A 72,089-nucleotide genomic window follows, 5' to 3' on the forward strand; every position below is an offset into this window, starting at 1 on the left:
AAAATAGTAAGTTTGCATCAATTTAAAGGATCTTGCATTAAAATAACAAATTTGAAATTTGGAGGTTCTCGTGAAAATGTTGATTCTTAAAAAGAAATTTAACATAATGAACTTAGTGATCGTTGAAAGTGTTTTTTTTTTTTTTTTGTTGTAAAATGATTTATTAATTTGGAAAAGAGTTTTAGTAAAATGATCTTATAATATCTATAAGATCTTACAGATGTGTGAGAAAGGTTGGTTTGAAATCCGATTAAGAATGAAAGTCTTTAGGATAATGATATGGCGTGAGCGCGTTTTAGTGATTACGTTAAGCATGAAATTTGTGGGCAAGATGTTCATTAGACGGATTAAGTTGAGGGGTAGCATTTCGTCAAATTCTAAAAATCGGGGAACCATAACGTTCATGGTATTATTAAGAATCTCGTGTATGTGATTTATATGAAAGAGTTGGTAACCTGGCAGTGTAAGAAACAGACCACGATTGCTCTCTACTTGCGAAGCTGAGTACGTCTCGGCTAGCAGCTGTTGTTAACAGTTATTGTGGATTCAACAGCAGATGAGAGACTATGGTCTGCAATTTCTTAACTCGCCTATCTTTATAGATAATGAGGCTGCTATAAATATCACCAAAAACCCTATACAACACGCTAAAACTAAACATATTGAAATTCGACATCACTTCATTCGTGATTGTTACGAAAAGAAGTTGATTAGAATTGAAAAAATCCACATTGACGAACAGAAAGCTGACCTTCACACTAAACCGTTGATAAATCACGTTTTAATTATCTTTTGACACTAAACGGTATGCAGCTTTTGTTGTCAGGGGGAGAAATAGTTGGCATTGATGGAGAATCCAAAGCAGAGGACATTGAGAAGCAATCTGCATTGGTTTGTCAATCTTTCTTTTAAATGTTTTTAATTTTAGTGGGAGAAAATGTAGTACAAAAACATTTAAAAATGCAAAAAAAAAAAATCAAAAAACATAGAAAAAGACTAAAAGAGTTAGTGTAAAAAGAGGAAATGATAGTACATCAGCTAGACTATCACAGTACGCTAAAGATTTGGAAAGTTAAAAAGTGTTAAACGATCTCATTAATGATGTGTCGGTAGGTTTTTACACATTTAGTAGACTGAATTCAGGATATAAACATAAAATCAGTATCTTTCTTATCTCGTGGGGAACATCTCTAGGATATATGGGTAACCTCCGAAATCTTGTTTGAAAGATTGCCTAATTCTGATATACTAGGTCTTTATACTGTTTGATATCTGGGGTATTATACCATGTCTTCTGATTTTGCGTCAGCTATGGCCTAGACCTCGTGTAATACTTTATACGCTTTAAATAGCTTTCCCTCTGCATAAAAATTGAGAAAATATCGAAAGATATATATCAAGTGCAGTTGTAAAGAAGATCCCTAAGTGGAACACACCTAAAGTCGAGCCTTCATCTCTCTGACTGAACGAAAGTTCTAACCTGAGCTCTCAAGGTCTCGCACTACCCAGAGAACAGATATCAATATAGTATATTCATCTGTAAGACTGAATTTGGGGAATTTGGATACGAGAGTATATTCTGAGGTGGGACACGCGAATAAGTTAAGTGATTATGACATTAATATCGTATCTCGAATTAGTTGAACTCTGTGTGATAAGTGGATCAATATACTGACAATCTATGTGGATCGTTTAAAACTTAAAGTGTTTATAAGCTCAAAGATGCTAGTGACTTGTCGGTAGCTGATATGATCCTCTAACACAACTCTCAAAAATATGTCGGTAAATAGTTTGTTGTTTCATTTTCAGATTAAACCCAAAAAGATTTTCTGTGTGTTTTAATATAAATTTTTCAAAATACAAAAAGATTTTATTTCTGCGTTTTATCGACAAACCAGTGTTGGAAAGCTGATCTTCAGATTCTGGGATGTAGAGAAAGATCCTGAAAAGACTGGGTGGGAGCTAATATGAGAATGTTGGGAAACTGAAAAGCTGAACAAGTTCATTAAGTTGAAACTTGGGTTTTTGAAAAAGTTGAAAAATTTGAACAAAAATGCCAGATGGTTCGTAAATTGGGTCAACCAAGGTCATTAACTTGGACTTGGTCGGCAAATCGAGTAACCAGGGTCATTAACTTGGACCTGGATACTTGAGTGGATGTTAAAATCTGATAAAATTTGAAAAAGTTTGAAAAAATTGAAAAGTTTTGAATTTTCAAGGTCCATCCGTACGACTGGACAATGTCCATCCGGATGTACGGAGATACAAAGTCCATCCGGAGCATGTTGCTCATCCGGACGGATGGACTTGGCATATAAATAGGCCATCCGGACACCATTATACTCATTCGAACCATTTTATATCTGGAAGAGAAACTATTTTCTCTCAAAATTTTTAGCCAAAATCTAGCCAAAACGCTGCCAAAATTTCATTGAGGGTGTTGATTATGTAACACCCCAAAAACGTTAACTAGGCATAAGTTGTAACATCCTAAAAATGATAAATAATAAGTAAGGATAAATAATAAACTTAACATAGTTAAGGATTTATGGCAAGATGGTAGCTAAATGTGGGTTAAAGATTAGAGTTGTAATTAACAACTAAGTGTAGGGGGTAAAGTGCAACATGATTAAACTTAAATTACTAAAAACAAATTAAACCCCAAAAACACAGTGAATGTGTCTAGGGAACGATCGACCAAGAACAGGCAAGAAGAGGAAAACCCTAAAACTCAAGAAATCAAGCAATTGAAGCCTAAATCACAAGCTAATTTAGTGCATGAGCCCTCTTTTTCGAAAATCTAACCCTAGTTAGTGAAGAGGTGAGTTTAATTTCTGAAATTATGATTTGTAGAAAGAGGGGTTCAACCCAATCCCGATTTCTTGTATCAAATATGGGAAATCTGAGTTAGAATTGCTTTCTAGAACAAGAATCATGTTGATTTTAGGTTGTATGAAAGGTTGTAGTGAAAACCCACTTAGTGAAATTGTGTTATGATTAGGAAGATCATAGTGTTTATGATTGCATGTTATCTTGATATATGATCTTGTTTGTAGTACTTGAATGCTAGCTAAATTTAGGTAGAATAAAGATTGTGCAAGAACTAGGTTGATTATTAATGACATACAAGATGAACTAGTAAAGTATGCCTTGAATGTTTGTACATTATACTTTATAAATCTAACGCACACTAAGTGTTTGACGAAATGCTTGAAAGAACAATTATGTGTAATTTGGAAAATAACGGAATGAAGTTGGGATACTAAACGAATGAATGGATGTGTTGATATAGGCGTGAAGGAAGAAGGTTCAGGTACTAAGAAACCGGAAGGCTCACAAGATCGAGGTATGTTCCGTTGCATACAAAACCTTATTTAAATTTTGTTTATATTATGAAAAACAACCCTAGTTACAATGATTATGGTGATTAGTAAGTAGATAACAAATCCCTTGCGGATTTGGTTATGCTAACGAAGGTTACATTAAGCTATGCAAGTCGACCGGTTCGAGTCGAATCATGTCGAGTAAGAATATGGTACCATCCGTTTATAACGGGTGGTCATGTATGCAATAAAGAATGTATGAAGTTCAATCCGTTATACGGATAGAACGAAAGATTTATGTTGTAAGCTATTAACCCGATGTTATCGGGTCGTAAGAGATATGCTTGAATCTCATTATGAGAGTATATGCCATACCCCTTTAACGGGGTAACTGAATGCGTAAGAGTAATGAACGTAGATAAAGGAATGCAATTAAAAAGGTTGGTGTTGTAAGTGAAATAAGTATTATGACTAACTTTCTAAAGCTTGTTGTTAAATGTAGGTAAATCCTCGACTTAGGCGACTCAGCGAATTGGAGCGAGCACGTGATCAAAATATGTCTTACCAAGCGCTTCCGCTAGTTTATGTTAATGTTTTGGGTCAAAATACTTTTTGTACAATTTGTTGGTAGACACACCTTTTAGTATTTGATGTTTTGGTTTTAGTAGTATCTTATAGAATGGTATTGTCTTGATTATGGTTAAAACAGGGGTATACTCGTTTCACGAACGTGTCATGCCCAAATTTTGTTAAAATCATGTGTTAATGATACTAGCGTTTTTACCCTTTTTAGTTGAGAAAGATTTGTACATTTTAAAAGTTTATGTTTCTAGCGTCTTTTTGATGTCATTTCTTCTAGACGCAAATGCGGGTGTAACAAGTTGGTAGCAGAGCCTAGGTTTGAGGGATTCGAGCAAGAGCAATAGTGCTTGAACTCAAACTGATGGCTCGTGCAAAAGTGTGCTCGCTCCGAGATCGCCAATGAGGTAAAACTTTAAGTTTTTGTTTAAGTATAAGTATACATAGTGTGTTTATGATAAATATTTAAGTTAAGTATGTGAAATAGTAATTATGGGAGTTAAACATTGGGTTATATCAGATCTGGCGTCGCACACAGTTGTGTCGTTGAGTGACATAGCTGTGTGGACCATTGATGCTTGTTGCTGAGATCAGGGTGTGTAGCAAGGCTGACACAGCTGTGTGACATTGTACTCAGATAATCAGCACAGCTGTGTCTGGGCAAAATTTTTTTCAGCAATTCAACAAAGGAAGGGCCGTCGCCGACGGGCTATGATGCCGTCGCCGACGCCCTTATGTATGCCGACGGCTTAAGTGGCTGTCTACGGGCATTTGTGGGCGACGCAAGTTTTCAGAGCCCGTCGCCTACGGGGCATGAAGCCGTCGCCGACGGCTAGCGGAAATCAAATCCGCTGAAAAGTTTTTGTTTTGTCTTGTTTTTGTATTTCGAGTCTCTAAGTTGTTCAAAAGCCTAATGAATGCTCGTGTAGGGTCTATATAAGGCCTAGTAAGATATATGCAACCATGATTAGTAGTTACGTTAGAAAGAAATTCATAAAACTCGAAGGTAATGTGTCGAATGACACGAAAGAATGATGAAAGCTGAAAAAGCTAGTAAAGTTTAAAATATAAGAATGCGAACGAAGTAATTATGGACTGATGAACTATGATGTATTGAAGCTTGTGAATGATGATTTAAGTTCCCATACTTCTCAGAAATGCCCGTTTTATGTTCCTGTCAAGTTATGTAGATCGTCGGCGATAAAGTAAAATTTATAAAAGTCGAATATGGAATGGCATGAAATGGATGATGAATGTATAAAGTGGAGTTGGAATTCGTATGAAAATTCGGATGAATGTATGCTTTGATAGAATTACGCATTAGAGGCTTGTACCTTGTACATGAATGGTGTGATGCTTATGTGTATTTAGTGATTTGTTTTGTTATGGTTAAGAGGCAAATATGTGCTAAATGTGAATCATATGAGCTTATTAGTAAAGGATATGTTGGAATTATGATATATAGTTACCTTGAATGATATTTGCTAATTGTAGAATAATGAAACATTAGCATGTAAAAGTACGTGTATGTGAATGTATATGTGTATTGTTTAGAGGATCACGTAAATTGTATATATCATACAATACGAGTATGAAATGCGTAGGGTATTAATATTATGGCCTACCATATTTAGATGAATACATGTTCAAAAGTTTAAAGTGTGTAAGCAAGACAGTTGACTTTCTAAAAGTCAACAGTATAGGGATATTATGGAACGGCCATTAGACCCAAATGTTAAAGTAAAGAGTTAATGTGTTATGTATTCAATGATTTATGTGTTATGCTTGATGATAGTTTAGATGTATGGATTGGAAATGAGATAACTACTAATAAATGTCTCATTTATACGAAATTTGACTAACGAAAGTCAATTAACGACTGAATAGTTGTATGTATGCTCACATAAGCTAACAATGTTACGAACGTAATAATATGTAAGGATGGAAATCTTGTCAATTGACTCAATCATGGATGGCAAACAGGGTAAGAGGAAGCGATGAAGCAAGCATGAACATGGACGCTAAAGGTAAGTGATTTCGCCATCACTTCGAATTTATCCACATGAAGATGTATGCGTATTTGAACAGTCGAAAATTAAAGTGAAACGTATAAATAAATGGGAAATGTTAAGATACGTTTTGGTTGAAATGGTTGGCTTATGTTAAATCGGTAAGACCTCATTATAGGGGTAAACCGGTCATAGATTCTAGTTGAGAAGTTTTAAGGCGGAAATGAGAACTTGGTAATGTTAATGAAAGGTATGGAGAGAATATTAGTTGAGGTGTTAGCTAAAGACATTTTGTAAATATGTTTAAATTGAAAGAAAGTACAACGCGTAATACAGTACTTATATACAATAGGTACTAAGTGATGAATAACTTTAAAAGGTCAAATCATAGAAAGTTAGTTAATAATAATTATTTACAAATTTTGGAAGTATTACGTAAGATATACAATGTGTAATGTAGGATGCTCATTAGTAGAGACACGTTAGAGAATGTAGGTGAATTAACACCAAATACGGTGAACGAACAAATAGAAATGGTATATTAAGGGGTGGTCATGTATTGACCGAAGCTCGAGAAAAACACGAGAATCATCTCACTTATGTCCAGACAAGCAAGTAAAAAGGGGTCTAACAATTCTTAAGGGATCAGGTCAATATAAGAGAGAAAGATAAGAATGAAAAGTTTAAGCTTCCGATTGGATGTAAAACAAACTCAAGAAAGAAGGGTGGGAACACCACTAGAAATAGGATGTAGAGTGTTGCATTGAGACGCGCTACATGAATTAGGACATGGAATTAGTGCTAGGACCCAACACTTGAAGTTGAATGTAGAAGATTAATACGAAAATATATAATAAGAAATGACATGGTAAATGATACGACAGAAGAACGAAAGGTACGGATGAAAATGTTAGAATCTGAGAAATGGATTCAAACCAGTAAAAATGAAAAGTAATAAATTAAATGTTCGAATCCGTAAGTGAAGACGGATTAAACAAGTGAGAATAAAAACTAAGTACCAAACTCAAATAAGTTATACGGGTCAAATGGCGATCGCCATTTGAACCCGGTATTTAATGTTCGGTTTGTCAAGTTTATTACTTATAGGTGAGCATAATGTATGGGCATGCTTTGTCACAGTTTGGAAAGCATTAACTGTCGCAAAGTATAAATAACGAGTCAAGGGTTTTGACCCGGCCCAGGTATGTATAAAAAGATTATATTTTTAATACGAGCTTAGGGCTCGACTAGAGAATGATGTGTCAGAATAGGATAACTGATACCCATATGTAAGAATGCATTTACAATTAGACTTCCGAAAAGTCAAACGAAATAAATGATGTCCTTGCAATTATGCAAGTATAAGGTACGAATGTGTACCTCGATGCAACCACAATAGGTGAGGGGGTGTTAGTCTGACCTTGAAAGGTCAAACTGCGAAAGTTGGAGAAATAATCAATAAAAAGAAAGGATTGTATGTAAGAAATGGAATGTATGATATGTTTAGCATGTACGTAAGAAAATTTTGAAAGATACAATAGGCGAACAAACACCCTGTAGGACATAATTATGAAAGGTTATGTGCTAACTATTTATTTATAGATAAATAAGATGGAATTCTTAGTGAAATGATAGTATTGAAGCTAGTGGAAGGATGCCCACGAGTGAGAGCATATTTCATGAATAAATGAGACCAATTCTGGTACGGAAGGTACATATAAAGAAGCGGATCGATCTGGCACAAGGATAACCGACTTATACATTGAAAGCAAGGTTAGTAAAATGTTTAATTCTTAGTTAATGATTAAGAATCCGTAGATTTATTTGTAAGTGTGAACAAAATGAATGGTAGAATAATTATGGTATGCTATACAGTGATCGACCTGTAATGGTCAGCGTGAGAAGGTATGAATGACATTAAGAGGGAGAATTAAAGGCCTTAAATGAAAGTTTGAGCTGAATTGGTGAAACGCTAGTATGGTGCTCGTACACAACATACCTAGTTGTTATCATAAGTAGTTCATGCAAGGAGCTAATAATAAAGTGTGCGAAGGATTAAATTCAAGGCTAAACTCAAACTTGTAATTAGTTCAAGTGACGGTGGCAACCGTAGAATGATGCCTTATACTCGTATTAAGTATGAAAAAGTAATTAGGAAGTGGGAAGCTTTGTATTAGTACCACTAAATCATTAAATGTCTATAGTATACGTATAATGTTGTGCTAAGCCCTCATATGAGCAAGAACGTAATTGGAAGAACGTTAGTAATGGAATGATGGGGTTGCTTATAATTACAATAATGAATTATCTCGTGCATGATTCGTGTGTGGAATAAAAATAAATCGATTTATTTATATTAGTAAATGTATGAATATGTTACGCTTATTTAGAAAGATAGAAACAAGCCGTAAGCATAAGCTTGTACGACCACTAGTATACATTGGAATAAATTCCAATGAACGAATCGCTAGTGATGATGTATGCTAGGAACTGGCATTATAAAGTGAAAACGACACTAATAAGAGCCCTGGATCAGATTCTGACTTATAGGTGATTATGAAAGTAATTTACTTGATTTAAGAACGGAGGGACAATGAGTACAAAGACGTTTATGCATGAATGAAACTCTTGCGAAGATCTCGAATGCATCTATGTTGTAGTAAGCATCGTGAATGAAAAGACGAAGAAGTAGGAGTAGAATTGGCCTAGTTGGAATGAGAAAGGTTTCGGGGACGAAACCTCTTTTAAGGGGGGTAGACTTGTAACACCCCAAAAACGTTAACTAGGCATAAGTTGTAACATCTCAAAAATGATAAATAATAAGCAAGGATAAATAATAAACTTAACATAGTTAAGGATTTATGGCAAGATGGTAGCTAAATGTGGGTTAAAGATTAGAGTTGTAATTAACTACTAAGTGTAGGGGGTAAAGTGCAACATGATTAAACTTAAATTACAAAAAACAAATTAAACCCCAAAAACACAGTGAATGTGTCTGGGGAACGATCGACCAAGAACAGGCAAGAAGGGGAAAACCCTAAAACTCAAGAAATCAAGCAATTGAAGCCTAAATCACAAGCTAATTCAGTGCATGAGCCCTCTTTTTCGAAAATCTTACCCTAGTTAGTGAAGAGGTGAATTTAATTTCTGAAATTATGATTTGTAGAAAGAGGGGTTCAACCCAATCTCAATTTCTTGTATCAAATATGGGAAATCTGAGTTAGAATTGCTTTCTAGAACAAGAATCATGTTGATTTTAGGTTGTATGAAAGGTTGTAGTGAAAACCCGCTTGGTGAAATTGTGTTATGATTAGGAAGATCATAGTGTTTATGATTGCATGTTATCTTGATATATGATCTTGTTTGTAGTACTTGAATGCTAGCTAAATTTATGTAAAATAAAGATTATGCAAGAACAAGGTTGGTTATTAATGACATACAAGATGAACTAGTAAAGTATGCCTTGAATGTTTGTACATTATACTTTATTAATGTAACGCACACTAAGTGTTTGACGAAATGCTTGAAAGAACAATTATGTGTAATTTGCAAAATAATGGAATGAAGTTGGGATACTAAACGAATGAATGGATGTGTTGATATAGGCGTGAAGGAAGAAGGTTCGGGTACTAAGAAACCGGAAGGCTCACAAGATCGAGGTATGTTCCGTTGCATACAAAACCTTATTTAAATTTTGTTTATATTATGAAAAACAACCCTTGTTACAATGATTATGGTGATTAGTAAGTAGATAACAAATCCCTTGCGAATTTGGTTATGCTAACGAAGGTTACATTAAGCTATGCAAGTCGACCGGTTCGAGTCGAATAATGTCGAGTAAGAATATGGTACCATCCGTTTATAACGGGTGGTCATGAATGCAATAAAGAATGTATGAAGTTCAATCCGTTATACGGATAGAACGAAAGATTTATGTTGTAAGCTATTAACCCGATGTTATCGGGTCGTAAGAGATATGCTTGAATCTCATTATGAGAGTATATGCCATACCCCTTTAACGGGGTAACTGAATGCGTAAGAGTAATGAACATAGATAAAGGAATGCAATTAAAAAGGTTGGTGTTGTAAGTGAAATAAGTATTATGACTAACTTTCTAAAGCTTGTTGTTAAATGTAGGTAAATCCTCGACTTAGGCGACTTGGCGAATTGGAGCGAGCACGTGATCAAAATATGTCTTACCAAGCGCTTCCGCTAGTTTATGTTAATGTTTTGGGTCAAAATACTTTTTGTACAATTTGTTGGTAGACACACCTTTTAGTATTTGATGTTTTGGTTTTAGTAGTATCTTGTAGAATGGTATTGTCTTGATTATGGTTAAAACAGGGGTATACTCGTTTCACGAACGGGTCATGCCCAAATTTTGTTAAAATCATGTGTTAATGATACTAGCGTTTTTACCCTTTTTAGTTGAGAAAGATTTGTACATTTTAAAAATTTATGTTTCTAGCGTCTTTGAGATGTCATTTCTTCTAGACGCAAATGCGGGTGTAACAGATTAGCACAACATCTAAAATGGGCAAGGTAGAAATCACACTTTCACCGGCTAGATTGTTCAATTTTTGATCCGAAAAGACTTTCAGCATTCATCTTTAGATCTAGGGAGTTTTAGGGTGTTTATCATGAAACTGATCTTGGATTCAATCATATCGGCATGTTAATTGATAAAAACAATCATCACTTTGATAAAATTTAACAAAAATTGATTGATGATCCTTTTAGTATTCATCATTGTGTTCATCCGGATGGATGTCCGGATGAAGCCATCTGGACGGATAGGCTTGAATGATTAGAACAGTTATTGTTATTGTCCATCCAGAAAATGTGTTGAATTAATAATTGAATTGTTATAATGGCCATATGTTGTTATTAATGTTCATCCAGATGAAAATGTCCATCCGGAGAATGCTCATCCGGATTAAGGAAATTGATGTTCATCCGGATCAGTTGTATTGATGTCCATTCGGACCAAGTCCATCCGGATAGAATGTGATTGAATGTTGTGATTTTTTAAGTGTTAGCCAAATTTTCAAAATGTCTAATAATTTTCTCTATATACGTGCACTATCTTATGACATGTGTTATTTGTGCACGTTAAAAGTTTGGATTTTCATAAAAAGCACAATATTTGCTGCACATTAGACAAAACTCTGTCTAAGATGGGTTCATTTGTTGAGATCTTACCATTTATCGAGGAAAGTAAAATACACAAGGTGTTGATTGACCAGCATAGATGTTACGAGTCACATGTTAGGGCATTTTGGAACTTTGCACACTACGTGGAAGATGATAAGGCGATACATTCAGCAGTTAAGATGAAAGATGAAAATAATAAAGATATCGATGTTGCTGTGAAGATAATTGTTGGTGATATTAGAAGGGTTTTGGAGCTGAAAGAAAGAGATGAAGATCCAATACACATTCTAGAGAGGTTGTGTAAAGGATTGTGGTTTGGAATGGGGGTATACAGGGTTTGTAAACGATCAAGCATACGCCAAGTCAAAGCTGTCAAAGCCATACAAGTTTCTGGTACACTTAGTAATTCATGCTTTGGGCCACAGGAAGGGTGGATATGATGAATCTGCAGATTATATCATGGACATCATCACATGTTTGATTCTGAACAGACCTTACAACATTTCTCAGATGATTTTCAATCATATGTTGGATAACATTAAAGGTGAACGATTTCTTCAATATCCAAGGTTTGTTCAGATGCTGTTAGACGATCAAATTCCCAATTTACCGAAGGCAAATGATGATAAGTTAGATCATATGGATAATGAGACCCTGAAGAGGTTGGATGTATACAGAGGGGTTGAAAAGGGTAAAAAGCCTGAGTTGAGAAGGAAGTTTGCTGCTATTGAGAAATTAGATTATCAAGCTCTAGCAGATGACAAATGGAGGCATGATAACAGTGATTCTGAAACAGAAACAGAGAAGATGAAGTTGTTTGATCTGAAGAAGACTAAGTGGTGGGTTAAGCCTCATTGAAAGAAGAAAAAGAAAACTCCATCAACTAGAACTCCAAAGGCTACAACACCAAAAGCAGCACCGAAGAGAGCTCCTAAGAAGAAGAAATCACCACCACATCAGATTGATGAGCCTAATGAAGTTCCTCTTGAGAATGTTAATGTTGAAGGTGATGATGTTGAAATGACAGTTGATGAATTTGAAAACATTGCAACTGCTCAAGATGCTAGGAATGCTGAAATAGCTGGTGGTGTGAAAAGTGGTAAGAATATTGAAGCTGTCAAAGAAACACAGGTTGAAGGTGAAATGTATACAGATTCGGGCGAAATAGAAAGCGATATCGATCTAACTCAGATTGCACCAACAACAGCTGTCAGTGGAAAGATCAGACTGAAAGGGCCTTCTAGAAAGAAAAGGGATTCTGATGAAGAAGATGCTACGTATGTTCCTTCTGAAGTTGAAAAGATTACTAAAGGTCAAAGGAAAGATGAAGTCAAAAGCTCAACCTATGGGTGAAGTCCCAAGAAGCCAGAAAGTCAGGAAGACTACAGCTGAGGTTGTGAAAGAAACATCTGGTATGCCTGAAGTTAAAAGAGTTGAAAACGTTGAAATGGAGGTTCCTGTACAAAGTGAATTTCGAATGGCTATACCTCCTACTTCTCCAATTCATGAGTCAATTCCTGAAGTTCATGTCTCAACTCCACAGCAACCTCTAAAGACTGTTGAAGAGTTTGGATCCACAACGAAAAAAACAACATCACCAACACCTCAAGGTTCGAGTCAAGGTTTTCCAAAAGTTCCCTCTAATCTTGATGGCGGTCCAACAAGTGTAAATGATGTTGGATACATTCTGTTCTTTAATGACGATAAGGTTGATGAGTTAGCAAAGAAGGTTGCAAAGTTAGAGAAAGCGAAAGCAGAATCTGATGCAGAGCTTAAGGAAAATAAAGAGAAACTTAAGCAAGTAGAGGCAGAGAATGTGGTACTAAAGAATGAAATTTTAGCCATGAATGATCAGATAGAAGACGTTAAAGCTGGAAACAATGCTTTGAACGAATTGATTGATGAGCTTTTAACTATGAATTGTGATTTGAATGATTCTCATGCAACAATGAGTAATGCAAATGAAATCATGCAGAAAGAGATAGCTGATTTGAGTGTAGGCAAGGAGAACAAGTCTAAGAAAATTGAGATGTTATATGCTGTTATTGAAGACAAACTTAGGATAAATGTGCATGCCGCTTATGATGATATTGAAATCCGAAGAGCTGAGGCTCGGAGGATGGAAAAACAACAACAAGATGCTGCCGAGGCTGCTAAAGATAAAGGAAAAGGTATAGCAATTGAAGAAGCTTCTGAAGATGTGCTTGAATCATCTATCTAGAGAGAGCAACAACTAGATGTTGAAGTTAATGTTGAAAATGCTCTGGTCCTCGCACAACAATTTATCCTTGTAGGTGAATCAAAGAGAGTATCTTACAGCAGAGAAGACAATTCAAGGAGAATTGAAGTTGAAAGACGTCGACTGAAAGCTAAGCAAACAAAGAAAGCTCAGACAGTTGAGAAAGTTGACGAAGAGAATGACGATGAGGATGAAGAAGATGATGATTTGAAAGACATTGATAATTATCCTGAAGGTGGTGATGATGATAACGGTGATGATGATGATCAGGGTGGTAATGGTGGTGCCTTAGTTGTAAGATCTACCATTGATCAGCGGAATCTAGACTTTCTAGACGATGCACATAATGAAGAAATCGAGGATGTTCTTCCTCAGGGGGAGTCATCAGGTACTAAACATTCATTTGCTCCTAAGGTGATTTTTCTACAACATGATGTTGAAGAAGGTGAATTAGTTGAAAACTGGACGAGGGAGTCGATGAAAGAAGCTCTTGGTCTGAATGATGAAGATCAGTTCACGTTCGATTTCGAGAAAGATATAGAAGATAATGGTCCTAATGGTCAGTATGTGTTTGAAAAGGTTGATGAAGCTGACAACTTCAACGATGTGGTGATTGAAGATGGATCGGATTCTGACAATGAAGTACCGATGCATTATGCTGGTCAGGATGCAGATTTTCCCACATTCGCTGAGTTGTCCCGAAGTCACAATGAAAAGGATCTTAGAAGGAAAGTTGTTGAAAAGTTGAGTGAAGAAGGTATTCCTAAGAAGTTATCGAAAGAAGAAATCAGAATGGAAAGAAAGTAATGGTACAAACCGATGCCTGAAGAGTGAAAGTTCAAAAGACCATTGAAATTCTTCAAGAGCTATCCAGATGAATCCCTTGGAGATATCTTGTCTTGGGGGGTACTTAGATGACCTGAAGGTGTACGCTATTAAACGCAAATTCAGAGTTCAATACTTCGAATATGTCAAAGATCTTAAGATGTTGCCATGGTGGGATGTTGAAGAATTGGTCAAAATGAAGAGTATACAACAACTTGAATGGGGTCCAGAAGTACGATACTACGAGTCAAAGCTGTGGTATTACATTCGCAGGCAAGAAAGAGATAAATTTCCTGAATGGAAGCCACAGTATCTGAAGCAAAAAGTAAAGATTGATCCTGTTACTAGAGAAAAAGACATCACCCTACATGTAAAGCGACCACGATGTTTGAAGAATATGCCACTGAAGGAGATGGAGCAGGATTTCTATAAAGACTTCAGGGGTTGGGCATATGATCCGAAAACATGTCAGGCGGTGATTGGTTTCTCGTGACAAGAATATGGTTTACATGCGTATCTTCCTGATTGATCCGATGTGGTTGGTGAACCATTCGAAGAGGGATATTGATTGCTTATTCTTCAACAAGATAATGTACTATCCAGTTGAAAAAGAACAAGCCCAACAATACCAGAAGGTAGTGAATGTATGCTTTGAAAAAGACATAAATTCAGGCCGATACTGGAAGTCGAGCTGGAGAGACCATAAATTAGAAGAGTTTTTGAAAAGAAAACGCTACAATGAGAAGATGGGTAAAAAGATGGCTGAAGCTGCTCAGAGAGTCAAATGGAGATTGGGAATATGGCAGGTTTATGCTGATCAAACTCCGATTGAAAGCGAAGAGCGTAAGATTCCCAGGTGGTCTAAGACGATGGATGGTATACAGGAATGGCATGAATGGTGGATCAACGAAGGAAGCCATAAGCGTAAACAGATGTTAGCAGAACGTACAGAAGAAAGGAGAGGAAAGTACATGGAGAGAAGACGCAACAAGAAGGCTTGATCATGACTACACAAGAAGACGACTACAGCTACATCCAAGGGGGAGTCTTTGAATGCACTATGTCTGTAGCTTTCGTCTGTATTGAGTCTTTGTTTATCTTGTTTAGTGTCTTTGTAATGTTTATTATATGTTTTGTATGTTATCCGGGATGAAACATGGTGTAGGCATGTTGTATGAGTGCATCCGGATGGATGGGGTATAGAAGGTTTCATCCAGATGGGCAACCTCTATAAATAGAGGAGCTTGGGTCTTAGTTTTGTAATGAACTTTGTGCAATCTAGGCGAAGCCCTGTGAAATTTCTCCAGGAGTTGTAACTGTTCAGATATCAATGAGAATGGTGTTTAACGGTATCTACAGTGTTATTCTCTCTACTACTTTCATGGATTCCGCACACGTCAGTAGGTGTTAAGATCCGGTCTAAGCGTTTGAACACCCGAACTCATGGTCCTCACACTACTATTGCAATCACCCTAGAAATCTTATCAACACATCTACAACTTAAAGATGTAGAAGGGGTTGAGAAATTCTCCAAAACATAGATGGATTCAGAGTTCATTGAACATGGATACTACGACAATACCAAGTATGCCAGATATGAGAAGAAAGATTGTGGTCCTGCTCTTAAATTTCTCTTTTATATTCTCATGCAGTGTCTTTTAGGTAAATCTGGCTCTTAGAGTGAAGTTCCATAGTCACCAATTTATTGCAGACTCTATTTTGACTGAATCAAAGGATAAATTGTCAAATCAAATTTTCAAGAGCTGGTTTCAAATGTAAATTCAACATTAAAATTGTAATGTACCGTAGACTTATTAAGGTAATTCTGGAACATGACTTGTCTAATGAGATCTACAAAAGGAGTGCCATCCTTCCCATCAAATCACTTTTGGCTCAAACATTTACAAGGATGGGGAAGGTCAAAACGAAGCCAAAATTAATTGATGAAGAAGCTGAGCCTATTGATATGCTCAAAATGCAACATATAAATTGTATCAAATAAGGTATAAAATCAACCCTTTTATGTACTAATGTTGGAAAAAGTGCGTTTCTTTGTGTACTTTTGATTTTCAGGATTAAAAGAGCTTAAATGTATAGAAGGAACAAATTAACAACAAAAACCAACATTTGTACAAAAGAAAAGAAGTTGACACATCAAACTAACCCTTTGAGCTTCACATCAAGACAAACAAAAACAAATAAGAAGACAAGCACGTGGTCATGCCCCACTTCAGAGTCCATGAAGAAAAGAAAAATATAAGCAGACAAGAGACACTGGGCCATGTCCCATGGACACGGGCCATGGTAAACTCCCAAATATGCAAAATCTTTTATAATACAACAAGTACAAGACTGCGGGGTCGTGCCTCTGACATATGGGGTCGTGTGTGCATACGGACTGACACAACTCAATAAATGAAAACAGAGAAGAAGAAGACACGGGGTCATGCCCTTCGGGCATGGGGCCGTGTAAAAAGCATGTTTCCAAATTTAAATAGGGGTGCTTGGTTCATTTGCAATCCATCCGTTGGCAAACCACTTTTTTCTTACACCTGCCACCACTCCACCACCACAATACCACCATCATCCACCACATTCCTCCATCATTCATCTTTAAAGTGTGTGTAGTAGTCTCGGACCCAATATTGATTGTAAGAGTTTTTGTCAAACAAAGGCCATGTTTGGCTAATCTCTTACATCACTTGGTGAACACAAATCTTTTATGTATTACTTTTGATTTCCAAGCTTTTATGTATTACTGTTGATTTCCAAGCTTTAATTTATTACTTTTGATTTCCAAGCTTTGGTTAACTTTTTATTTTGGTATGTATTAATGACTTTAATAACAAGTTTTTTATATTGAATGTGAACTTTATTCTATCATCTCTACATGTTTTGTTGATTCACTCATTCGTGTCTTTATGATCTATATAAAGCACGTTAACTGCTTGGAAGGAGGTTAGAAGGGTGGTTTGGGTAAAGTTCTTGCCTCGTTTAGTGTATAGATCCTGCGAGGACTTTATTCAAGCTTATTTGGACTTCTCTTGAGGCAGATAGCATCAAATCGGGGGAAGTAAGAACGGCTTGAATCTCCTATAAATAAACTATTATTAAAACTTTTAATCGGCCTTGCCGGACTATATCCCTACTGACTCAGACCAATATGGCCGAGAGTAGCGTTGCCTCCAAAAGAGGGATATGCCAAATTTTGCATTAATAACTTACTTAATCATCTTTCAATATTCTAGCCTTGTGGGACTGTATTTGTGAGGACCGTTTCGGTTCTTCGCAATGCTCTTGTGTAACAACTCGTAAAAACGTGTCCAATGATGTGTTAACACGTATAATAAACACTAATAAAGTCAAACGTTGACTATGAGGGACTAATTTCGTCAAAAACAAAAACTATGAATGTTGAGGGACTAAAAGTGTCAACATGCCAAACTTGTGCCTCTGATTGACCACACATGATGAATATATTCTTAAACGATTAAATATTCAGACGTAAGAAGCCGTTTGTGAAAGTAAACGAAAGTTTACAAGACTAAGGGGTTAAATGTGTCAACATGTTAATTCTTACCTCTGAATGACCTTTTAATGAACCCAGGACTTCGTAATGTTCGATTATACTCTCGAGATTATATGATAAAAGTTTCACGAGGTTTCGATATCGTTATGTGTTATTTACGTAAATTCCCAAGAATAAGGGTTAAAAGCGTCAACAAGACGAAACTAGTGTTTTCGGTGATCATTTAACGAAACCGGACCTAACGGTGTTTGGTTATACTCCCTAGATTATCTACAAACTAACTAGAAGGGTTAAAAGTGCCTAAAATGAAAGATACATTGCATTAGAAGGTACAGGGACTGAAAGTGACAAGTTTAAAACTTGTTTGCTGCAGTTTGGTGTGGTGGCGTCGCGCGACCACCGCCCTCCTCCTGTTGCTGTCGCGTGCAGCGACAACCTCATTTTGATAGAATCTTACTTCCAGCTGCAGGTTCTTCCTTTCAGCCCAAATAAACCACTCTAACACTCATTATTTGAAACCTTGAGCTTGTTAATGGTTTTAAACATCTGGTATTACACTTGGATTGATCCTAGAGAGCCCCTAAACACTTGGCATGATCTAGAGGAGATTCCGTGCACTATACAAAGGCCCTTTGGGCAGCCATAATCCTTGCACCTTCACTCTAAACTCTCACATCTCACTTGCTTGAGCATTCTTGAGCATTTCTCTAGGATTCCTAATCAAGAGGGAGCCCACCTTAGTTCAATTTTCATGCAAGGACCTGATGTAAGTGTCCTTAGCCACTCTAGTTTGGTTTTTATGTGTTAAAAGACCAAAAGTCGAAGTTGTCGTAATAACGCTTTGACTTTCGGTTTAGACCTAAACGGTCCAGCCATTGTTCGAGGCAAATATGGCTACGTGATCGTAATTAGGTAGGTGTTAATCCCTCAAAATGGCACCTCCTAATTATCACGTTTACTTAGTTAATTGTCGGGTCAAAGTAACTAGTCAAAAAGTCAAACTACTCAGATTTTCATAAAATAATTAAAACTGATAATGTAGAAGTTATCAACCTTGTTTTATCACTTAAATAACTTGGTAAATATTATTAAAACATGTCTAAGCATGTTCAACCCGACAATTCTGAGTTTAGGATCGGTTCGCAACCAAAAGTCGCAAAAGCTTGACTTTTGCTTTGACTTTCAGTTCTGACCCGATTTAGCTTAGTTTCTTTGTGCCTTAGGGTTCCTTTGTGACCATATTATATGTTAGCATAACCCTCTGAGGTTATACTTCATGGTCCTTTAGAAATCATAGTTCATTGCATGTTTCCGTTATATGCTTAAAATTGACTATTATGCCCTTATGTTATAAAAACGAGATTTTTGAAAATGTGAGAGGACAAAAAGCTTTATTACTGATATATAAGTATGTCAAATAAATTTGACATCAGTTTCTGGTCTCAAACTAAAGTTATGCAAGCTAGCGTAAAATGAAACTTTTTGTTAATTAAATTACATTTTTAACATAAATCATGTTTAAACCTAAATTTTGGCACCAAACCCATCACCTACTGTTTTGATATTATTTTTAGGGATTTTTTGGAAATTTTTGGTCAGATTATATTAGCTGACCATATCATTGAGTTCTCGTATAATTCGATAAATGACGATAATACCCTTTCTATTCATAAAATGAGATTTACACATGATTAACATGCCAAACCTTTTCCTACTGATGTTATATGTTAAATAAATTATTTTGAACATTAAAGGCTGATCAAAATCTCAGATTTTCATAAACATCTCAAATATCGTTTATTATCGACTTTTACGCTAATTAGGCGCATATTATAGTTTAAAACCATATTTAACACCCAAGACCTGATACCTACTGATTTTATAAATGAATTTTAATGTTTTAACAGTAAGTATAAGTCTTGAACTCAGACTTCCAATTTTGTCCTTAAAACATATGTGAAATGACCAAATTGCCCCTACGGTGCTTATTTGGCCATAGATGGTGAACCTCACATATGTATGATATCTTACTGATGTAACTTGATAAAATAAATATTTTTACTGAATATTTTAGACCAGAACCTCAGTTTATATTTAAACTTCTTTTATAAACTTTAAAATGACCAAAATACCCTTACGGGACTTAAATTGGTTTTAAAATCTTTATGGGCATAATTGTTGATATCCTTTTGATATCACAACATATTTAAAGCATAATAACTTATGGAACTTGTACATGAATCATTTGGTTACCCGTTTTGCATATACGCGTCCGGTATGGTTTATGTCACTAGTTTGCATAAACTAGTCGAAACGGGTCAAAACTTATCATTTTAACTTCAAATTCCAGAATGTATTTAGTTTACCCATATTATACAAGTCTTAATACTTGTTGGGTCTAAATTACATTTTATTCCGGTTATCGCTTAATCTAGCGTATAATACCGTTTCTAATGCTTTAAGTTAGCCGGTCTAGGTCTATGACCTAAATAAGACCCATTAACATTCTAAATTGGTTATATATATTACCATCATTCCAGACTAGAGCCTCCTGGTAAAAGCTATATGCATTTAATTAGATTGGATACGGATGAGTTATATAAATCTTGCTGCAAATCGAGAAGTAGCTCAGGTAAATACTTTTAACTTATTTTCCCTTATACGGGCTTGGGATACGGTAAATTATTACCACTTGGTCGGGTGTAGAAACCTTTTTAATCGGATATGATTAAATTGTATAATCCCGTTTTAATCAGTATTGCTTGATAACATATAACATTGGGGGTTAACGACCGTGTCTTGGATTTCCTTGGCTCATTTAAAAAGCGTAAATGGCCACGAGTTAAGCACGGGGTGTAGGCATACACCTGTGTGTTGCGTATGTAAACGATATACTCATTTGCTGGGGATTGACCCGCCATGAGTATATATTCATGGTGTGTTGTTTAATCTTGTATGGTTTATTTATACCGGCCCTAAATGTTGGACAAACATGTAAAACTGATACAAGATTGTTATTAATATAATTGTCCCAAGTTATAAAGAATATTATGCCTTGTGCAATTAAATAAATTTTCATAAAATATTTTCGTGCTTTGTGCACCTAAACCAATTTTCATAAACATTTTCAAATGTGTCAGTTAATTGTATTTACCAGTGTAAACTGACGTATTTTCAAAAGACTAAGCGACAGGTACTATACGCAAATAGGCTGGGAGCTGCTTGGTGTCAATAAAGGATCTTACAAATCCTTAGGATGCCCTCTGCTAAACTCCATTTTGTTCATTTTATAATGATCCGCCTGTGGTTATAATATTGCAAGCTCGTATGTAATTATCCTTTTGGTGTTTTCAGACAATTGGGTTTGTAATAATATTTTATATTCCAAGACTTCCGCTGTGCTATTCTGTGTATGTTTGACTATGACGATATCAATCTTACATCACGATACTCCCCACCGGGCCCATCGGGCTGAGCTGTAAATATCGGGGTGTGACAGGTTGGTATCAGAGCCAACATTTGAGTGAATTAAACACTTGCCTTTAGTGTTTAATCTTAAATGACACAATAGCATATTGCTTAGACCTTTTGAGTCTAGACTTAACATAGGAATGCTCTCATCCCTATTACGTAATCACTGTTTTCGATTTTATGTGTCTTAAATATGTCGCCAAGCAAAGAAGCCGTTGATGGAGATTCTTCCCGTCTGAAGCCAAGAAATGCCAAGCTTCATACCACGGCTTAGATAAGCGTGAGACCGGCTGAAGGGAAGACCTTTATGGACCTATTCCCAAAATCAAACCTATTTAAACTCTTAACCAGACTTCGGAGTCCATACAAGAAGGTCCCTGAGACTCCCATATTGAATATGATACATGTGGATGCTATTAATCCCTATTTCCTATCTTCGAGTTTTGGAATTCTAGAACTTGTACTATACCAGTCAAAACCCAATCCGTGATCCATGTCATTTCCCTTAACCATTGAATCCTTGGATTCTACTTCTGCAATGGATACTGATTTGAAATGTTTACTTTATTCACTGATGTCTTCAGTATCCCTACCATATACAGTAAACAAAGAAGAGAAACAACGAAAATGAAGCAAGGAAGGCGTTAGAGAATCCTTCTTCCATAATATTCTTTGTCTTTTAAGTCCCTATATGGACCAATCTCTTCTATATATTCCCTTGGTGGACATTATGTTCCAATATAGTCCCTTCGTGGACATTATATTTAAATAAAGTCCATCGGTGGGCATGCTATTTTAATATAGTCTCTTCATGGGCATGTGATTTTATTTAAATCCCTTTTGTGGATACACTATTTTAAATAGTCCCTTCGTGGACTTGATATTTCAATATAGTCCTTCCATGGACATCATACTTCAAAATAGTCCTTTCATGGACATTATACTTCATTATAGTCCTTTCACGGATATAATAATTTATCATAGTCCTTTCGAGGACATATCGTTTTACTATTGTCCCAATGTGGACATATCTTATAGTCCCTAAATGGACTTATATTTTCCTTTTCGTCCCTGTTTGGACAAGTATTGCTTCAAAGTCCCTATAAGGACCTATCTCTTCTATATAGTCCCAGTATGGACATTTGTTTATTATAATCCCTATATGAACATATCTTACAATATGAGTCCCTGTGAGGACATCTATTTAGCAAAGCCCTTTAGTGCGCACGCTGTATCAATATAGTCCTTATGGACATGTTATTTTATTAAAATCCCTTTTGGGATATACTATTTCGAAATAGTCCCTTGTGGACATGAGATTTCACTATAGTCCCTTAGCGGACATGACATTTCATTATAGACCCTACGTGGGCAAATTGTTTCAATATGGTCCCTATACGGACTTATAATATTTTAATAGTCCCCATATGGACTTATCATATCTTAATAGTCCCCATACAAACTTATAATACTTTAATAGTCCCCATAAGGACTTATAATCTTTTAATAGTCCCCAAACGGACTTATAATTTTCTTCTAGTCCTCTGTGAACAAATACGATACTAAAAGTCCTGATTAAGGCACTGTTGTAAATTTCCTAATGATTTATGGGAAGCTTTGAAAATTTTATATAGGTATTCATTTCGTCCTTTATCAAACAATAGTATCAATTTTATTCGAACTTTATCGATCTGCTAAATAATTTCAAAAGATCTTCTTAATGGTTTACCCCTGCCAAGTGGCAAGTCCACACTAATTGGCTAAAATTTTCAGTAGTTAAGGATAAGTATTCCTTCTACTATGATAGTTAAGGGAGATACCCTTCTATCCAGAGGTAGTGAACTATGTTCAAGCCTCCAAACCTATATGATCAATGCGATCATAGTAATATTGTGTGACCATTAAGACAAATTAATCCTTGTTAACATCTAAGAACATGTTAACACTCCTGGCAGTGTGACTTGAGAAACCATACCAGACGTAAAGGTATTTGGACTATGTCCAAGCCTTAAAGCCTATATGATCGAATTAGATCATGGAAAGTATCATCAATGTGATGATCATAATGTAAACATCCATTAGTGATGAAGTGCCTACGGGCTACACTTGTCCATTAAGACAATGATAGTTGTGGTCTATGACCCCCTGTCTAAAGATAGTGGACTATGTCCAAACATAATAGTCTATATGATCAATGCGCTCATGACTAATATCATCTGATACGATGATCATATTATTAAACATCCTTAATGATGTTTTGCCTACGGGCCATAACATATTGTCCATTTGAGACATTGACATTGACATTGCGATCTTTATGATCCCCTGTCCAAGGTAGTTTGCTATGCTCAAGCCTAATAGTCTATATGATCAATGCGATCATGACTAATATCATCTGAAATGATGATCACAATATTTAACATCCTTTAGCGATGTTTCGCCTACGGGCCATATACTATATTGTCCATTAGTGACAATGACAATTGTGACCGTTATGATTATTGTCCAAGGTGATGGGCAATGCCCAAGCCTCATACTATATAAGATCGATAAGATCTTGACAGATATCTTAAGTTACGATAATTATATGTATATATATGAACATCCATTAGTGATGTCCATTGATTTGCCTGTGTGGCAAAATAAATCGTCTTTCAAAGCAATGTCAGATGTAGTCTATGACTCTCTGCCCAAAGGTGAAGAACCATGTTCAAATTTTAAAGTCCTTGATCAAATAAGATTGCGACTTATAAATTTAAATTCCCTTGTGGCAAGGCCATATGTGCCATATCTTATATGTCCTTTGCGACAAGGCCTTCAGGCCATATGGCTATTAATGTCCTTCGTGACAAGCCTATGTACTACATTTATATGTCCTTCATGATGGAATTATGTTCCATATTTAAAAGTCCTCGAGGCGAGCCTTTGAGCTATCCAAAATCGTCAACATAACAAAGAAAGTTGTGACATTTGATCCCCTTCCAAAAAGGTAATGGACTTGATCCAAATCCTAAATGCCATTGATGGTCCTCTTGTGACCTAGCCTAAAGGTAATTGATAAACATTCAAATAACATTCATTAGGAATGTTCATAACCTATTAGCCTATATGGTTTAGTTATACCATGGCTAGTGTATGTTAGGTCGTCAGGATGATGACTAGCTATTGTTATGCAACTAAGCAATTGTTTAATTGGATGTTAGTACCAAGCTTCGAGTATAGAAACTTGGATCAGACAAACAACAGTCGTGATACTAATGATGCGACAAATGCTATTGATGCAACAAATATGAACCTCAAGGTTAATGGAGTTAATCTCCAAGCTGTGATTAACGCAGCTGTTGGAAAGACTATGAGAAAGGTCGTGAAAAGGTTCGAAAAGCCGAATGCTACTTGATCTAAAACACATTCCTCTGCTCATGAGAAGAGCTTTATTCATACTTCGAATGCGAAGAATAAACCAAATAAGATCATATATGGCAAGGAGCCCCGTTCCTCTAAAGGATGTACTTAAAAGTACTTCGTCTCTTGCAAATCAAGAGACTTCAATGGCGAAAAAGGGGCCATTGATTGCATGAAATTGTTGGATGAAATAGAAACCATTATGTGTATAAGCGGTTATGCTGGAAAAGATATTGTGAGTTATATATCACAGTCATTCAATGGCGATACCCTTAGTTGGTAAGGACATTAATAAAGTCCACAAGAAAGATACCCTCATACAATATGGGATGGTCTAAGTTTACGGACCTTATCAGAAAAACCTATTGTCCACAACACGAAATGGAAAAGGTGGAATCAGAATTTTCTGACTATCACCATAAAAGTTCTAGACTGTTGATAGTATGTTACAGGCGTTAGTTCATTGTCTGGGATAGTGCCCTATTTAGTTAACCCAAAATCTAAGCATAATGCACTATATATTGGTGGTTTAGCATCAGAAATTAGAGGGCATGTTAAGACTTCAAAACCTGATTCTTATAAATCCACCATGAATCCATCTCAGCCACTCGCGCTAAATGGGTTAAGAAATAAACCAGTCAAAACTCAGACTGCCAGAAAAGGAGAAAGGAGGATAATTCCCAGGAATCTAAGAAAAAGGGGTATAGTTAAGTTTAGAGAGAATAAGAATGGAGGCGCCTAAACCCTCCTGATGAATGCCTGAGGCAGTTCGTATCAATAATGGCACCAGGTACATCCTTTATTGTGAATCAAGGATATTAGTGCTAAGAATTTTGTTTTGATTCAGGTACTACCAAATCTTTCATAGATCATAAGCATAGAAAACTTTTAAAATTTTTCCATCAGAACTCCAGATATTAAGTGTAAGGTAAAACTTACCGACGAAAACCATAGGAACCATTCCTTCTATTCTTATCAGAAAATACTCATTCATAAAATCTAAAATACTCTTTCTTCAGATAGAGTACGACAATATATGTTATCTTAATTATTTTCTCATTGATTTCTATGAACTGCGAGTGCCAACTATGTTTGATAAAAGCGCCATATGAGGATTGACGTATCCCGGTGTGTTCCATAGATTGCGTCGATGCCTGATCAGTATGGAGGTTTAATGCATGGAACCACTAAGATATTCCAATGGTCATATTGTACTAAAGTCAGCTAGTAGCATTCAAAGGAGATATCCATTATAGAAATACCTGAGTAGGCGCCTCTACTTAAGGCAATCATATACTCGTAAAACAAATGTGTCATTTGCATGGCACAAGCGTCGGTAAGTGAACCAAAGCCGGAAACTGGAGCTTTCTTTATCATATATTGGATAACTCGATGTATTCTCCGTAGAACTACCCTGTTTACATCCTGAGAGGCAGGCAAAGTTAGGATTGACATCCTATTAGGAGCCGTACCTGTTACAGAAGCTCTATATCGGTTAGCACCTACGGAAATGAAAGAATTGAGAGCCAATTAAATGAGTCTATGGAAAAAGGTTAGTATAGCCTAGCTCATCGTCTTAGAAGCTCCGATTATTATTGATAAAAGAAAGCACGATACAATACATTTGTGCATTAGTTACCGCAAACGATTGAAAATTTTATCAGTTGCACAGGATCGTCGATTGTTCGACTAACCATAAAGGTAGCTTTTCCCTTGAGATTAATTGGGTAGTAGTTGGAATGACCATCTCACCCTAATTAAGTTTTCCTATACTAATAGAAATTATATAAGCATCAAGGCTGTTCCTTTGGAGGCCTTGTATAGAAAGAATGTTAAACGTCAATTTGCGGGACAGAAGTTTGGTAAATCCAAATTATTAGGACCTGAGATTACCCTGGAGTCAACGGATAAGATTATATGAATCCATGATCGTCTGGAAGCTGCCAGTAATCGGTAGAAAATCAAATATTGATGAGAGTCGCAAACCTCTTAAGTTCTCAATAAAGAACAAGATTCAACAAAAAGTACCACCCTAGAAGGGTGTGTTGCACTTTGACGTAACATGCAAGTTAAGCTCTAGTTATATAGGACCATTCAATAAAATCGATTAAGTCAATATCAATAGCCTATAAGCTAAAAACTTATCTAAGGAGCTTGATGGAGTTCACAATGTGTTCCACACTTGTGAATTAAGGATATGTCTAGTCGATGAATCGATAGCATTATCACAGAATGATATGCAGATTAATGAAAACTTACGGTTTGATGAGAAACCAGTATCGATTAAGGATCGACAGGATTTGAAGCTCCGAAGGAAAACATGTACCTATTATAAAGGTCAACTGGGATACCCATAGAGGCCCAAATATGTTGTGGAGGTTAAGCCCATTATACGACAGAAAGTACTTCCATATTTTGAGAAAAAAACTCAAGGTCGAGATTTCTTTTAAGAGGGTGAGGATGTAACACCTCGTAAAAACGTGTCCAATGATTTGTTGACACGTATAATAAACCCTAAAAAAGTCAAACATTGACTATGAGGGACTAATTTCGACAAAAACAAAAACTATGAATGTTAAGGGACTAAAACTGTCAACATGCCAAACTTATGCCTCTGATTGACCACACATGATGATTATATTCTTAAACGATTAAATATTCGGATGTAAGAAGCCGTTTGTGAAAGTAAACGAAGGTTTACAAGACTAAGGGGTTAAACGTGTCAACATGTTAATTCTTACATCCGAGTGACCTTTTAACGATCCCGGGACTTCGTAATGTTCGATTATACTCTCAAGAATATATGATAAAAATTTCACAAGGTTTCGATATCGTATGTGTTATTTACGCAAATTCCCAAGAATAAGGGTTACAAGCGTCAACGAGACGAAACTAGTGTTTTCGGTGATCGTTTAACGAAACCGGACCTAGCGGTGTTTGGTTATACTCCCTAGATCATCTACAAACTAACTAGAAGGGTTAAAAGTGCCTAAAATGAAAGATACATTGCATTAAAAGGTACAGGGACTGAAAGTCACAAGTTTAAAACTTGTTTGCTGGAGTTTGGTGTGGTGGCGTCGCGCGACCACCCCCCGTTGCTGTCGCGTGCGGCGATGACCTCATTTTGACAGAATCTTACTTCCAGCTGCAGGTTCTTCCTTGCAGCCAAAATAAACCACTCTAACACTCATAATTCGAAACCTTGAGCTTGTTAATGGTTTTAAACATCTGGTATTACACTTGGATTGATCCTAGAGGGCCCCTAAACACTTGGCATGATCTAGAGGAGGCTCCATGCACTATATAAAGGCCCTTTGGGCAACCATAATCCTTACACCTTCACTCTAAACTCTCACATCTCACTTGCTTGAGCATTCTTGAGCATTTCTCTGGGATTCCTGATCAAGAGGGAGCCCACCTTAGTTCAATTTTCATGCAAGGACCTGATGTAAGTGTCCTTAGCAACTCTAGTTTGGTTTTTATGTGTTTAAAGACCAAAAGTCAATGTTGTCGTAATAACGCTTTGACTTTCGGTTTAGACGTAAACGGTCCAGCCATTGTTCGAGGCAAATATGGCTATGTGATCGTAATTAGGTAGATGTTAATCCTTCAAAAAGGCACCTCCTAATTATCACGTTTACTTAGTTAATTGTCGGGTCAAAGTAACTAGTCAAAAAGTTAAACTAGTCAGATTTTCATAAAATAATTAAAACTGATAATGTAGAAGTTATGAACCATCTTTTATCACTTAGATAACTAGGTAAATATTATTAGAACATGTCTAAGCATGTTCAACCCGACAACTCTGAGTTTAGGATCGGTTCGCAACCAAAAGTCGCAAAATCTTGACTTTTGCTTTGACTTTCAGTTCTGACCCGATTTAGCTTAGTTTCTTTGTGCCTTTGGGTTCCTTTGTGACCATATTATTTGTTAACATAACCCTCTGAGGTTATACTTCATGGTCCTTTAGAAAGCATAGTTCATTGCATGTTTCCATTATATGCTTAAAATTGACTATTATGCCCTTATGTTATAAAAACGAGATTTTTGAAAATGTGAGAGGACAAAAAGATTTATTACTGATATATAAGTATGTCAAATAAATTTGACATCAGTTTCTGGTCTCAAACTAAAGTTATGCAAGATAGCGTAAAATGAAACTTTTTGTTAATTAAATTACATTTTTAACATAAATCATGTTTAAACCCAAATTTTGGCACCAAACCATCACCTACTGTTTTGATATTATTTTTAGGGATTTTTGGTCAGATTATAAACTGACCATATCATTGAGTTCTCGTATAATTCGATAAATGACGATAATACCCTTTCTATTCATAAAATGAGATTTACACATGATTAACATGCCAAACCTTTTCCTACTGATGTTATATGTTAAATAAATTATTTTGAACATTAAAGGCTGATCAAAATCTCAATTTTTCATAAACATGTCAAATATCGTCAATTATCGACTTTTACGCTAATTAGGCGCATATTATGGTTTAAAACCATATTTAACACCTAAGACTTGATACCTACTGATTTTATAATTGAATTTTAATATTTTAACAGTAAGTATAAGTCTTGAACTCAGACTTCCAATTTTGTCCTTAAAACATATGTGAAATGACCAAATTGCCCCTACGGTGCATAGTTTGGCCATAGATGGTGAACCTCACATATGATGATATCTTACTGATGTAACTTGATAAAATAAACATTTTTACTAAATATTTTAGACCAGAACCTCAGTTTATGTTTAAACCTCTTTTATAAACTTTAAATGACCAAAATACCCTTACGGGACATAAATTGGTTTTAAAATCTTTATGGGCATAATTGTTGATATCCTACTGATATCACAACATATTTAAAGCATAATAACTTATGGAACTTGTACATGACTCATTCGGTTACCCGTTATGCATATACGCGTTCGGTACGGTTTATGTAACTAGTTTGCATAAATTAGCCGAAATGGGTTAAACCTTATCATTTTAACTTCAAATTCCAGAATGTATTTAGTTTACCCATATTATACAAGTCTTCATACCTGTTGGGTCTAAATTACATTTTATTCCGGTCATCGCTTAATCTAGCGTAACATACCGTTTCTAATACTTTAAGTTAGCCGTTCTAGGTCAATGACCTAAATAAGACCCGTTAACATTCTAAATTGGTTATATATATTATCATCATTCCAGACTAGAGCCTCCCGGTAAAAGCTATCTGCATTTAAGTAGATTGGATACGGCTGAGTTATATAAATCTTGCTGTAAATCGAGAAGTAGCTCAGGTAAATACTTTTAACTTATTTTCCCTTATACGGACTTGGGATACAGTAAATTATTACCGCTTGGTCGGGTGTAGAAACCTTTTTCATCGGATATGATTAAATTGTATAATCCCGTTTTAATCATATTGCTTGATAACATATAACATTGGGGGTTAACGACCGTGTCCTGGATATCCTTGGCTCATTTAAAAAGCTTAAATGGCCACGACTTAAGCATGGGGTGTAGGCATACACTTGTCTATTGCGTATGTAAAAGATATACTCATTTGCTGGGGATTGACCCGCCGTGAGTTTATATTCGTGGTGTGTTGTTTAATCTTGTTCGGTTTATTTATACCGGCCCTAAATGTTGGACAAACATGTAAAACTGATACAAGATTGTTATTAATATAATTGTCCCAAGTTATAAAGAATATTATGCCTTGTGCATTTAAATAAATTTTCATAAAATATTTTCGTGCTTTGTGCACCTAAACCAATTTTCATAAACATTTTCAAATGTGTCAGTTAATTGTATTTACCAGTGTAAACTGACGTATTTTTAAGAGACTAAGGGACAGGTACTGTACGCAAATAGGCTGGGAGCTGCTTGGTGTCAATAGAGGATCTTGCAAATACTTAGGATGCCCTAAAGTCTGGTAAACTCCATTTTGTTCATTTTATAATGATCCGCCTGTGATTTTAATATTGCAAGTTCGTATGTAGTTATCCTTTTGGTATTTTCAGACAATTGGGGTTGTAATAATATTTTATATTCCAAGACTTCCGTTGTGCTATTCTGTGTATGTTTGACTATGACGATATCAATCTTACGTCACGATACTCCCCACCGGGCTGAGCTGTAAATATCGGGGTGTGACATCTGGCCGATCGGATATGCACTATATCATTTGCGAAATCTATATATAGTGTTGACAAACACAAGAATATACTGATTAACTGTCGTTTATATTAATAAACTGAAGTTACAATGCCAGGAAATGAATTTAGCAGAGCTTCTCCTCAAAATGCCAAAAGTTCTAAATGAGATGTCCCAACTCCCTTATTTATAGGCAACACCTATCGCACGAAGGCACCAGGGACGAAAGGGACACTCTCGCATGAAAGGTGAAATTGGGGTCCATTCGCACGAATGGCCTTCAAACATTAAGGTCCGACCTTTCAGTGCAATATTCTATCTAATCTATACAATACAATACATTAGACCTAGACACGACACGTGGACCTAGGCTGCAGACATATATACTCACAGACTCTCCCTTGGATGTAGCCACAATCACGTTCGGTCTTCAAAACACTCTACCGTCATTTCTTCATTCGCTTCCTCTGCTCGAATCTTCCTTTTGATAACCACCATTCTCTTCTATTCAAGCTGGCATCGAAGAACTTTGTAATTCTAACTCTTTTCTTTTCTTTGCTTGGGATATGAGTTTGATCAGTCTCGAACGGTTTTCGTTGAAGCTTCAATCTTCCAAGAAATGCAACTTTCTCCATTCTTTCCTTGATCTGTTCTTCTTGCTTTTGTTCTTTCAGAAACTCTATCCTTTCCAAATCCCTCCAACTTGTTTTCCAGTACACAGATCTTCGTAAAGAACAAGCATTCAATGTCTTTTTTCATTACATACATTGATTACCTTTTGGTATTGCATCGCTTGAACTTTATCTTCTTCCAAGTACCAGATCTTCGTAAAGAACAAGCATTCAATGTCTTTCTTCGAGCAGTTTACTAGCCACATCGGGTCTAGTACTCTAATACCCTTCAAGAAGTTATTCTCCTTCAACCTTAAACAAATCACCGCTTCTGCCGTTTCTGGATCATAATACCATCCTTTGAACTCATCATAGAAATCCTGTTCCATCTTTCTCAGCGGCATATTTCTCATTACGCGCGGTCTCTTTATGTGGAGACTAACATCTTTTTCACCTGTAACTTTATCAATTTTACAGTCAGGAAAATTGTTCATCGCCTGATATTTGATTACACCCCACAATCTATGTTTAAGAAATCTTACCCCATAGTGTAATATGTTTGTTTGGCACAACTCTTCCACGTCCCACCATGGCAAAGTTTTGAAATCTATCAGATGCTTGAAATACTAAACGCTAAACTCTCTTTTAATCGCGTACACTTTCAAATCATTAATCCATCCCCAAGAAAGAATATCACCCAATGATGCATCCGGATGCCTTGTCAAGAATGCCAGAGTTCTTTTGAACTTTCTTTCTTTAGGCAGAATCCTAAACCATTTCTTTCGAGGTTCACGTAGTTCTTCTTTAGACATCATCGAGGGTTCACATTCTTCACGAACCCTTTCTTCGACTTTCATTCTTAACAAATTTTCATTATGCACAGAGAACAACCCTTCGAACGTTGGGAGGTCCTTTGATCCTTCACCGGAATATCTGAAGGGTTCATTGTTGTCAGAATCAGAATAATCCTCCACGACAACATTGTCTAAGTCATTTGCTTTAGGAACATATATGAAAACATAACTTTCCGGTTCATTGATACACATCATTTCCATTATCTCTTCACGAGTGTAGTTATGAATGAACTCGCCTTCCTCTATATCATGACAAAGGTATATTGTTTTTGGTCTATCTCCCAGAACAGAGGTTTATGGGATAGCCTCTGTGAAGATTCTAGTAGATTCTTCATCGATTTGAGCTCCTGATCCACTCTCCCCCTTAGTGTGAGCATCTTCTCTTTCCTCGTTCTGGTTGTCGTTCATATAATCCATCAGCTGATTATCACCAGAATATTTCACAATCTATAGAGCATTACCACCACCCTGATTATCATCATCATCATCATCATCATTGTCATCTTTCGGATGGTTGGCAGGATCATCTAAATCCTTGAACTCGCCATCTTCTTCTTTATCTTCGTCATCTTCATCATCGTCATAATCAACTATCTGGTCGAACTCTGCTTGAATGCTTACACCCATCTTTCTCTCGAAGACAACGAACATCATATCCATTTGCTTTGTCTTTAACTTCTCACCAGCTTCATGATCTTCTACCAATCTTTTCAGCTGCTTATTCTCGAATAACAACATACCATTAGAAGTGACAAGCTGATCATTTGAAGATATAAGACCTTGAACTACATCGTTCAACACAACATTTTCTGCCTCAAGACTCTTTACTTTGTCTTTTAGCACCACATTTTGAACTTCAAGTCTTTTAACTTTCTCATCAGATGCAACTTTGTCTTTCACCAGCATATCAACTTTATCTTCAACCACTTTCATTCTACAATCATCAAAGAATGGCATATCTGGAACATCTTCCAAATTCGTTGGTCCAGATCCTAAACCGAAATCAGGAATCTCAGGAAACATATCATCTCCAGATCGTTGTGGTTGCCTTGGAGTCGATGCTTTCTTCGTTGTCGATCCTTGATGTTGAGGAGTTGATTGCTGTTGTGGTGGTGTTTTTTGAATGGTTTCTGTTTGAATTGGAGCTGTTTGTTGAACAGGGGATCTAGGCGGCGACTAAACTGGAACAACAAACGACTTGGCTATTGTAGCTTCAACAATCTCTAGCTGTCTTGTCTCAGGTACACTAGCAGTTGTACCTTTCACAACTTTCACTGTAATCTTTCGGACCCGTTTCAGCTTTGGAGAATCTCTCTTTGCAACATGCTTTATTCTTTTTGACATCTTACGAACTTCTGCACCAGATGGTTCATAATTCGCATCCTCCTCATCACTATTCTTTCTTTTCTTTGACGCTTCTTTCTTTTTCTTATCAAACTTGGCACGAGGATCTCCAGTAGTAGGTGCCATTTCTGTCAACGCAATATCACTTGCACTTGACGAGCTTTCACGACCTTCAACATTTTCATCACCACCTTCCGCATTCTCTCTACCTCCGAAAGCTTAAGCTTCAATCTCACATGCAATCTCTACAGTAGAAGTACCAGCTTCACCCATTTCAACATTTTCATCATTCTGAGCTTCGTCTTCACTCGGCTCATTAATTAACTGTGGTGGAACTGGCTTCTTTGCAGCGACTTTCTTTGGAGTATCTTTCTTGTGACAACTCGTATTTCAGAACCTATCTTTTTGTTTAATGTAACGTATTTGGATCCTATGTGATTATGTGAACCTTGATGATTAATGAAATGTTACGTTGTTATGTTATGTGCATGTATGTATGTAATAGGATCGTACAAAACGAACCGATCGCACAACACTCGGCCGATCGCACAAGCCCATTCAGGCCACACCCTTTGAATCCGAAACCAATGGGCAGCCCAAGTAAGAGTTCGGCCCACTCCCTTTTATGCGCATACAAGCACCCATGTGTAGGGTTGCTTCTCCTTTGTCACAAAACAAGAACACACACCAAACCCTAATTCTCTCATCTTACTCTCTCTCGAAGCCGACGGCAAACACCCCCTTCTCTAGAAGACTTTCTTGTTCGGATCGATTCACATCTTATCTTTTAATCGGTTAGTGCTTCACGGCTTATGTTTATTAGATAATGTTATGATTCCATGATTTGATGTAATGGCTAGAGATTGTATATTATGATTATGTTTATATGATGATGTTTATGTGAATCGGGTTGCATAAGAACTGAATTAATGCAATATAATCGGCTGTTTGTTTGTGTGCTTGGATTAAATGCATAATCGAATATGAAGAGTTGTATGATTTAAACCCAAATGTATAGGTTGTTGCTTATGTTTTGAATATGATTATAGTTCATATGAATTTTGTGATAAGAACCATGCTTTGATCGATTATAGTAGAGATAGAAACTGTTAGTAATGATTGATTCATTGATTAAGAAATAGGAAACTGTTAGCATTGATTGATCGAATGGAAATTTGGAAACTGTATGAATGATTGTAACTATTGCAAGAATTAAGGAAATTAGTTAACCGGTCGCACAAGCCCTCTCAATCGCACAAGATCAGGTCACACAAGACCTGATCTGATCTCACAAGGTGCATCGCACAAGCTGGGTACAACCACATAGAGCACAGTGTACAACCAGGATATGCATGATCGCACAAGACTTGTGGATCGCACAAGGCAGTGCCGATCACACAAGGCTTGGGCCACACACATCTGTTGAACATGTTATGCTGTTGGGCCGAATAGCCCAAAACACAATCGCACAAGCTATCCGGATTGCACAAGTCCATCCGGACCGCCCAATATTTGTTGACTGGTAAATGTTTGGGCCGCACAAGTCCTTGGGTTGTATTACTATTTGGGCCGGGTTTGGATCAGATCGCACAACCCATTGTGGATCGCACAAGCTATGCTGATCGCATAATAGGTTGGGCCAATTGTCTTTGGGCTTTATTATTGGATCACACAAGATGATTGGGCTCGCATAAGTTCAACAGCCCAATCATCCGAGTCACACAATGTGGGTATCATGTGTGCTTTTAACTGTTAACATGCTTTACGTGTTTGCCATGATCAATACGTGTTCGCAACCTGTTAGCTTAAGTGTACTACTTGAACCTAGACCTGACTTGTATGGTAACCATGTTAGGACGTGGTTGGCCACATATAGCTCAAGTGACCTTTTCGTGTATCTGCCGAGCAAACAAAGGTGAGTTCACACTCCTAAGGCATGGGATTCCCGGTGGGTTGGGAATGGGATTGAATAGCTATGACAGCACTTGTACTTACACCATTACTAGACTACTTACCACTGTCCTCGGATTGGGAAGGACACCAGCGCTAAACCTACGTACTCGCTACGTACCACTGTTCTCGGATTGGGAAGGACACCAGCGCTAAACCAACGTATACACTACGTACCACCGTCCTCGGATTGGGAAGGACGCCAGCGCTAACCCTACGTATTCTCATACGTACCTCTGCCCTCGGATTGAGAAGGACACCTACGCTAAACCTACGTATTCAATACGTACCTCTGTCCTCGGATTGGGACGGATACCTATGGATACATCTAGTCTAGTGGTTTACAACATGGGGTAGGCCCCACCATTTATGGTTTGGAAAAATAAGGAAAGTTGACTTAACCTGCTGTTGGAAACAATCTCTCAGTTCTTGTGAAACTACTTTAAAACAAACACCTTCTGTGAACTCGCTCAACTTTGTTGTTGACTCTCTGTTACATGCCTTGCAGGTCGTTAGGCATCTATGGAGCTTGCATGGGAGTGGGAAGAGTCGTTGTGGGACATGGACAGCTGTGTGCCATGCTAAACATTTGAAACATTTAAACTTATGATTTGGTTTTAGACATAATGCTTCCGCTTGCAACTTAAACTATGTTTTGTTTGGACACCAATTGTATTATGTTGGATTTTATAATTTACTTACATGCTTGTTCAATATGATTAGTGGCTTAATCCTGGTCATGTCACGCCTCCAAGCGGTGATACTCCGCGTGTGGAATTTGGGGGTGTGACAAATTAGTATCAGAGCCATTGGTTATAGTGAACTTGGTTTTAAGAAAGGAAAAAGCTTTTTGATAAAACCAGACTATAACCTGTACAGTGCTCAACGATCCACAACGACGCTTCACTCCACGTGCAAAAGTCAACATCCTAGGTGATATGGTTTATGTTTATATTGCCTGCTTGTTAGTTTTCCTAGAACATTGCTCATGGTATGCTTAGATAACATAGTGGCAACTGTTCGCAACACTGCGTGTATACTCTTTTCTGTCACTTCACACTTACGCACACTCGCGACACCTTTCTTACTCATGTTTCTCTTGATATGAAGATCATGAGTGGACGTGTGAACATTACCCAAGCCCTGCTGATGGCTCTTATCAATGAACGAGTGGCTGAGGCACTCGCAGCAGCCCCTGCAGGAGGTCAGGATGTTCAGCCACCTGTGTGCACATTCAAAACCTTCATGGATTGCCGACCTAGTACCTTCAGCGGTACTGAAGGAGCTGTAGGCCTCCTCCACTGGTTCGAGATGCTCGAATCTGTATTCGAGATGTGTGAATGCCCTGAGGCTCGTAGGGTAAAGTACGCTACTAGAACACTCGAAGGTGCTGCGTTAACCTGGTGGAAAGCACAGGTTCAGATGCTAGGACTGGCAGCTGCTAATGCCACCCCATGGAACGACTTCAAGGTTCTGATTAAGGAGGAGTATTGTAGTCGCGACGACATCCACAAGCTAGAAGTGGAATTCTTCAATTTAAAGATGACGGGATCTGAAATTGAGGCTTATACGAAGAGATCAAATGAATTGGCTATTTTGGGTCCCACTATGGTAGACCCTCCCATCAAACGTATCGAGCTGTAACTCAAGGGTCTCGTGCCAGAAATTCAGAGTCATGTGGCCGCGGCTAATCTTGGCACCATCCAACAAGTCACTCGACTTGCTCATCGCCTTACTGATCAGGCGGTAGAACAGAACAGACTACCAAAACGTGTTAATGCTGCTACAGCTACTTCAGATGCTCCCAGTGACAACAAACGCAAGTGGGATGGAAATTTGAGCAAGGGTTCCACTTCGGTTCAGTCTCAGTCCCAGCAGCGAAAGACGGATGAGTACATGAGCCCTAATCAACAGTCTTTTGGTAATCGAAGTCAGGGTGGATACAGGGAAACCACCCTAAATGCAATCGATGTAATTTGCACCATAGTGGGCCGTGCAACGAAGATCGTTGTCAGAGATGTAACAAGCTTGGTCATGAAGCCAAGGATTGCAGAAGCCCACGTCCTGCAAACCAGAATCGACAACAGCAGCAACAAGCACCACAGAACCAGCAACAGCAGGGTAACAAGGGATGCTACCAGTGTGGTGCTGAAGGTCACTTCAAGAGACATTGCCCACAGTTGAACCAGAACCAGAATCAGAATCACAACCAAGGAAACGAGAACAATACTGGAGGCAACAATGGGGGTAATAACGACGGCAATGTCGCCAGGGGACGTGCATTTGTGATTGGTCAGGGAGACGCTAGGAATGACCCCAACGTTGTGATGGGTAAGTTCCTACTGAACGACTTTTATGTTAATGTTTTATTTGATTCGGGTGCCGATACCAGTTATGTGTCCTTAAAAGTTAGTCAAATGCTCAAGCGCACACCAACACGTATGAACACCAAGCACATAGTAGAGTTAGAAAATGGTAAAAGTTTAAAGGCCACACATATAATTAAGGATTGTAACCTCGTTTTAGCGGGTCGGACTTTCTCTATCGATCTTATCCCCATCGTTCTTGGTAGTTTCGACATTGTTATTAGTATGGATTGGCTATCTCAACATCGAGCAGATATCCTTTGCAAGGAGAAGATCGTTCGCATTCCTCGCTCTGGTGGGGAACCTTTGGTGATTCATGGCGAAAAGAGTGGTGCTGTAGTGGGCATCATTTCTTTCCTTAAGGCCCAGAAGTGTTTACGTAAGGGTCACACAGCTATCTTAGCCCTCGTTACGGATGCATCAACGAAGGACAAGAGAATCGAAGACTTTCCCGTTGTACGCGACTTTCCAGAGGTATTCCTTGAGGAATTACCTGGTCTTCCGCCCCATCGTCAGGTCGAGTTTCAAATCGAGCTAGCTCCTGGAGCAGCACCCATAGCTCGTGCACCGTATCGCTTAGCTCCATCGGAATTGGGAGAACTATCTATTCAATAACAAGAACTCTTGGAAAAGGGCTTCATACGTCCTAGCACTTCACCCTGGGGAGCTCCAGTGTTATTCGTGAAGAAGAAAGACGGTACCTTCAGGATGTGCATTGACTATCGTGAACTCAACAAGGTGACCGTGAAGAATCGTTATCCTCTTCCACGCATTGACGACTTATTCGACCAGCTGCAAGGGTCGAGCTACTACTCGAAAATTAACTTAAGGTCAGGATACCACCAACTGAGAGTCCGAGACGAGGACATCTCTAAAACAACATTTAGAACTAGATATGGACACTACGAGTTTCTAGTCATGCCATTTGGGTTGACAAACGCACCAACGGTCTTCATGGACCTTATGAACAGAGTGTGCAAACGTTACCTGGATAAGTTCGTTATAGTTTTCATCGACGACATTTTGATCTATTCTAAGAGTCAAGAGGAACACAAGCACCACCTACGACTTATTTTGGAACTCCTTCGATCAGAACAGTTGTATGCAAAGTTCTCGAAATGCGACTTCTGGCTTCGTGAAGTCCACTTTCTAGGCCATGTAGTGAACAAGGATGGGATTCATGTTGATCCATCCAAGGTTGACTCGATCAAGAACTGACCTGCACCTCGTACACCAATAGAAATCCGTCAATTCTTGGGTTTGGCGGGTTACTACAGAAGGTTTATCAAAGATTTCTCCAAGATTGCGCAACCTCTCACGTCGCTAACTCAGAAGGGCGTCACCTACCGTTGGGGTGAGGCACAGGAATCTACATTCCAGCACTTAAAGGATAGACTTTGTAGAGCACCTAATCCTCTCATTGCCAGAAGGCACAGACGATTTTGTGGTTTATTGCGACGCATCCATGCAAGGTCTTGGATGTGTGTTGATGCAACGTGACAAGGTCATTGCTTACGCGTCACGTCAACTTAAAGTTCACGAAAGGAACTACACTACACATGACTTGGAATTGGGAGTAGTGGTTTTTGCTCTTAAGATATGGAGACATTACCTGTACAGTACCAGGTGCACCATTTACACCGATCACAAGAGTCTCGAGCATATCTTCAAGCAAAAGGAATTGAAGATGCGACAACGTCAATGGGTTGAGCTTTTGAACGATTACGAGTGCGTAATCAAGTACCACCCAGGCAAGGCCAATGTTGTGGCCGACGCCCTCAGTCGAAAGGAAACAAAACCTAAGCGTGTACGCGCAATACAGCTTACCATCCAGTCAAATCTCCCAACTCAGATACGAGAAGCTCAGGTGGAAGCATTGAAAGCAGAGAAAGTCAGGGCGGAGTCCCTCCGAGGGTCGAGGAAACGGTTAGAACAAAAGGGAGACGGCGCATACTATGTAAACAGGCGTATTTGGGTCCCACTTTATGGAAACTTACCCGAGCTTGTGATGGATGAAGCGCGTAAGTCTCGTTACTCAGTATATCCTGGTTCAGATAAAATGTACCACGACTTGAAGACTACGTACTGGTGGCCTAGCATGAAAGCCCACATAGCAACTTACGTCAGTAAATGCTTGACTTGTGCGAGAGTCAAGAGTGAGTATCAGAAACCATCAGGCCTACTTCAACAACCAGAGATTCCGAAATGGAAATGGGAGCAAATTTCCATGGATTTCGTCACTGGCTTGCCTAGGTCTCAACGCGGAAATGACACTATTTGGGTGATAGTGGATCGACTAACCAAGTCTGCACACTTTTTTTGGCCATCAAAGAAACAGACAAGTTCTTTACACTAGCAGGCATTTACTTAAAGGAAGTAGTGTCAAGGCACAGAGTGACTACCTCCATTATTTCTGATCGTGATGCACGTTTTTCTGAGCTGTGGCAAGCTATGCACAAATCTTTTGGCTCACGATTAGACATGAGCACAGCATATCACCCACAAATGGATGGGCAGTCTGAACGCACCATCCAAACCCTCGAAGACATGCTTAGGGCATGTTTAATTGACTTTGGTAACGGCTGGGAAAAGCATCTCCCGTTAGTGGAGTTTTCGTATAACAACAGTTACCACACCAGCATCCAGGCCGCTCCGTTTGAGGCATTGTACGGTCGTAAATGCCGATCATCTCTTTGCTGGGCAGAGATTGGTGACAACCAGATCACTGGCCCAGAACTTGTGGTAGACACAACAGAAAGGATTGCTCGGATACGGCAACGAATGGTGGCAGCTCGTGACCGTCAGAAAAGCTATGCTGATAAGCGCAGGAAACCACTCGAGTTCCAGGTTGGGGATCGAGTGCTGCTCAAAGTTTCACCTTGGAAAGGTGTAGTTCGTTTTAGTAAACGAGGCAAACTTAACCCACGATATGTTGGACCTTTCGAAATCATCGAGAAAACAGGCAAAGTGGCCTACAAGCTGAACCTACCAACAGAACTCAGTGGAGTTCACAACGTATTTCACGTGTCGAATCTGAAGAAGTGTCTGTCAGATGAGACCCTCATAGTTCCTTTGAAGGAGCTCACTATCGACGAACAGCTGTGATTTGTCGAGGAACCAGTAGAGATTACTGACCGAGATGTGAAGATTCTCAAGCATACTAGAATTCCTCTTGTTCGAGTTCGTTGGAACTCCCGTCGTGGCCCAGAGTTCACTTGGGAATGCGAAGATCAGATGAAACACAAGTATCCCCAATTGTTCAAAAACAACGAAACCACTACTGAGGCTGAAGCTACCGCGGAATTTCGGGACGAAATTCCCAACCAACGGGGGAAGGATGTGACACCCCAGGAAAACCATGCAACTTAACTAGCTTCCGCAGTGAGTACGTGCTAAATTTCGAGACGAAATTTCTTTCAACTTGGGGATAATGTGACAACTCGTATTTCAGAACCTATCTTTGTGTTTAATGTAACGTATGTGGATCCTATGTGATTATGTGAACCTTGATGATTAATGAAATGTTACGTTGCTATGTTATGTGCATGTATGTATGTAATAGGATCGTATAAAACGAACCAATCGCACAACACTCGGCCGATCGCACAAGCCCATTCGGGCCACACCCTTTGAATCCGAAACTAATGGGCAGCCCAAGTAAGAGTTCGGCCCACTCCCTTTTATGCGCATACAAGCACCCATGTGTAGGATTGCTTCTCATTTGTCACAAAACAAGAACATACACCAAACCCTAATTCTCTCCTCTCACTCTCTCTCGAAGCTGACGGCAAACACCCCCCTTCTCTAGAAGACTTTCTTGTTCGGATCGATTCACATGTTATCTTTTAATCGGTTAGTGCTTCACGGCTTATGTTTATTAGATAATGTTATGATTCCATGATTTGATGTAATGGCTAGAGATTGTATATTATGATGATGTTTATATGATGATGTTTATGTGAATCGGGTTGCATAAGAACTGAATTAATGCAATATAATCGGCTGTGTGTTTGTGTGCTTGGATTAAAGGCATAATCGAATATGAAGAGTTGTATGATTTAAACCCAACGATCTAATAGTTAATGTACAGGTTGTTGCTTATGTTTTAAATATGATTATAGTTCATATGAATTTTGTGATAAGAACCATGCTTTGATCGATTATAGTAGAGATAGAAACTGTTAGTAATGACTGATTCATTGATTAAGAAATAGGAAAATGTTAGCATTGATTGATCGAATGGAATTTTGGAAACTGTTTGAATGATTGTAACTATTGAAAGAATTAAGGAAATTAGTTAACCAGTCGCACAAGACCTCTCAATCGCACAAGATCAGGTCACACAAGACGTGATCTGATCACACGAGGTACATCGCACAAGCTGGGTACAACCATATAGAGCACAATGTACAACCAGGATATGCATGATCGCACAATACTTGTGGATCACACAAGACAGTGCCGATTACACAAGGCTTGGGCCACACACATCTGTTGAACATGTTATGCTGTCGGGCCGAATAGCCCAAAACACAATCGCACAAGCTATCCGGATCGCACAAGTCCGTCCGGACCGCACAAGATTTGTTGACTGTTAAATGTTTGGGCCGCACAAGTCCTTGGGTTGTATTACTATTTGGGCCGGGTTTGGATCAGATCGCACAACCCATTGTGGATCGCACAAGCTATGCTGATCGCACAATAGGTTGGGTCGGTTGTCTTTGGGCTTTATTATTGGATTGCACAAGATGATTGGGCTCGCATAAGTTCAAGAGCCCAATCATCCGAGTCACACAATGTGGGTATCATGTGTGCTTTTGACTGTTAACATGCTCTACGTGTTTGCCATGATCAATACGTGTTCGCAACCTATTAGCTTATGTGCACTACTTGAACCTAGACCTGACTTGTATGGTAACCATGTTAGGACATGGTTGACCACATATAGCTCAAGTGACCTTTTCGTGTATCTGCCGAGCAAACCAAGGTGAGTTCACACTCCAAAGGCATGGGATTCCCGGTGGGTTGGGAATGAGATTGAATAGCTACGACAACACTTGTACTTACACCATTACTAGACTACTTACCACTGTCCTCGGATTGGGAAGGACACCAGCACTAAACCTACATACTCGCTACGTACCACTGTCCTCGGATTGGGAAGGACACCAGCGCTAAACCTACGTATACACTACGTACCATCGTCCTCGGATTGGGAAGGACGCCAGTGCTAACCCTACGTATTCTCATACGTACCTCTGCCCTTGGATTGAGAAGGACACCTACGCTAAACCTACGTATTCAATACGTACCTCTGTCCTCGGATTGGGAATGACACCTATGGATACATCTAGTCTAGTGGTTTACAACATGGGGTAGCCCCCACCATTTATGGTTTGCAAAAATAAGGAAAGTTGACTTAACCTGATGTTGGAAACAAACTCTTAGTTCTTGTGAAACTACATTAAAACAAACACCTTCTGTGAACTCGCTCAACTTTGTTGTTGACTCTCTGTTACATGCCTTGCAGGTCGTTAGGCATCTATGGAGCTTGCATGGGAGTGGGAAGAGTCGTTGTGGGACATGGACAGCTGTGTGCCATGCTAAACATTTGAAACATTTAAACTTATGATTTGGTTTTAGACATTATGCTTCCACTTGCAACTTAAACTATGTTTTGTTTGGACACCAATTGTATTGTGTTGGATTTTATAATTTACTTACATGCTTGTTCAATATGATTGGTGGCTTGATCCTGGTCATGTCACGGCTCCAAGCGGTGATACTCCGCATGTGGATTTTGGGGGTGTGACATTTCTTTCCTTTCTTCTTCTTGCCCTATTCTTTGATGAACCATTTATTGCTGAAACTGTTTCAGGGCCTTATCTTTAAGACAAGTTGGTCCTCTAGAAATTCTGATGACCAGCTTACCAGAATCCTGTTGAGATTGATCATTAGAAATTCTAATGATCAGAGTTACCTGATTCTGATCATAAATACCAGATTATTATCAGACTTATCAGAATGGTCCTTTCTGATCGCCTTCTCTTTGTTTTGATCATTTCCTGATATTTGTTGAAGACGTTTCTTTCTTTCTTTCTTCTTGTCCTTTTATCTTATAGGAACCTTTTTATTGATCTTGTTTGACTGTATCTTCAGCATATGATCAGGTTGATCATATTTTTCTTCAATACTTATCTAAAGTTTCATAACAATTCACGATGGTTTGGCACTACTTGTACTAACAACCATGGCTAAATGTATTTTTAGTGATTGTCGTAATGTTAAAGCATTGATTCATTCTCCTTGTTTGCCTGAACTTTGACCGATGTTGGGTGCTATTTTGTTTGAAAACTACATTCCTGAAAATGATGACGCTTAGAGAAATATTTCTGTGGGTGTTGATCAGATTTTTGGAGCAGATGAAGATGGTGCAACGCATATTGTTCTTCAACAGCCGATAGTTGTTCAACCTCAGGTTGATCTTCAACAACCGCTAGTGGTTATTGAAGAACCTGTTGTTCTTCCTGAGCCCATTGTGGATGAACCAGCTGTAGTTGTGCATATTGCTGAAACAGTTGCTGAGCCTGTTAGTGACAAGTCCAGGATGTCGTAATGGAAGATGTCATTCAAAACATTTCATTCGATTAACCCGAACCAAGTTTAGAAGATATTCTATTTGATAGAGCGTTCGCTTCAATTGATGCTGCTTTGGAGGTGCTCCGTCGTCTAGCGTATCTAAAGGAAAGGGTATTCTAGTAGAGGAAGAAGACAATGTTGAGATGTTAACAGAAAGAAAGTACTTAGCATTGGTACGAAAAGATTTCTTGGGTAAACTTTCAGCTAAAGGACAACAAAAGCTTTAGGCTTTTCATGAAAAGGTTGATTCTTTCAGTCCCTCTTCCGAGTGGGCCTCACGTTTGTCTATTTGGAATGAGAAGACTTCTGATTTGGACAATCTGTCGGATGATTTTTCTGACAGAGATGGTGGAGATTCTGATGATAGATGATGTGCACAAAATGCAACATATAAATTACATCAATTGTGGCATAAAACTAACCCTTTTTTAGTACTAATGTTGGAAAAAGTGTGCTTTTGTCTCCCTTTTGTATTTTCAGGATTAAATGAGCTCAAAATAACAAAGAAGCAAAAAGACAGCAAAATCTAACACAAATACAAGAAAAGGAACAAAAGTGGCATGCCCGACCTCCCGACAGCGTCTTCCCAAGCAAAACAAATCAGACAGAAGACTGAACACGCCCCCTGCTCAGCGAGCACGGGGCCATGCCCAAGTAGCAGCAGATAAGACAAACTCATAGAAGCTTCTACTGCCCAACACGGGGCCGTGCCCAGCGGACACGGGGGCGTGGTCAACTTCCTGCAGGCGCATTTATTGGAATTGCGAATTACAATTAATGAAGAGAGAGATTCGGATGGACACGGGGCCGTGCCCAACGGACACGGGGTCATGCCCGAGTTCTGTTCAGCCTATAAATAGGAGTGTTTGGAGCTCTTGCAACTCATCCCTTGGCACACCACCTCTCTCACACTTCACCCACCACTCACCACCACCATAACACCATCAACCACCACCATCATCCATTGTCCATCATAGAGTGTGTGAGTCGTCTCGGGATCCAAGATTGATCGTAAGAGTTCTTGACAATCAAAGGCCATGTTTACCTAAGTCTCTTACATCACTTGGTGAAGACAAGTGTTTAGTGTAATACTTTTTATTTTTAATCTTTTGCACTTTTTAATTGGTTTTGTATTAATGATTTTAATTACTAGTTTCTTATGTTGAAGGTGATTCTTCCTTATCGTTTGTCCGTGGTGTCTTCGCATTATTTTACTGTCTATATAAAATAAAAGATTTTCACCATTCATATCTCCATGGTCTATATGGAGATATGTTGGCTACCTGGTCGGGGGTTAAGGGAACGGTTTGGTAAGAGTCTTGCCATTGTTCAGTGTATAGATCCTGCAAAGGACCTGGGTCAAATTTAGTAGGACCTCCTTCAATACCCAAAGGTATTGGATGGCGGTGGTCCAAACTCTTTGATCCCCTCATTAGTTAAACTACTATTAAAACTTTAACCCAACTACTTAGGACCGTATCCCTGCTGACTCAGACTACTTAGCTGAGGGTAACGTCGCCTTCAAAAGAGAGGCCTACCACATTATGCATTAATAACTTAATTAATTATCTTTCAATAATCCGACCCTTTAGGATTGTATCCTTGCTGACTCAAACTACTGCGTTGAGGGTAACGTCACCTTCAAAAGAGGGGCCTACTACAATAACTAAGATAATCTCTTAAATAAGTCCAAAAGTGCGAAAATAATCAAAGGTTACATTACACACGAGTCGGATACAAGTGATTCATCTTGTCTATCTATTTTTTTATTTTATTTTCTTTTTCAGCATTTTAGTTAGTTTTATATTTTTAGTTTAAAAAACCTTTTTTCTAACATTTTGATTTGATTAGACGTTGAGGATAAACCGGTACTAAAAGCTCTTGTGTCCTTGGATTACCTCGGTATCTTACCAACACTATAGTACGTCCACGATGGGTGCACTTGCCTATATGTGTGTTTAGTGTTAGTAAATATCGTGTTTTATAAATTTAAAACTTGGCTAAAAAAGTGTAAAAAAGGCTTAAAATATATACCTAAAACATATAACACTTCACACGCATCAAGTTTTTGGCGTCGTTGCCGGGGACACAAGGATTTTAAGAAAGTTAGGAATCAACGGCCTAATCATTTTTTCTATTTTCTTTTTATTTTTTACGATTTTCTTAATTTTCAGCTTCTGCAGAACTCAGCACGGGCCGTGCCCGCTGAACACGCCCCGTGCCCAATCATTGGAAGTGGCAATCCTGTTTTAAATCAGACAATAAGCTGAACACGGGGCCGTGCACACTCAACACGCCCCCGTGCCCAAGATTCAGTTACTGAAAACAGAAGCGTAAGATCCCGACGGTTGGTAATTTCTGACACAAAAATGAGTGATAATGATCTTTTTTACTTTTGGCACTCTTATGGTACGTGGTGTCAATTATGTGGAGGTAATCATAAAGAATTAGAATGCTATTTTCTAAATTATAAGCCCCACTATATAGACCCATCGTTTGCCTGTAGCCTTAAGAGGGGCGAAAGTAAATATAATCCTTTTCTCTCCCTTGAAGGCGCCCAACCAGATATTTTAGGAGAAATGCTTCTTGATGAACTATTTCAACTAGAAGATCTGATTCTTAATTGGTTAGAAGAACTTAAGATGGATTTCCTTCATTCATCTCCAAACGATGACCAAGGAGAAGTGTTGGTATCACATTCAAATAAAAACAACCTCGTTGCTCCCGATAATACCTTCCACTCTAACAAAGACTTGGACGATAGTCGTCCCTGTGCCGATTGTGTCGTGAAGGACTCCCCATCGACTTCGTTCGATGCATACATAGACTTGAGCGATTCGGCATACACCTTCTTTAACGAGAGCCCGGAAAAGGGTTAGACTTATGCACCTACATTTAGCATAGGAATCACCCTCATCGACAACCTCTTGCGTTCTCGTCTTAATCTAGAGCAATTAAGGTATCTTAGGCACTTTGGGGTTGTTCCATCCAGTAAGGAACCACCCGATCTGGATAAGTTCCTTGAAAATAAGCAAAAATCCATAAGACAACTTCCAGACACGGGGCCGTGCCCAGGTCAACACGCCCCCGTGTCCACCCAAAGATTCTCTTCTGATTTTATCAGAATACGAACAAAAATGTGTCAGGATTCTGTCTACACACGGGGCCGTGTCTAGCCGACATCGGGCCGTGTCCAGCGTTCTGTCGTTTTCTATAAATGCAGAATGATTCCTGCTCATTTGGACCACTTCAAAAGACAGAGATTCCTGAGATCTTCACTCATACTATCCGAGGTATGTTCTAAAAGAAGGTTCTCAAGAGCCATCTTGTCTTTTCCACTTTTGTCCATTACCTTCTTCCTCAATTTTCAATCAACACCTCCATTAAAGTTTGGAAGCTTCATGATTCCAACCTTTATTGTGGTGTTTGTAAAGTTCTTATTCAAGGAATCTTGTCTAAAATAAGTTGTGCAAACTTTGTTTTGAATTATTTGTGCTTAAAATTAACCTATAAACCAAGAAAATAATTTAAAACTCGAAGATTCCTTGGTTTAAAAACTTACAGACGCCTGGACACGGGGCCGTGTTCACTGAACACGTGGCCGTGTTCACTAAACATGGGGTCGTGTCCGAGGGACTGTTTCACAAAAATTGAGCTTTTTTCGGTCTGTTTTCCCAGAATGGCGAGCAGAACAAGCGGAACGTCTTCATCGCACTCAAGGAACAACCGATAGGGGAGGAGGTCATCAACGGCGGAAGACTCTCTTGTAAACTATGTTTACGCCCTAAGAGAGGCTATTGATGAAATGACGGGGTAGATGAAGCATTGGTTGACCGTATCAACCATCTAACGGTGGGACTGGAAGGGTGTCTCCGGGAGGTCAACCTCTTGCACCAGAGGTTGAACATTCTCGCATCTCCTTCTTTTGGTGCCTATAATAACCCAAAGGGCATGGAACGTGGTGCCTGAAGTCATCATACCAGCCGACTGGTATGCCATGCACCCGGGGCCTCCTCGAGACATATTGCAAGGAGTCCCGGTTGGTGTTTCCCCTCCTCCACAAGATGTTGAGGAAAACAAGGCCACCTTCTTCCTCCCAAGAGAGATAGAAGAATGGCTTTAACAACATCTAGGAAGATAACCCTCGGCCAAGAGTCCTACTATAATACCAATAATCTATTCCCGGGATTTTGGTTCTTAATGAGAAAATAGGACTCCTTATGATAATTTTATGTATCACTAGACCTATCTAATTTAGGACTTTTAACTTTTTACTTCTTCTTTGTTTTTAATTTCCTAGGACTATGTATCTCTCTATGGTTTTTAATGAAATGATGGTTTTAAGGTTTGGATGATGTTGTAATGAATAAAACACACTCGTGATGGTGAAGGATAACAAGGGAAACGAGAAACATCACCCCATGCACGAAAACAGGGCCATCCGACAACAATTTTGTAGGATCGTGTTCTGACCCGTTTGAGTCGTTCAGAGGCGTTCAACTACGTTTCAGGTGCGGAATTACAAGAAACAAAGGTAAAAATAGCTGAATCTTCACTAAAACTGCTAATTGTATTGATTAACAATCGATTACACGCAGTTCTTCACACCGGCAGCACTTCGGCATGGAATACAAGACAATCCATTATGGTTCGCTCAAAGGAACACCTATATATAGGCCTTGTGGTTTCGCTCTTATGTACAGGTACACATAAGCGAAACCTACATGATCAGATAAGCGAAACCTATCTTGTTCACATAAGCGAAACCTCTTCCTAGATGACCCTATGAGCGAAACCTGCTCACTAAACACATATAATCTCCTATTTTCTCGTAAAACGCGCCCTAATCTATACAATACATTGTAAGACTCGATACAAGACGAAGTCAATAGATGTAGTGCACCAACAGACTCCCCCTCAGATGTTGACGAGTCGACTATCGAGTCACGACAATGCTGTGTCTTCATATCTTCAGTCTTGATCAGTCTCTGGGCTTTTCTCTCTCTCTATCTTCATTAACAGACTCCACTTTAACATATCTGTTTGAATATCATCGGACTCCCCCTCTCTATTTGCTGGCATTTCTTTGTTCTTCAGCAACATCTGCTTCAGGATCATTGTCTGTCTTTCACAGATTCAAGATTGATGCCTGGCTTTAACTTTTACCACAGTATCTGAAACCTGGCTCAATCTACAGAGTCTTCAATTTCTAGGATCGAAACTTGGCTTTCTTCAATCAAAGTCCTTAGGTATTGTAACCTGGCTCTTTATCTTTAGGTCCAAGATCGAAACCTGGCTATTCCTGCACATTCTTATCCCAGAAATAAATTTTCCAAATTTAACAATTTGTAGTGCACCAATTCTGACATAATCAGATGATTCCCTCTCAAAACATATCACACATGATGAACCACTTGTTGATATAGAAAACATATTTTGACATTCAAAACACACTCCCCTTCATAACAATGTCATCATGTTTAGCACTTTGAGTTTTGAAAAATTTCTTTCCAACATCAGTTGTCAAAAATCTTTTTGACTTTTTCAAAATTTTATACTAAAACACACACAAAATCTTTTTGGATTTTCTAATAAAAATAACTGACACCACTTGAAAATACAATGACTGACACCACTTGTAACATCAAAATAATGCAGAAATAAAATATTTATAGACAATATTTTTGTGAGTTCGTGTAAGAGGATCATATCAGTTTATGAGACATGTCACTAACACCGTTAAGCTTAATTTCATACTAAGTTCTAAACAATTCACCTAGATTGTCAGTATGTTTGTCCACTTAAATTTTCACACAAAGTTCAATTGTTTCGAGATACGATGTTAATGATTTAAGTGACTTAAACTTATCCGTGTGTCCCACTTCTTGAATATACTCCCGTATCCAGATCCCAATATTCAGTCTTACAGGTGAGTATACCACAGATGATATCTGTCAAGGGTTAGATGCGAGGGCCGTGAGAGCTCAGGTCGATACTTCCGTATACGCAAAGAGTTGACGGCTTCAACTTTTCGGTGTGTCCCCTTTAGAGGATCTTTTGTTACAACAGCAGCGACTATCAATTTTATTGTTTCATCAGCTTGCTGAGGGCGATGCTATGTTTCAAGCAATTGCGGAAAGCATTATCCGGGGACTAGGTCAGAACTTCCATTCAGCAGAAGTCCCGGGATAATACCCCAGATATCACTGAGCATAAAGACCTAATATCTCAGAATAAGGGACCTTTCAAACAACATTTCAGGGGTTACCTATATATCCAAGAAGTTGTTAACCCGCAGAACAAGCAAGTTTGAAATTTAGTTTATATCTCATCACAATTTACTAAATGAGCGAAAACCTACTGACACATCCACAGTAAGATTGGTTATCACATTTCCACATTACAATTCTTTAGCATGTTGTGACAGTCCACTGATGTACTATCATTTCCTCTTTTCATAACAAAACTCATTTTGATTTTATCATGTTTTTGTCTTTTTCAAATTTTCTCATGTTTCTGGATTTTCTGAAATTTTCTACTCCCCCTAAAATGCAAACACATTAAAGAAAAAATTGAAAACTTTCTAATCTCTTGACCCACTTGAAACATGAAATGTAAAACAAACTGTACAAAACTTGACAACTGACATCAAATTGCATCAATTCGCCATTCACTAGGCATAAACAATCAGAACTCCCCCTATCACAACCATTTTCTCATTTAGATCTCAAAACACTTAAGTTTGTTTTAATCAAAATGATTTTTCCGGAAAATGAGTTTGCTTTTACCACTTGTAAGTTTACCACTTGTAAAGTATGGGGATATGGTTCAACATCTTGTTCATCAACCACTTATGTGTTAGTAAATCAAGTACAAATTAATGTTCCTGATTTACCATTTGCAATTAAGCAACCTCTGTACCACTTGTAAGTATTTCTAAAATAATACCACTTGTAAAAAAAATACACAATACCACTTGTAGGTACAAGTAAGCAATACCAGTTATAGGAATGTTACGTCCACATAAACCTTTTTACCATTTGTAGAATTGATCACAAAGATGCCGATTCCTGCTTCGCACTTACCAAGCTGGAAGCTCCGGCGTAATCCTTTCACCTGTAATCATTCAAAAAATCTTAACAACTTTCATACAAACTCATAAAACATGAATGATGCCGATTCCTGATCCACGATATAAACTTGGGATCTCCGACATAGTCCTAAGACTTTATGGGAAACAAACTTCCATCCAAGTCTTCTCAGACTTGATGGCTTTCAATTCTTGCACAGTGGGGTTGTATGTTGCCTTTTTAGTCGCATAAAAATCCTTAACCCCCTTTGCTTTCCCATTCAACATTTTCCCAAATATTTTCTTTACACTCCCGTTGAATGTTTTCTCGACATCAAATTCATTTTTCTCTTTGTAAAACTGATTCGAGATTTCAATTTTACCAACTTTCTTTTTAACTTCTTCAAATTTCAGTGATGGAAAATTATCATCAGTCACTGAAATTTTCACTTCAACCTGTGGCTCTTCTGGGTTTGTGGAACCAGATTCATCGCCGACTTTCTTACTAACCTTTTTAACAACCCACACTTGGTTGTTCTCAGTTTTCTGTTTGAAAACATTCTTTTTAGAACACTCACCAACCTCATATGTTGAATTTTCAAAAACTTTAAGTTTTTCGGTCGGTGGTTCAACATCAACAACCTTTTCTTTCAATTTCTTAGAAACTCCCTGTTTTGTTTTAGCATTTTTCTGACAATTCCATGCAATGTGACCAGCTTCATTACATCTGTAATAGTTTCGAGTTTCCTTTGGATATAACACTTCAGATCCATTCTTTCTCTTCTCAGCAAGAAACTCTTGGTTTGACTATCCCCAGAACGGTTTCTTCTGTTCGTCTTCTGAACTTCCACCTGACACAAATTCTGTTTTTGTTTTAGAATTTTTATCATTTTTATGATTTTCTGGTGGAATAAAGCCTAAACCTTTCTTTTTGTAGCTACGATTTTGGTTAGGTTTCTTTTGAAAACCAGAACCAGAATTGTAACCCTTTTTCTTGTTTAAACGTTGTTGAACTCTTGAAGTGTATTTTTTAGGTTTTTCAGTAAGATTTAAATCTTTTATTTCAGAAATGTTAATTTCTGTCATTTTGAATACCTTTTTGATCAATTCAAAACGAACACTTCTTATTGGAAACTCTTTGTCAGAGTATAATTTGTCAGAATCATTTAAAGTATATGCTACTTCAAATGTTTCATCATCCAAATTTGCTTTCGATAATAAAAACTCTTTACTGTAAGACTGTTTAACCGACGACTTTGACCCTCCAGACTCTGACTTTGACTCATCCTCATCAGTATCCAACACCTGATCGACCACCTTTTTGATTAACTCAGGCTCATGATCAGTGTCAGACGAGGTAAACGTGACATCAATGTTTTCTGGTAATTCATCAGTTGTGTCGGTTTTGAGCTTTATATTGACTGCTTTTTCAAGTTGCTCTTCGTTTGGTTTTCTAGGAGAATACCCTTCCCAAATCGGAGGCGGACACTTGTTATAGCTAACAGTCGGTTTCTTACCAGTATCCTTTTTCTTCGGCTTCTCGTCTTGAAAAGCTTCCATACATGCAACAGTTGGGTAAATACGATCAATGAGATAATCAGAACTAGAATAACTTTGTAGTAAGCGTCTAATTCTCTCATTCTCAATCTTTTGTGTCTCCAACTCTTGCTTCCATTTAGCACTCTCTTCGATATAAAAGTTGATAGCTTTCTGCTTTGTCATCATGACTGCATTCATCATCGTTAGTGCTTGTTCTCTTTCTGAGTTAGTCTTTTGTAGACCAGTTACTGTTTTGTTCAAGATATCATACGATTCTTTCACATAGTTGAGGTTGAACAGTAACTGCTCCTTCTTTTTCTCATATTCAGCAATTATCTCGTCTTTAGCTGCACATTCCTTGCATGCTTCCAAACACTTCGTGCAAGGCTTGATGACTTCAACAATCTTCTCAACTTCGAGTGTTTTCACCACTTCTATCACTTTTTCTTCTTCTTTCACCTTCTCAGCTTCAGTAGTCTTCTCAGCAACACTTTCAACATTCTCATGCTGAACAACATTTTCAGATTTCTGTTGTTGTTGTTCTTTAGCAACTCGTTTTTCCTTTAGCTTCTCCATGCGATCTGCAAAATAGAAATGAAAACTTTCAAGAGAAAGATGAGTTTTAGCAACATTAATATGTTTCTCTTCCTCATCATCACTGCTACTATCAACTGGTGACTGATCAAACTGTACAGATTTTTCAGAATCAGCATCTGATAAACCTGAATCTGACGGTATTTGATCAAATACAACTTCTTTTTCTGAAGTAACATCATTCTGTACACTCTCCTCTGAACTTTGTGAATCTTCATTAGCACTTTCTGAGCTTTCTTCAGATGTAACAGACTGTTCCTCCACACTTTTCACTGTCTCACCAATAGATTTCATCCATGTGGCGTACATGTCTGGTTCTCTAACAATCTTTGCAATGAGAGCTTTGAAATCACCCTTTTCATCAACAAACATATCCTAGTTGAATCCTTCAGGTAGTTGTTCATCATCTTGATCAACTAAACATGCTTTGCTATCAGGAGATATGGAGTTGCTCCGGTTGAAGTCTACTAAACACACTCTCTTGGAATCCTCAATCTTCCTACCATGAGCCGTTTGTGAATCTTGTGATTGACCAACCTGCTGATAAATGGCTTTCCGGTAGTAATCATCTTTTCCAAATGGTTTCTGAGCACCACTAGCCTCCCTGTTCTTGCACTCTCGTTTGAAATGGCCTTTCTCCCTGCATCGAAAACATGTAACTTTAGACTTATCAAAACCTTAAGTAGATACATGAGCATCGAGAAAGTCATTTCTCCCGGTAATTGTCTTGAAGTTTTCAGCACGCCTAAGAACACTTGCAAGACACCATTTGATATCCATCAATTCCATCTCTTCGGCGTCTATCTGATCGTAATCCTCTTTGGTGAGCATAGGATTTCCGATCCGACCAACAACAAGACCTTCATAAGATATCAACACTGAACCAAGTAGAGCCATGTGGTCTTTAGCAGTGTCTTCCGAAAAACTTTGACCTTCTGGAAGATTTAGAGCGATGTTGCACTGGATCACGTAACCATTTCCTGTCTTTGTGCCTTGTGACTAAATCTTGTATTTGACTCTTTAGGATTGACATTCGGAAATGATGAGAATCCACTATTGCTTTTAGTTGAACTCTGATCAATCTTTTCTGTAGAATCCCCAGCACTAAACGCAGTCTGGATTTTCGGACTTCACTCAGCTTCTGGAACTGGAATGCTACCCTTGTAGTACATCTTCACGTCCTGTTGACCACTCGGACTGTTCATCCTAGCAATCTTCTACTGTTCCAGATCCTGACTCTAGATTTTTTCAATAAACTGAGATATAGTCAATCCATCGTAAACACCCGTATTTTTCAGAATCATCAAATACGTTCCCCATTCTTTCTGAGGTAATGCATCAGCAAGCTTGTCTACCCACTCTTCACGATCTTTGGTAATACTCAACATCGACATCGATCGCACTAAGTGGCCGTATCGTTCAATCAGCTTCTTTGTATCTTCTCCCGGTAGACTGCTAAACAAATCAAATTCTTTCTTAAGCAGCGCTTTCTTGCTCTTTATCATGTTCTCGCTACCCTCAAACTTGACTTTAAGCGCATCCCAGATTGACTTTGCAGTTTTGTCGTGCTGTAGCAGAATAAAAATATCTTCCTTGATAGCTTGTTGCAATAGACTGATCATCATTTTCTCCGCTTTGTACATAACCCGTTCTTGATCCGTGAACTCAGATAACTCTTTTAAAACCTGCAAATCTGTTCGAGGCAACACATACTTCTTCAATATACATTCCCACGACCTAAGATGGTTTGCCTGAACCCAATTTTCGAATCTATCTTTCCATCCATAGTATTCTTCGATACTCATCAGTTTAGGGGGCTTTTGGGTGGTTCCTATCTCGTTTTCTAAATTCATAGCTTGTGCAATAGCAGCTGGACCAGACGGTGTTGCAAATGCGTTATAAAACTCGGTATCCATGATGACTTAGCACGTTTTTCAAGAACAGTGACAAATAAGCGAAACCAGATGTTTGGTGACCTAATAAGCGAAATATGGTGAATGGTGACACAAAAGCAAAACCCCTGATGTCCTAAAAGCGAAAATAGTTGATGTTCACAAGAGCAAAACTGCTAATGTACAAATGAGCGAAACCCTGATTGTGCAAATGAGCGAAACCTCAAAGTTTCAATGAGCGAAACTATCAAGCAATTTGGAGCGAAACCTCTCAACTTTGTGACACAAAAGCGAAACTAGATGTTCAAATAAGCGAAACTATACAATGTCCGTTTGAGCGAAACCTAGTCGGAGGTTGATTTGATCCATTTTAATCCGTATTTTGGTCCAATACTTTCTAGGGTTTGTTAATGTCCAATAACACACAATCTGTGAAATTTTGAGCGAATTTTGACCGGTAAAACTTTCTGAAATGATGAAAGAAGGTGTAGAAGCAAGAAATCTTGATAATTTCCAGCTAATCTCTGCAGAACTCCTCCTCCTGAGCTCTGATACCAATTGTAGGATCGTGTTCTGACCCGTTTGAGTCGTTCAGAGGCGTTCAACTACGTTTCAGGTGCGGAATTACAAGAAACGAAGGTGGAAATAGCTGAATCTTCACTAAAGCTGCTAATTGTATTGATTAACAATCGATTACACGCAGTTCTTCACACCGGCAGCACTTCGGCATGGAATACAAGACAATCCATTATGGTTTCGCTCAAATGAACACCTATATATAGGCCTTGTGGTTTCGCTCTTATGTACAGGTACACATAAGGGAAACCTACATGATCAGATAAGCGAAACCTATGTTGTTCACATAAGCGAAACCTCTTCCTAGATGACCCTATGAGCGAAACCTGCTCACTAAACACATATAATCTCCTATTTTCTCGTAAAACGTGCCCTAATCTATAGAATACATTGTAAGACTCGATACAAGACGAAGTCGACAGATGTAGTGCACCAACAAATTTCTTCATTACAGCAAGCTCAGCACGGGCCGTGTCCGCCCAACACGGCCCCGTGCTGCACACTCTGCAGAATATTGCCCAGTTCAGGTAACTGGACACGGGCCGTGTTCGTTGAACACGCCCCCATGTCCAGGCTTCTGTTTCGTTTCTTTAATTTTTGTCACTGGCACCTGAACACGGGGTCGTGCCCAGTCACCACGGGGCCGTGCCCAGAGTGCCAGTAACATAAAATTTTGCTTTTAACACCCTTTTACACCTTCAATCAACCTAAAAACTTAATTTTGGGACACATTGAGGACAATGTGTAATTTAAGTGTGTGGGGGGGGGGGGATGCTACAGCCTTGAATCTTGCAAGTCCTAATAACAAGCCTTACACAAAACTCTATTGGAACCGCTAATCATTTTTTTCAAAAATTTTAATTTTTCTTTTTACTTGTCTAAGTTTAAGTTGGGAATTCAAGTTCTAACAAGGTTATATTTTTACAAGTTTACAACCGATAGCGTCGTGATAAAAAGAACCAACATAAGAAAATTATGAAACGACATGACAAACTTAGTTAAAATTTGATTATATATACTTGATCACATAAAAACCCCTTCCCACAAAAGTGAGTTTTGAGCCTTTATTGAGCATACACATACATATCTTTACACTAAATGCTCATTTTTCGTTTCTTGTGTGAATAGCCGCTTGGTTCGTACAACTCTAGAACTTGCCACGACAATACATTCCCGGTCCTTACCAACTTAAACCCGAGTAAGTAAATGATGGAGGCATTAGGACTAACCCTTTTTCTTCCTACACCATTATTTTTCATTTTTTACCATCCACCCAAAATCCCCCTAGTTAACCCCTTTGAGCCTAAACCTTTTCATTTCTTAACCCAAAACAATCACCCTTTTTACCCACCTAAACCTTTTTATTTTACCCCCTTCTTTTAGTAACAACGTTCGGTTTTCTTATGACTTGAGAATATATATATATATATATATATATATATATATATATATATATATATATATATATATATATATATATATATATATATATATATATTAATGAAACCAAACAAACAAACAAGTTCATCAAAAATAACTTTGTTTGAAACAAATGGTTCATCAAAATAAAATAAAAATGTGAAAAATAAAAAGTCTTTCAAAAACCGACGTTTGTTACGCTTTTCGCCCTTTTACTAACCACTAACCCAACCACCCACCTTTAGCCCAAGCCTAACCCTTCACCCAAAAGTCCTCTTGATATTTACAAAGGTATGTAGTTAAAAAGGAGGAGGATTGATTGCTTGGCAAGCTTATGGTAGGAGTAAGTTCCATGCCGCTCTCGAGTGATTCACTAAAAATACACCTTCGGCCGAGTGTTGAGTGATCCCCCGTGAGGTATGTGAACTTGTATATAAATGGAATTTTAAAAAGGTATGTTATACCCAAATAAGTAACTTATCTTATGAAACGTTTTTAATAAATCATGACGAATATGATTGCAAATAAATAAAAATAAAACCTAAATAAAGAATCTTGGAAATCCCGACACTCTATGACAAGCCCAAAAACCTTCTTTTCTACCCATTCCATTTGGGAGTGAAAAAAGCCACATTATAAACAGTTTTGCATGAGGACAAGCAAAGATTCAAGTGTGGGGGTATTTGATGTGCACAAAATGCAACATATAAATTACATCAATTGTGGCATAAAACTAACCCTTTTTTAGTACAAATGTTGGAAAAAGTGTGCTTTTGTCTTCCTTTTGTATTTTCAGGATTAAATGAGCTCAAAATAACAAAAGAAGCAAAAAGACAGCAAAATCTAACGTAAATACAAGAAAAGGAACAAAAGTGGCATGCCCGACCTCCCGACAGCATCTTCCCAAGCAAAACAAAGAAGACAGAAGACTGAACACGCCCCGTGCTCAGCGAGCACGGGGCCGTACCCAAGTAGCAGCAAATAAGACAAACTCATAGAAGCTTCTACTGCCCACCACGGGGACGTGCCCAGCGGACACGGGGGCGTGGTCAACTTCCTACAGGCGCATTTATTGGAATTGCGAATTACAATTAATGAAGAGAGAGATTCGGATGGACACGGGGCCGTGCCCAGCGGACACGGGGCAGTGCCCGAGCTTCTGTTCAGCCTATAAATAGGAGTGTTTGGAGCTCTTGCAACTCGTCCCTTGGCACACCACCTCTCTCACACTTCACCACCACCGACCACCACCATACCACCATCATCCATTGTCCATCATAGAGTGTGTGAGTCATCTCGGGATCCAAGATTGATCGTAAGAGTTCTTGACAATCAAAGGCCATGTTTTCCTAAGTCTCTTACATCACTTGGTGAAGACAAGTGTTTAGTGTAATACTTTTTATTTTTAATCTTTTGCACTTTTTAATTGGTTTTGTATTAATGACTTTAATTACTAGTTTCCTATGTTGAAGGTGATTCTTCCTTATCGTTTGTCCATGGTGTGTTGGCATTATTTTACTGTCTATATAAAATAAAAGATTTTCACCATTCATATCTCCACGGTCTATATGGAGATTGTTCAGTGTATAGATCCTGTAAAGGACCTGGGTCAAATTTAGTAGGACCTCCTTCAATACCCAAAGGTATTGGATGGCGGGGGTCCAAACTCTTTGATCCCCTCATAAGTTAAACTACTATTAAAACTTTAACCCAGCTACTTAGGACTGTATCACTGCTGACTCAGACTACTTAGCTGAGGCTAACTTCGCCTTCAAAAGAGGGGCCTACCACATTATGCATTAATAACTTAATTAATTATCTTTCAATAATCCGACCCTTTAGGATTGTATCCTTGCTGACTCAAACTACTGGTTTGAGGGTAACGTCACCTTCAAAAGAGTGGCCTACTACAATAACTAAGATAATCTCTTAAATAAGTGCAAAAGTGCGAAAATAATCAAAGGTTACACTACACACGAGTCGGATCCAAGTGATTCATCTTGTCTATCTGTTTTTTTTTATTTTATTTTCTTTTTCAGTATTTTAGTTAGTTTTATATTTTTAGTTTAAAAAACCTTTTTTCTAACATTTTGATTTGATTATACGTTGAGGATAAACCGGTACTAAAAGCTCTTGTGTCCTTGGACGACCTCGGTATCTTACCAACACTATATTACGTCCACGATGGGTGCACTTGCCCATATGTGTGTTTAGTGTTAGTAAATATCGTATTTATAAATTTAAAACTTGGCTAAAAAAGTGTAAAAAGGGCTTAAAATATATACCTAAAACATATAACACTTCACACCCATCAATAGACCAAGTGGCGTTTTGGTTTTTAAGTCTCGCCCAGTTATAACGTATAAAAGAAGAAGATTGGGAGAAAGTTTAAGTTCAGCTCCTAGGTCTTCGGGATTGCAGAATGTTTAAATGGTTGAAGTTCCATGTTGGTGCATCCGTCTGTCGTCTTCGTCTTGTATCGAGTCTTGTATAGAACTAGTTAGATCAGGGCACGAAAAACGAGAAAGTGGATTTTAGTGGTGATTCCGCTTGAAATGACATTATGTTATTTTCAAGCGAAATCACAAGGTTCTAATTCCGCTCGAGATGATCATGTATGATTTCGCTCGAATCGATAGTGGTGATTTCGCTTGAGACATGTTCAAGCGAAATCAGACTGTCTACATATAGGGTCAGTTGGAGCGAAATTAGTAATCAGTCATTCCAGTTTTGCCACGAGGTGCTGCCGAAGTGTCAAATCGCTGTAAACGTCATTATATCAATACAATCGACAGTTTTAAGTGATATTCTTGCTGATTGACCTCAGTTTGTCTGTTTCCACCGTTCAAACTGAGTAAAACTCCTCTGATCGACTCGTTCGGGTCCGAAAACGATCCTACAAGTGGTATCAGAGCTCAGGAGGAAGAGTTCATACCAATTCAGCTGCTAATTCTGATTTCTACACCTTCTTTTTCAAATTAAACAACTTTTCACGGTCAAAAAGTTCTGATTTTTCAAAAGCTTGTTCATAATAGTGTTTTAACTAATCCTTGTGAAAATTAGACTCTAATTCGATCTAAAACAAGTAAATTTTGCTATTCTGCTTGAAAAACAACGAGTGTATGATGACATCAGCAGCAGTTCATACGTGATTCCGCTTGAAGACCGGTATTTCGCTTGAAATTTCAAGTTGATTTCACTTGAAACTGATATTCCGCTTGAAAATATTGGATAATACCACTTGAACAAGTATTCCGCTTGAAAGGTTTTGCTGATTTCGCTTAAAACTAGGTTCCGCTTGAAAGTCAGTTTGATTCCGCTCGAAATCTTATTCCGCTTGAAAGATGTTGAGTGATTTTGCTTCAACAGGGTGATTCCGTTTTGAATCTGAGATTTCGCTTAAAAGTGATTTCGTTTGAAATTGGTTATTTCGCTTGAACAATCTGTTTTTGAAATTTCTTGAAATCCGAATCATGGACTGGGAATTTTATAACGCATTCGCTACTCCGGTTACCCCGATCACTCTTGCACAAAATACAATGTTGGAAAACGAAACGGGAACTATGCAAAAACCGCCTAAGCTCATGAACATCAAGGAGTATAAGGTTGGGAAGGACGTTTCGAAAATTGGGTACAAGCAAACTATCTAGACGCTTGGGAATGTGTTGAGACGAAGTATGTGAGACCGACAAATGACGATGAAGAGGTGATTGCTATCAAGGATATGAGTGCTGATGATAAAAGGAAATACAAAAATGAGAAAATGATGCTAAGTCTGCTACAACAAGCTGTGAAAGAAGACATCATGGTCTTATTGCAACACAATGGAAGTTCTTATTCGATTTGGAAAACTTTAAGATCAAAGTCAAGAAATGATCAAGAACAAGAAATCACTTTTGAAGAAAGAATTTGATTTATTTAGAGGTTTGAAGAATGAGAGCACAAAGCAGATCATTGAAAGATACTGCAATTTGTTGGTTAACATGAGAAGAGTAAGTATCAACAAAGATAACGAGGAGTTGATTGAAAAGTTAGTTGATGCATTGCCACATGAAACCTGGGGCACATATTTGATGATGCTCAGAAACAAGAAAGGATTTAACACGCTAACTTTGAGTAAATTCATTGAAAAGTTGGAAGCTCAAGAAATGGAGCAACGGAAGATTGTTAGAATGAAAGATTTTGACGGTGAACAAGACATTGGGCTTTACTACAAAATAGGGATGAATGACAAAACTATTAACTTATCTCCAAAAGTTGAAACTGCTTTTAATGCAAAAAATTCATCTAGAAGTTCTTCAACAGGAACAAGCAGTAAAACAAGTTTCTCATCATATCCTTCATTTGATCCAAACTTGACAGTGACAAAAAATGGTAGAAAGTTACAATGCAACATTGTACTGAATCTTGAGAATGATCAAGATTATACTGAAGAAGTTGCAAAAAGTCACATGTCTATGTTAGGGGCAGTTTTAGAATCATATGGAAGTTTTTGTTGCAGGTCGGATCGGGAATCCAATGCTGACTAAAGAGGATTACGATCAGATCGATGTTAAAGAAATGGAATTAATGGATATAAAATGGTGTTTTGCTAGTGTATTGAGGAGAGCTGAGAAATTCAAGCAGATCACGGGACGAGATGATTTCCATGATGCTTGTGTTTCTACTTTGGGTTTTGATAAATCTAAAGTCACTTGTTTACGTTGAAGGGAAAAGGGACACTTCAAGAGGGAGTGCAAGAATTGCGAGGCAAGTGGAGCTCAAAATCCATTCAACACCAACAATGATTACTACCAAAAAGCTATCTATCATCAAGTTTCTCAATCTTCAAATCAACAAGAACCACAAGTTGCACATGGAAGAAAAGTGATTGAAGATTCTTCAAAAAGAGCATGCATGGTGGACCACGATGAGAAAAAGTCATCAACAGATTTCAACTGGGATAAATATATTTCAGCTGATGGTAAAGCATTGGTAATAGATCAAGATGATGAAAAATTACCCGAAGGTGTTAGCTGGGAAAATTTCAGCTGGGATGATTATTGCCCAGACAAAGAATTGTTGAAAGCCAAAGCATTTGTTGCCAGAATTGAAGAAGACAGTGATGATGATGGTACTGAATATTATGCAAAAAGAATGGCACAACACTTGAAGATGATGGCTGAGAGTGACAGTGAAGATGAGAAAGCTAAGAAGAAAAAGAAAAAGGTAAAGACACCGGTCAGCAGTGAAGATGAAGCAGTACCGGTAGTGAGAAGAAAAGTGAAAGAAATTCCAGCTTTCAGAATTGATGAAGAAGCTGTTGCGAAGAAGAATCCAGTAATTTGTGAAAATTGTGAAGCAATGAAGAAACAAACAGTTCATTGATTCACAACATGAACAGATTAAAGGAGTCTTATGATGTGTTGAACAAAGCCATGAACATGTACAATGACACAAGTGAAGAGCAGGCAACAGCAATGAAGACACTTCAGGGAGCTTTCATGACAAAGCAAAAAGTAGTAAACAACTATATTGAGAAGTATGCTGCTCTTGAACATAAACTGGAACTACAAAGAATTGAAACTGAAAGAGTTAATCGTTTGTTGAAAAGTTACTCATGTACTTCTTATGTCATTGACAGGATTTATCCAACTGTTGAAGGCATAAAAGCATTTGAAGAGGATGAAGTAACTGAAGAAGAAAATGCTAGAAAAGTTTCTGAAGAAAAGACTCATGAAAAGAAGAATGAAAAGAAGAACGACACAAAGAAAAAGACTAACAAGAAAAATTCTAGTAAGAAACAAGGTGTCAGTTACAACAAGTGTCCACCCCCGCTGGAAAATGGATATTTGCCCAGAAATCCAAATTCTGAAAGAGTAAAAAAGGCTACAAACTTACAGTGGGAGTCGGAGTCCTCAGTCAATTTTCCAGAACGTATTGATGTCACGTTTACATCGTCTGACACTGATCAACAATCTCATTTGATGAAGAAAGTGGTGGATCATGTGTTTATGATAAAGTCGGAGTCAAAGTCGGAGTCTATGTCGGAGTCAAAGTCTGAGTCTATGTCGGAGTCAATGTTTATGGAAAGTGGTGGATCATGTGTTTATGGAAAATGTTTATGAAACTGAGGAGTCAAAGTCGGAATCTATGTCGGAGTCAAAGTCTGAGTCCAGCACTCCGGGTCAAAATGAAAAACAGGGCAAAAGAGTTTATGATAAAGAATTCATGTTATCAAAATCTAATTTGAATGATGAAACATTTAGAGTGGCATATACTTTGAATGATTCGGACAAATTATATTCTGATGAGGAATTTCCAATAAGAGGTGTCAAAACTGAATTGATCAAAAAGGTTTTCAAACTAACAGAAATTAATATTTCTGAAATAAAAGATTTAAATCTTACTGATAAACCTAAAAAATACACCTCAAGAGTTGAACAAAGATTAAACAAGAAAAAGGGTTACAGTTGTGGTTCTGGTTTTCAAAAGAAACCAAATCATAACGGTAATTTCAAAAAGAAAGGTTTAGGTTTTACTCCAACAGAACAGAAAAATGAAAAATATGTTCGAGATTTTAAATCAAAGATGACATTTGTTTCAGATACATCAGCAGACGAAGAAGAAAAGAAAGAATTTTGGAGGCAGTCAAATAGAGAATTCCTTGCAAAGAAGCAAGAAGAAATGAAGACTGTTGATCAAAAAAAGAAAACTCAAACCTGTTTCAAGTGTGGTAAAATTGGACATCTTGCGGTGAACTATTCGCAAGCAATTCAATCCAAACAGGGAGTTTATAAACTGAAAGAAAAAGTGATTGGTTTTGAGCCACCGATTGAAAGAACTAAACTCTTTAAAAATTCTACATTTGAAATTGGTGAATGTTCAAACAGTTTTTACAAGAAAAGAGCTAAATCTGACAACCAGAAATGGGTTGTTAAGAAGTCTGTTGATAGTTCTAGCGATGATTCTGATAGGTCAAAATCAGAGGAGCTATCTTCTGGCGATGAATTTGATTCCACAAAGTCAGAGGAGCCACAGGTTGAGATAATTGGTGAAGAATCAGTTCCGTCTGTGGATGATGAGAATTTTCCACCACTTCGGGCTGAAAATTTTTAGAAGAAAATTGGTAAAGTTGAAATTTCAAACCAATTTATTCTGACAAGAAGGTTTTTGATGTTGAAAAAGAACCCCAAAGTAAAACACATCTTTGGAAAAATGATTGACCGAAAAGTCAAAGGGGTTAAAGTGTTCTATGAGGAGAAGATGGGAGGTAAGAAACCGAGTGTTGGTAGCTCGGTAACACCCAAGGCTGTTCAGGCTTGGGTGGATATATTCTTCGAATAGAAAAACTTGACTTGCCGGAGATCCCAAGTTTGTAATCGTGGATCAGGAATCGGCATCATTCTTAAAAGATTGTTTTTATGAGAAAATCTTAAAATGGTTAAATTTTACAGGTTGTGAACTTGCCGGAGCTTCCAGGTTGGTAAGTGTGAAGCAGGAATCGACATATTTCTTGAGAAATTCACTTTGGTGATTTCGTTTTTTACAAGTGGTAATAAGGTTTGATTGTGTAGATGTTTTATTCCTACAGGAGGTTTGGATAATTCTACAAGTGGTAAATCAGGGACATTTAGTTGTACCTATATTTTTTACAAGTGGTAAGAGGTTGGTTCTTAAAAAGTGATTAATCAAGGTCATTAATTTGAACTTGATGTAATCCTCATACAAGTGGTTAAAAACAATGTGATGAATTGATCCCCATTCCTACAAGTGGTTAAAAACAAAACTTATTTTCCTGAAAAACCATTTTGATTAAAACAAACTTAAGTGTTTTGAAATCTAAATGGGAAAATAGTTTGTTGAAAGGGGGAGTTCTGATTGTTTATGCCTAAGCGAATTGTTAGTGCACGATGTCTAAAGCCTACGTCTTAGTCTAGGTCATGCTTGTATAGGGTCTAGGGGTCTAATATGTCAATTATGTATAATGTAGGGGCTGAAATGTAAATTTTATGTTTTAGTGTTGTGATTCCGCTTGAAATGACACTTTGTCATTTCAAGCGAAATCAGATGGAAGTGATTCCGCTTGAAATGACAAGGTGTCATTTCAAGCGAAATCTCAAGGCCTATATATAGTAGTTGTAGTTTCTCATTTGGCACGGAATCAGAAAGTTGTAACCGAACTGCTGCCGGATTTTCAAGTGAATGTTAATGAGAAACAAGTGTTAAAAGTGATATTCTTCTGTTTTCTACTCAATTCTCTCTGATTCAACACTGTTTGTTTGTTTCCGCCACTCAAACAGTGGTATTTTGATTCTGATTGACTCACTAGATCGTCAAATCGGTTTACAATTGGTATCAGAGCTAGTTATGAGCCAATATACCTGAATCAGAGCATTTTTCTTACACTTTTTGAATTTCTGGACGTTTGGACGGACAAAATGGACTGAATTTTTGATATATTGTGTAAAAGTGAGTTTTAACAAACCCTTGAAAGTATCAACTTAAAATTCGGCCTAAAACTGGTAAAAATGGACAGAAAACCTAATTCCGCTTGAACGAGCAGTTTGTGATTCCGCTTGAAATCTCAAGCGAAATTAGGTATTCCGCCTAAAAATTGTTGTTTCCGCTTGAACATTTGAAGCGAAATCAGTGATTTCGCTTGAGTCTGTGATTTTGCTTGAGGGATTATCTGATTCCGCTTGAGTCATTGATTCCGCTTGAGGAATTCTTTGATTCCGCTTCAGATTGCTGATTCCGCTTGAAGCATTATATTGTTTGAAAATTCAGATTTCGCTTGAAAAACCTAATTCAGCTTGAAATTAGTGTTTGTTTGTGAAAGTCCATTTCGTTCGTGACATTTCGTTTGAAGTTCAGTCTGTGTAGAAAGTATTTTCAGTAAAGTCACCTGTTTTTCAAAAGTTGAAAATTTTTCGGAAATTTAATCTTTAAAAATGGAAAACCAAGATTTCTATAACTTCTTCGCGGGTAATGGAATGACGGCAACACAGAGTCCAGCAAGTATTGTTGAGAACGTCAATATGGAAAACGAATTGGGAACAATGCAGAAGCCTCCCAAGCTGATGAACCTAGATGAATATGCAGGATGGTCAGGGAGATTTAAGAACTGGGTTCAAGCTAATCATTTCGAATGCTGGATGAAGATCGAGAAGAAGTACGTTCCACCGGTAGATGGTTTGGGTTTGGAGAAGGGTATTGGAAGTCTGACTGAAACAGAACAAAATGATTTCAAAGCCGAGAAAAAGATGATTAGTATCCTCTAGCAGGCTATAAAAGAGGATATTCTGGTGTTGTTGCAACATGATGATAATGCACAATCTATGTGGCAGTCGTTGAAATTGAAATTTCAAGGAAGTGTGTCCATGATCAAGAGCAAGAAGGCTTTGATCAAGAAAGAGTTTGATATTTTTACCGGCATGAAGGGTGAAACTACAAAGCAACTGATCGAAAGATATTGCCATTTAGTAGTGGAAATGAAGAGATTAGAAATCACTAAGACAAATGAGGAGTGGATTGATAAGTTGTCTGATGCATTGCCATATGACGAGTGGGGCACTTACCTGATGATGTTGAAGAACAATTCAGATTTTGTCAATCTGAATCTCAGCTCGTTCATAGAGAAAATTGAAGCTCATGAGTTGGAGTTCCTAAAAATCAAAAAGATGAACTCAGCGAATGTTCAACAGGATGTGTCTCTGTACTACAAAGGCAGTACTCCAGCAACTACAAATCTGAGTCCGAAGATACAAACTGGTTTTAGTGCAGACGCAACATCAAGTGCTTCGTCGAATACTCCACAAACAAACAAGCCTTCGCCATTTACCAGCTATGAGCCAAACTTTAAAGCTCCTGAATAGACGTCACCTTAAAGCTCGTCTAGTTCAAACAATCAGGCGTATGTTTCTGGGATCCAATGCAACATTGCAGTCACTATCAAGAACGGGAATGAATTTACTGAATCGGCTGCAAAACAGCATATTGCGTTGTTAGCTTCCGTGTTAGAGTCGTATGAGAGTTTGGTAGCGAGTAAGATCGGGAATCCGGACATGACCAAAGAGGATTACGATCAGATAGATCCGGAGGAGCTTGAGTTGATAGACATTAAGTGGGGTATGGCTAGTTTGGTGAGGAGAGCACAGCGTTTTATGGAAATTATTGGTAGAAATAGTCTTTCTGGACCAGATCAGAAGCTTGGTTTTGACAAGTCTAAAGTAACCTGCTTCAAGTGCAAAGAAAGAGGCCATTTCAAAAGAGAATGCCCGAACAGAGAGGTGAATAATCATCAGAATCCATTCACGAATGATTACTACAGACAGGCAATCTACCACAGGCCGGATCAACAACCTGTAGTTCAAAGACCACAAATCGAAAACAAACCAGAGAAAGCTCTCATTGTGAACCAGGATGACGAGAAAGTTGCTGAGGGATTCAGCTGGGATAAATACATCCCTGGAAGTGATGGACATGCTATGATGGCTGAGATAGTAGAAGAGCCAGAGATTGTTGTTGAGCCTGAAGTGGTTGTTAAAGATGTTAGTGTGGATAGTGTGGCTGACATTGAGGAGATTGCTGCAGAAGTGTATTACTACCAATCGGAACATGAGGTATTGGCCAGTTCTTTGAAATCTATCATGCCTCCTAAAGTTTTTGAGTCTTTTGCAGGTTTCTTTGAAGAACCGACAACTGGATTATGTCCACGTTATGAGGAGAAGAAAGAGTCTGTCGAAGAAATGATCGATGTGACAAAAGAAATGACCGAAGACACTTTGAAGGAAATTGCTGACAGGGCTCTCATGGGGAAACTGAAAGAGGTAGACATAGAACTTGAGAAACCCGAGTCTGTCGGTACCGAGTCAGTTCAAAAGGAGTCGGATCAGGAGTCGGGAATTGAGGGAGTCAAATCTGAGAAAGTGTCTGAGTCAGAGTCGAAAGATGTCGGTAAACAGGAAGTGAAAAATGATCATGTAGAACAGATTGTTGAGAAATTGGATTCAATCTCTGAAACCCCATGCCAAAAGTGTTTAAAACCTTGCATGGAGTGTCTTGAAAAAGACGCTAAGTTTTAGGAATTGAAACAACACGCTGACATGTTAAAATTTGATCTAGGTCAAGTCAAAGAGGCATATGATACACTGGCCAGATCCATTAAAATGATTCAAAAAAGAAAGTGTCGAAAATGATAAAGCCACGAAATTAGTAAAAGCAATACTTTTTGATAAACAAGTGGAAGTTAATTTTCATCTTGACACAATCGCATCATTAAAGAAAGAGTTAGAATTAACTAAAATTGAAAATGAGCGAATCGATAAGAAATTGATGAGCTATGTTGCATCGTCCTATGTCCTTGAGCAGATTGTTCCACAACAGCCCAATGTAACACCGGTCTTTAACAGTGTTCCACCCCCAATGTGGAATCATTATACTCAAAAGTATCCAGATGGGGTGGAAGCTGCATTGAACCTCAAACTGAGGACAATTGAGGATGAGTTGCCAGAGAGCATAGACGTTACATTCTCTCCGTCCGACATTGACAACGAGTCACAGGTCATCAAGACCGTTATCGACCAAGTGTTAGATGAAGAGAGTGATAACTCCGAGGCTGAAATCATGAAATCTCATTCTGAGAAGTCTGTGTGTGATTCTGAAGACGAGGGTAACTTTTTAGACCGTTTCATACCGAAATCAGACAAGGTGCGAATGATGATCCGATCATGGTGGTTTACACTATGATTGGAACTGACAAGATTTACTCTGATTTTGAGTATCCACTTCAGAATGTTAAGATTGAAAATGTTTAAAAGGTTTTCAAATTAGTTGAAATTGACATTGCTGAAGTTAACAACAAAGAGTTCTTTTCGAAACCGAAAAAATCATTTGTTACATCACGTTCTAACAACTCAGGTAAGAAAGAGTGGGAAGGGAATGGTAACAACACGAAAAATGGAAACAACTTTAAAAACAAAGGAATTGGTTTTGAGAAAAAGATGGCTAAGAAGGTTGTCAAGCCAAAAGATAACATGAAAGATATTTTTGTCGCTGGATCAAGTGTGGATACTGAAAAGGAATACATTTTTAGTCAGAAAGCCATTAACGATTTCAATGCGATGAAGAAACTGAAAGAGGAGTCATTCAAATCAACTTTTGTCGAGTATGACAAAAGAGTTTGCTATCGCTGCAATGAGATCGGACACATGGCAAAACAATGCAAGAAAGTTTTTGAAAAACCTGTCGTAAAACCTGTTGTTCAAAAACCTCGACCTAAGTCACCAACTGACAAAAAGGGTAAAAAACCAATGGTTTCACCAATTCGCATCTTGAAGAGGGGTGAATCTTTGGAGTCCGAAGATAAGCCAAAATCGACCTTTGAGGTTGGCGAATCTTCAAAGACTCAAAAGACTTCAAAGATTTATCCGAAAACGAAAGTTTTTGAAAATCAATCATAGGTTGTGTAATCTAAACCATCGGTCAAGGAGAAAAAGATGGAAAATATTTTGAAAAATGAAACAAAAGGTTTGAAAGATGATGTAGTTGAATTTGAGTTTGAGCTTGATAAGTTTCTTGCTGAGTTTCCACCAATCAAAAACGAAGTTAAACCAAAAGTAAAAACTGATGTTCCGAATGTCACCTTTAACATTCCAAAGATTGATGTACCGAGTGATTTAGTATTTGGAAGTGTGTCAACCTTTAAGAAGTCATGGGCATCATTGTTTGAATGATTTGCTATAATGCTTGCAGGGGTTGCCCAGGTCAATTATTTCAAAATGGATCATGGACAGTGGGGCCTCAAGGCATATGAAAGGAATGTTGGCGCTTCTATACGATGTTAAATCAATCAATGGAGGTTACGTGGGATTTGCCGGAAACCGGGTGGCAGGATTGTTGGCCAAGGAACCCTGACGAATGGGGCCATTTCATTTGAGAAAGTGAACTACATTATAGAACTGGAAAACAACTTGCTTAGTATTTCTCAAATCTGTGACAAATCGTTTACTATACATTTCACGAAAAATGAATGTCTCGTTTTAAAACCTGGGTTTAAAATCCCTGAGGATATGGTGCTGTTGCGCGCTCCACGAGAAAATGATTTGTACATTCTTGACATGAGCGTCGCAACAACAACAAATCATCAAAAACGATGTTTTGTGTCGAAAACAAAAGCTACTGAAAAAGAGTCTATTATGTGGCATCGAAAGATGGGCCACATTCATGTTAGAAAAATGAATTTTCTGGTGCATAACGATTTAGTTGAAGGTGTGAATTTAAAGAATTTTCATTTAAATGATGATTGTGTAGCTTGTAAGAAGGGAAAATAGACTCGGAAGACACACCCACTGAAGTTGCTGAATTCGATTAGAGTACCGCTTGAGAGACTCCACATGGATCTCTTTGGGCCGGTCAATGTGAAGAGCATCAGTGGTGATTTGTACTGCTTGGTAGTTACTGATGACTTTACAAGGTTTTTGTGGGTAGTGTGCTTGGAAGAAAAGATCAGATGTTTGAGTCACTGATGGTTCTGTTCAAAAAGATGGAGACACTGTATAAGCTGCCTATCCGAAGAATACGAAGTGACAATGGAACGTAACTCAAGAATAACAAAATGCTCGAGTTCTGTAATGAAAAAGGGATTCTTCATGAATTCAGCGCGCCATACACTCCACAACAGAACGGCGTGGCTGAAAGAAAGAATCGCACCCTAATAGAAACTGCTCGAACGATGTTAGCCGATTCCAAGTTACCGATTTTCTTCTGGAGTGAAGCAGTGGTTGCAGCATGTTACACTTTGAACCGTGTGCTCACCGTCAAGAAGTACAAGAAAACAAGTTTTGAGTTGCTACACCGTTACAAGCCAAATCTAGAGTTTCTAGAGCCGTTTGGGTCTCCATATACTTTTATAGATGAAAATGGTAAATTCGGTGCTAAGTCTAATGATGGTTTCTTTGTAGGTTATGCGAGCCCATTGAAGAGGGTGTTTGTGCCTTGCCTGGGAAAAGTAATACAAGTTCAGCATGTGGATTGTCAGAAGCACACTGCTTCACCACAACTTCCCGGACAAAGATTCTTGTTCGACTATGATAAACTCTGGGAGTCGTTTTAACTACCGGTTTAGCCAAATGATGAGGAACTAGCAATTCTGTATCAATATCAGCAATCAATGGTGCAAGAACAAGTGCCTAGACCGCTAGTAGTTCCTCCACCCACCGAGGGTACGCACAATCATGAGGCCGGACAGAGTGGAATTGCTCACGAACCACCAGAAGAACCAGCTCCGACATTTGACAACTCTGACGACTCAGAAGTGGAACCCGCTCCGACTTTTGACGAGGAACCAAATGTTACTACGATGGAAGCTGAGGATCACACCGGTGATCTAGACATAATGAGCTTGCAATCGGAAGTTGATGTGCCTGACACCGTTATGCCTCGAACCTTGTCTTATCATCCTTCAGAGCAGATTATCGGTGACCTACAAAGTGGTGTTAAAACAAGAGATCAAATCAACAGAGCTCTTACATGTTTTTATTCATCTGTTACAAATTTACAGGAAG

General features: G+C 38.2%; 1 protein-coding gene across 1 annotated transcript; it reads left to right on the plus strand.

Annotated features, from left to right (window-relative positions):
* The first annotated feature begins 12,480 nt into the window (after positions 1-12,480).
* On the plus strand, positions 12,481-14,112 carry LOC110924408 (glutamic acid-rich protein-like). Its single transcript, XM_022168417.1, has 2 exons — positions 12,481-13,237; positions 13,361-14,112. Exons 1-2 carry the CDS (start codon positions 12,481-12,483, stop codon positions 14,110-14,112), a joined length of 1,509 nt encoding a protein of 502 aa, XP_022024109.1.
* The last annotated feature ends 57,977 nt before the right edge of the window (positions 14,113-72,089 follow it).

The sequence above is a fragment of the Helianthus annuus genome, chromosome 17, assembly GCF_002127325.2.
Source record: "Helianthus annuus cultivar XRQ/B chromosome 17, HanXRQr2.0-SUNRISE, whole genome shotgun sequence".
In the NCBI taxonomy this organism is placed as follows: domain Eukaryota; kingdom Viridiplantae; phylum Streptophyta; class Magnoliopsida; order Asterales; family Asteraceae; genus Helianthus; species Helianthus annuus.

Bases quoted from the DNA above. Each gene is read 5' to 3' on its own strand.
- LOC110924408 (XM_022168417.1), top strand. From the start codon at position 12,481: ATGCCTGAAGTTAAAAGAGTTGAAAACGTTGAAATGGAGGTTCCTGTA. The intron at 13,238-13,360 runs GTATAGCAATTG...TTATCCTTGTAG, and splicing joins TGCTAAAGATAAAGGAAAAG to GTGAATCAAAGAGAGTATCT.